General features: G+C 44.9%; 1 protein-coding gene across 1 annotated transcript; it reads right to left on the bottom strand.

Moving 5' to 3' along the window:
- Positions 1 to 12,874: 12,874 nt before the first annotated feature.
- On the bottom strand, positions 12,875 to 71,107 carry LOC121287544 (transcriptional repressor CTCF-like). Its single transcript, XM_041205476.1, has 15 exons — positions 71,084 to 71,107; positions 67,919 to 68,096; positions 61,425 to 61,476; positions 59,641 to 59,812; positions 58,293 to 58,532; positions 54,682 to 54,961; positions 50,868 to 51,038; positions 39,679 to 39,812; positions 35,138 to 35,258; positions 30,906 to 31,055; positions 18,944 to 19,104; positions 16,624 to 16,806; positions 14,817 to 14,855; positions 14,195 to 14,278; positions 12,875 to 13,126 (listed from the first exon to the last, which is right to left on the bottom strand). Exons 1-15 carry the CDS (start codon positions 71,105 to 71,107, stop codon positions 12,875 to 12,877), a joined length of 2,241 nt encoding a protein of 746 aa, XP_041061410.1.
- Between the last annotated feature and the right edge of the window lie 982 nt (positions 71,108 to 72,089).

Genomic DNA, 72,089 nt, shown 5'->3' with positions numbered 1-72,089 from the left:
CTCTAAGTTAGAGTCAAAGGTTTGCAAACCCTGCACAAGGAGCAACAGTTAGGGACGTGTTTGTTGTTAGGGGAATTCTCACTACATTACAAAGATAAGGTTTTCAGGTATAAGGAGCCATCACACCCGGGCTTAGTCATTATCTCATCCCTGGACATAATGACTCCCTTGGCTTGTTTTTGTGACATGAATCACAATGCAGGATCTGCTATGTACTTTTGGCTTTCTTGATGCTGCGGACCTACAGATCTGGAGCAGCCAAAGCCAATGCACATTTGCCAAAGGCATGGCTGGAGGGAAGCCTTCGGCAGCACACAAGAAAAGCCCTTTCTTTCCATAAATTCTGAAACCCAAGGAACCTGCATTTTAGAGGGGCTAACAAAAGAAGAAAATAAATTTTTTTCAGCCAAGTAACTTTGGGCAAAAAGTAAAAATGAGAAGATTTATGCACAACAGCTTGCATTTGTATAGCACCTCTAATGTAGTATAATGTCCCAAGGCACTTACAAGGTGCATAATTTGGGTTAAGGATATCTCATCTGGGCTGCAGAGGAACTTGGAGCGGGAGGGGAAAGCGCCAGTTGTCGTGGTCCATGTAGGTACCAACAATATAGGTAGAATGAGGAAAGAGGTTCTGCTGAGGGAATACGAGCAGCTAGGGGCTAAATTGAAAAGCAGAACTAAAAAGGTAACAATCTCCAGATTACTACCTGAGCCACAAACTAATTGGTACAGGGTCAATAAGATTAGAGAGGTAAATGCGTGGCTCAAAGATTGTTGTGGGAGAAATGGGTTCGAATTCATGGGACATTGGCATCAGTACTGGGGAAAGAGGGAGCTATTTCGTTTGGATGGACTCCACTTGAATCATGCTGAGACCAGTGTCCTGGCGAATCGCATAACTAAGGTTGTAGATAGTGCTTTAAATGAACTAGTGGTGGGAGGGAGGTTTCAGTTGCATGGAAAAATAAAAAATCAAGGAGGGTAAGAGTGCAGGTTAGTGACGAGGCTGATTGTTACCAACAAGTGAAAGGAAGGGACAGAGTATTTGAACGCCATATTGCACCAAAGAATCATATAAGAGTAGGGAAAATTGACACTGGGCAAACTTAAAGGCTTTGTATCTGAATGTGCATAGCATTTGGAATAAAACTAATGAGTTAAGAGCGCAAATAGAGATAAATAGGTATGATTCGGTGGTGATTACTGAGACATGGTTACAGGGAGAACAGGTTTGGGAGTTGAATATCCAAGGGTACACAGTGTTTCAGAAGGATAGGCAGGAAAGAAAAGGAGGTGGTGTAGCTTTATTAGTAAAGGAAGAGACAAGGAATGATATAGGCACTGGAGAGCAAGACGTAGAGTCAGTCTGGGTAGAAATAAGAAGTAGCAAGGGAAGGAAGTCCCTGGTGGGAGTAATCTATAGGTCCCCAAACAGTAGTTCAGCACAGTATAAATTAGGAATTACTGGGGGCATGTAAGAAAGGCACAGCAATATCATGGGTGATTTTGATATGCATATAGACTGGACTAATCAAATTGGCAAGGGTTACCTTGAGGGAGAGTTCATAGAGTGTATTGGAGATTGTTTCTTGGAGCAATATGTTGTGGAACCAACCAGGGAGCAGGCTATTCTGGATTTGGTTTTGTGTAATGAGATGCAATTAATTAATGATCTCATAGTAAAGGATCCTCTAGGGAAGAGTGATCATAGCATGCTAGAATTTCAAGTTCAGTTTGAGAGCGAGAAACTTGAATACCAGACTAGTGTTCTGGAGTTAAACAAAGGTAACTACATGGGCATGAGGGCAGATTTGGCCCTAGTGATCTGGGCAGGAAGACTACAAGGTAGGAAAGTTGATGAACAGTGGCAGATATTTAAGGAGATATTCAATTCCTCCCAAGTAAAATATATTTTAAAGAGGAAGAAAGATTGAAAGAGGAGGGAAAAAGCATCCATGGCTAAGCAAGGAAGTTAAGGGTAATATAAAGGCAAACGCTAAGGCATACCAAATTGCAAAGGTCAGCGGCAGGCTGGAAAACTTTTAAAGATCAACAAAGGGTTACTAAAAAAATAATAAAAAGAGCAAAGGTAAATTATGAAGGAAAACTAGTGCAAAATGTAAAAAAATGATAGCAAAAGCTTCTACAAGTATATAAAAGGAAAGAGTGTAGCTAAAGTGAATGTTGGTCCTTTGGAGGATGAGACTGGGGAGTTAATAGTGGGGAAATGGCAGAGACGCTTAATCAATATTTTGCCTATGTTTTCACGGTGGAGGACACTAGTACCACCCCAAAAGTAACAGGTAGTGCAGAGGGTATAGAGAAGGAGGAACTTAGAACAATCACCATCACTAGACAAAAAGTACTGAGCAAACTATTGGGATTAAAGGGTGACAAGTCCCCAGGACCTGATGGCCTACATCCCAGAGTCTTAAAGGAAGTGGCAGCAGAGATAGTGGATGCATTGGATATAATATTCCAAAATGCCATGGATTCTGGAAAGGTTCCAGTGGATTGGAAAAATGCAAATATAATGCCCTTATTCAAAAAAGGGGGAGGCAGAAGGTAAGAAACTATAGACCAATTAGAATAATGTCTGTTGTCGGGAAATTGTTGGAATCCATTATTAAGGGCATTTGGAAAGTCAAAATGCAATCCATCAGAGTCAGCATAGTTTAATGAAGAGTAAATCAGAATCACAGAATTACACAGTGCAGAAGAGGCCATTTGGCCCATCGAGTCTGCACCAACACGTGAGAAACACCTGACCTATCTACCTAATCCCATTTACCAGCACTTGGCCCATAGCCTTGAATGTTATGACGTGCCAAGTGCTCATCCAGGTACTTTTTAAAGGATGTGAGGCAACCCGCCTCCACCACCCTCTCAGGCAGCGCACTCCAGACCCTCAACACCCTCTGGGTAAAAGAGTTTTTCCTCACATCCCCCCTAAACCTCATGCCCCTCACCTTGAACTTATGCCTCCTCGTGACTGACCCTTCAACTAAGGGCAACAGCTGTTCCCTATCCACCCTGTCCATGCCCCTCATAATCTTGTACACCTTGATCAGGTCGCCCCTCAGTCTTCTCTGCTCCAACGAAAACAACCCAAGTCAATCCAACCTCTCTTCATAACTTAAATGTTTCATCCCAAATCGTGTTTGACTAATTTGCTAGAGTTCTTTGAAGATGTGACAAGCAAAGTGGATAACGGGGATCCTGTAGATGTAGTATATCTGGACTTCCAGAAGGTCTTTGATAAGATGCCGCACAAAATATTAATACACAAGATAAAATCACATGAAGAGAGGGGTAATAGATTAGCTTGGATAGAGGATTGGGTAACCAACAGAAAGCAGAGTCGGGATAAATGGATCTTTTTCTGGATGGCAAGCTGTAACTAGTGGGGTGCCACAGGGTTCGGTCCTTCGGCCCCAGATATTTACAATCTATTTGAATGACTTGGATTCAGGGATAGAAGGTACTATAGTTAAATTTGCAGATCACACCAAAATAGGTGGGAAAGTAAGTTGCAATGAAGAAATAAGAAACTTACAAATGGATATGGACAGGTTAGGTGAATGGGCCAAAATTTGGTAAATGGAGCTTAACGTGGATAAGTGTGAAGTTATCCATTTTGGTCGGAAGAATAAAAAGGCGACTTATTATTGAAATGGAGAGAAACTTCAGAATGCTTCAGTGCAGAGAGATCTGGGTGTCCTCGTGCATGAATTGCTGAAAACTAGTATGCAGGTATGCCAGGTAATAAGGAAGACAAATGGAATTTTGGCATAATTGCTAAAGGAATAGAGTACAAAAATAGGGAAGTGTTGTTGCAACTGTACAAGGCATTAGTGAGACCGCATCTGGAATACTGTACACAGTACTTGGTCCCCTTACTTGAGGAAGGATGTAGTTGTATTGGAGGCAGTTCGTTTAGATAATATCATCACCTTCAACACCTCCCCACCACCTTAAATTTCACCCCTCTCCTAATATTCACTCAGTTCTATTGAAGGGTCATGAGGACTCGAAACATCAACTCTTTTCTTCTCCGCCAATGCTGCCAGACCTGCTGAGTTTTTCCAGGTAATTCTGTTTTTGTTGCAGTTCAGAGAAGGTTCACTGGATTGATTCCAAAGATGTGGGGCTTGACTTATGAGGAGAGATTGAGCAGTTTAGACCTATACTCACAAGTTTAGAAAGATGACAGGAGGTCTAATTGAGGTAGACGTGGAGCGGATGTTTCTCCTTGTGGGGCATTCTGGAACGAGAGGCCATAGTTTTAGGCAAAAGGGTGGTAGATTTAAATCAGAGAAGAGGAGGAATTACTTTTCTCAAAAGGTCATGAATCTGTGGAATTCACTACCTCAGAGTGCAGTGGATGCCTGGACGCTGAATAAGTTTAAGGAGGAGATAGACAGATTTTTAATTAGTATTGGGTTGAAAGGTTATGGGGAGAGGGCGGGAAATTGGAGTTGAGGCCAAAATGAGATCAGCTATGATCATATTGAATGACAGGGCAGGCTCGAGGGGCTGAATTGCCTACTCCTGCTCCTAGTTCTTATAATTTGACACTGATCCACATAAAGAGATTTAAGGACATTTAAACCTTTTTCAAAACTGCCGTTTCCATGGTGGGCGGGCTCTCATTCACCTGCCACACCAACCCCTCAACTTCATCATGCTGGGTGCCATATTTAAAGTCCAACTCTGAAGAAGGGTCATACAGACACTCTCCACAGATGCTGCTAGACCTGCTGAGTTTTACCAGCATTTTCTGTTTTTGTTTCAGATTTCCGCATCTGCAGTATTTTGCAGTATATTTGAAGTTCAGCCACACACACACCTCTTAGTGCTACCAGCCCACAACTGCTGCAGAGAAGACAGGATGGTCCTGAAAGGCAAAAAGACTGCACGTTTCAGTTTAGTGATGGGTCCCTCAAGTGCCTTTTGGACACCATGGAGGCCCGCCATGATGTCCTCTACCCCTGCTCTGGCCGCAATCCAGCATGGGTGGTAGTGGCAGCAGTGATCAGTGCCAATGCCCTGCAAAAGAGGACAGTCACCAAGTGCTGCTACAAGATGAATGGTCTTATCCATTCCACCAAAGTTACTCATTCTTCCCATCACTCTCAACTCACGCTCACAAACTCATCACAAACCCACAGGGATCTCACACTTCAAGGGACAACTCTCACATGTACCCTCACATCTCCACTCGGCTCATATCCTCTCGGGCTCGCGTCCTCATCCCACCCATGACTTCACTCACTCATTCCATGCAGTGGCATGTGTCCTACTCACACTCTCTCCATCTGTTTCCATGCAGCAGAAGCCTGCTCACATCAGCAGGGAGAGGTCTCAGACCATGGGTGGAGTGGCCCACATAGAGCCCCTCACTCACTTTGAGGAGCGTGCCATCGCAATGACTGGTGAGTGCGTGCACTGCCTGCAGTGACGATGAGTTGAGTTCAGCAGTGAACACCCACGTGAGGATCCTGCACCACATCATCCCTCTGAACACAACTGAGTGCTCTCTTCTGCTTTTGACTCTGTTGCCATGCACTAATTACCTCTACTTTGGTTCAACAGGGAACTCTGCCAAGTGACCAACACTGTTAGCCAGCCAGTCCCTCAATTCCATCCACATCCTCATCTCCAGCCAAGAGGAGGCCTCCTCCTTGAAGAGCTGGAAATAAACAGCCTAGAAGACCCGTTACAGCACTTACCACACCCTCCGCCAGCACAGAGACACACACCTCAGTGGGATCTAGATCTAGAGCATCTCAGGTTCACAATCTGGTGGTCACCACACGGACACATGCCCATAGCAGGAGACAGGTTCAGCCGAACTCCCTGGCACTCGGAGGACTACTGAGGTAGAGACATCTGTGAGGTCCGAGTCAGATGATAGGCCTCTGGATTTGGATTTTCAACTCATTCTGGAGAGCCAGCAGATGGTGTGGGAACATCACGTAGGGCTGTTGGGAACGCTCAGCGGAGTGACACGTGAGTCAGAGGAGTGCGGCTATCTCCTCTCTGATGAAGTGGTGCCCAGGTCTGTGTGTATGGAGGTCTCCATGGGGAGGATGGCGAACGCCTTGGAGATCCTGGTCCAGCAGAATGTGGAGATGTGTACAGACCTGCACTCCATCATGGGAGCCATGGGTGAGTTCCTGCAGTGGCAATGCGAGGGGGAAATAGGGCATCTCGACATCCCTCCAGGTGCTACTTTCTCTCAAAGTCAGGCCGGGGCTCTTGGGGCACCCGAAGGGAGGAGCTGGACACCCCTGGGTCCTCCACTCAGGAATCTCAGAGGCTGTCCTCTCCCTCAGAGTCCCTTTTGCCCGTGAGCCCCTCACCGTTGTCCACTGTCACCGCACAGGGAGCAGCCAGCTAACAAGTGACTGTGGAGGGAGAAGTGTGTGTGGGGCAGGGCCTTTCGGAGCCTTGTGCAAACACTCTCCCACGCACACGGATCCTTCACATATCACACCCACTTCAATCTCCTGAGCATTTTGAATGCTGCCTGCCGGGGTTTACTTTCTGTTGTCCATCTGAGCTGACCTGCATCTCCGCCCACCAAATGATCACACACCCATGCAGCACCTGATCTTGCCCACCACGACTGTTGTTTCACTTTCAATTTAGACAGCATGGTCTGGATTCGCTTTTTCACCAGCTCTTCCATATTTTTCCCTCCCTCAGTCACACATTTCCTTTCCTCCATCACAGCTGACCACCCTGGCATCACCTTCCACCTCACCTCTGTGACCTACCAGCTACAACCCTTTTCCTTCAGGAATGTCCAGGTGAACGTGCACGTTCCCTTTCTTCCCGAAAATCCCACCCCAATTCACATTCGCTTCCCAATCTCCTCCTTCCCACCCCTAGGATCCGTGTCTGTCTCCGCATTGCTACCAGCTACCCTCGCTGTCCCTTCTACTGCTACCGTCGAACCCTCATCCTCCCACTCTACTAGTTCACTCTGCTCTCAGTCACTCTCACCATTTCCTCATTCCACACCCACCTCAGTTCGCTCCCAGGAGGCAGTCAAGGACCCATCAGACCCCTCCCTTGCATGTCCACCTGGACAACCCCCCCTCCGACCCCTTCCCTCCCCGGAACCCCATTCCCCCCCTTAGTCCTCCCATCCCCCAGGACTCCTTCCCCCACTTAGTCCATCCCTTTTCCTGACTCACTCAGGCACCCTTACTTTTTCCTCCACCTTTAATTCCTTCCCCCCCTCGATTCCTTCCTCCAGCCTCAATTCTTCCTCCAGCTTTACTCCTTCCCCCATCTCGACTCCTTCCTCCATTCTTACTTCTTCCTGCACCCTTCCTCCCTTCTCCAGACTTCTTCCCCCAGCCCCGTACTTCCTCCCCCTTTGCACTCCATCCTTCACTTTCACTCCCTCCCCTCTCCCCACCCCTGCCTCTCCCCGCACTCCTTCCCCCCTCCAAACTCCTTCCATTACACCTACCTGCAAAGTTGCCATCTTCTCCTCATTACCCCCTCCTCTCCCCATACACCCTTCCTCCTCCCAACCTCACCACCCTACACCTTCATTCCGCTCTCCTAACTCAACCCCCGACAGTTCATCCCCCTCCCAACCTCACCCCCCCCAACACCTCTTCCTCTCCCAGTCAATCCCAGACGTTCCTTTCCCACCCCCTCAACCATCATCCGTTCTGAGCATCAACAGTGACTTTCCAACTTCTGTGAGCTGCTTTGCAGCAGAGCCATGTCCATGAGAATCCACCCAGCGTGCCATGGACGTTCCTCTAGTGTACCATTGTTGTCAAGCTCCAGCATCTTCAGCTCCTCGGATTTCCACAATATGAGCAAGGCCCTGGCGGTAAGTCCTGACTTCTACACGTCACATGCATTGGTGCATTTTCCTGCTGATGTGGGCGGACAATCCAGCAGGTTGGTGGGGGGGGGAATGAATCCAGCAGGCTAGCCTTATAATAATATGATGTATTACAATGAGGTTCCCAACGTCCAATGGCGGGAAACGTGGCCTACCATCAATGGACTGAGTGGGACGATCGCAAACTGGTTTTGCAACGTTGTGAAACTGATTTTTGGCTTTCTTGCCACTGAACACACCTGGCACCAGTGGGCAAGGACGATTATGCCGAAGGGTGAAAATTCTTAAGTTTTCTACACTGCTGGACCAGGAGCCATTGTAGCTCAGTAAGCACATGGTTAAGAGGGGATAGATGAAATTTAGGATTCAGGGAGACCAATTTTGGATAAGCTCATGGTTTACAAAGGATGGAAAATGGAAGGCCAGCTGGAGCTGTGTTTTGAAATAGCCACTTCTGGGGTTAATAAAGGAACGGATAAGGGTTTCAGCAGCAGATGGACTGAGGTAGGGGCAGACACAAAGACAAGAGCCACAGTAAAAGACTCTCTCAATGAAACACCGAAATATGTAGAAGCCACAGCTGAGTTAACAAAGGGGTGATTCCTGGGCACTGCAGCCCAGAGTTGGGTATGCATAATGCAGCAGGTTTGAGAGCGACATGAGCAATATTACAACGGGAAGAACATCCTAAAAATATTAATTATTAGAACATAAGAAGTAGGCCGTTTTGCCACTAAGACCTGCTCAGCCATTTAATAAGATCATGGCTGATCCGCACAACCTTAACTCCACTTTCCCGCCCAATCCCTATATTCCTGGATTCCCTTAGAATCCAAAAATCTATTTATCTCTGGACTGAATATATAAAATAACCTATCAACCACAGCCCACTCAGAGATTTGGAGCTCTTTGAGTCCAAGAATTTCTCCTCATCTCATTCCAAAACGTCAACCCCTTAGTTTAAGGGCCCCTCGTCCTTCACTCCCCATTCAGGGAAGCTTTGCAGCTTCTACTCTTTCAAACCCTCTCAGAATCTTCCATTTCAATCACCTCTTATTCTGCTAAACTCGAGGAAATCATATGACTTTTACCCTCAATGGATCCACTGAGAGTTTGCCACTCTCAGCAATGCAAAGTTTTCCTTTCATGACTAATTATTTGTAATAGCAACTTCAAATAATGATTTTGGCACCAAATTAAGAAAATGTACCTCCTTTTGTTTCAGCATTCTTTTTGGACTCCAGCTTCATTTTCTTGCTCTTCCTTTTCTTTTTTACCACCATCTTTGCATTTACATCTTGAAATGCCACATCCCCACACCTCTCAGCATGCTTTTTCATGACATTCTGATAAAGGAACATAGATTTGTTCAAGTCACATAGGTCACTCATTCTTTACTTGCACTGTCATCCCCAATCAGGACATTAAATAAGAAACAAAATATACAATGGGACAGTGACAAAGCGGGAAGGGCAGGGGTTGCATATATAAAACTGGATGATTCAAGCAGAATTGCAACGAAAATTGATGCATAAATTGCTTACCAATTGTCTGAACTAAGGTCAATGGGTTAGAAATTCAACAACAGCAATTAATCAACAAGCTCCGAACATGAAACATCCAAGGATTAGATCCCTACTCACATCAGTGAACATAAGAGACAGGGATAATTTTAACCTAACTCGAAGGTTCCATTGCTCTTATCTGCAGTGTGCTGTTTTCCCGATTGTCCATTGTTTATTTGTAGCCAAGGATCAGTAAACAAAGATTTAGGTACCCAGGATCATCTGCTCCTCTCCGTCAGGACTTTTTAACGGGGTCAGCATCCACTGGTGCAGAGATTAGCCCTGTTTCCCCAAGGCTGGAAGAGGCTGTAATATTTTAGACTGACTTAATCATACTTACAATAGAAACTTGTGGTTGAGATTTGTGAAGCTATTCGACTCAGGGGGAACATCGATAGTTTAAAAGGAATATAGAATGCTGTATGCAGGATATAGCAACTGCAGAATGGTATCTTCTGTTAAGTTTTCAGAGGCATTGATCCATTACACCTAAAGCTATGGATGTTTAGCAAGAAGCATGAAAAAAGTTCTAAATGAATCAAAACCAACAAAGAAAAATGTTTTAAAAGATATGCTTTGCTTCGATGTCAAGTCAGAACTCTAAAGAAGTTTTACATACACTAAAATCTGGAGACATCATGGTCTGGGAATATGAAGATAAGGGATTGATATGTTTTAAAAATGCTAAATCAGTGGTCTTAAGTGTTTTGAAAGCTGCAAGGAAGAGACAGAAACTGATGAGGTCAGAGTTTGATTCTGCTGAATTGCAGAGAAATTAGGAATTCTAACAAACAATAGTTTATAAGTTAGAAAATTAAGTGTTTTGAATTGTCTTATTGTCCTATGATCATAAAATGTGAGAGAGACCACAAAAGAGGACGAAGAGCAGAGTCATCCCAGATTTGCACTGTGCGGTAGTGGGTGTGAGAAAAGTTGTTTTACCCGCCAGCTGCAATGGCGGGTATTTGTGCTATTCCCAACGTGTCCCACTTCATGCATTCTTGGAAAATATGCCGGATCGCTGGCAGGGCAGCCTCTGATTTGCCTGCCCCCACTGTCATCCCGGGTCTTCAATAATCCGGGTGCCATAATCAAAGGGTGCTCCTGCACAGAGCTAGCACTGTCTCAGGGATCGAAAGCTGCTGGAAAGTCATGGCTGCCAAAGAGAAGAAACATGCTATCCCCAATTTAGTGACACCTCCCTTGGGTGCCTACTGGACACAGTGATGGCCCGCCATTAAGTTCTCTACCCTGCTCAGGGTGAAGACCAACAAGCAAGGTCACCAGTCCAGCATGCTGGCAGCGGTGGTAAGCGCCAACGTGATGCAAGAGGACAGGCACCCAGTGCCAAAACAGGATGAATGATATCCTCTGTTCTGCCAGGGTAAGTCACTCTTCTCATCACTCCACAAACTCAAACCCATCACACATCCACAGGCATCTCACTCACTGCCAGTTCAAGGGACATCACCATTCACTCTCTCACACACACCTTCATTTGACCCGCAGATTCTGTCCTCATCCCATCCATGGCACCACTCACCACCCACACATGCCTGGCATCCTTCTCATCTGGCCCAGCAAGCATCCTGCTTACACTCTCTCCATTTGTATTCATGCAGGACAAGCTGGCACACAACAAAAGGAAGAGGTCACAGACTGGTGGAGGAATGTTCAACATAGAAGATCCTCACAGACTTTGAAAATAGAGTCATCCAGCTACCCAGCGATGACTGGAATGTTCCTGTGCTGACAGTGAGGTTGGCGGTGCTCAACCAAGGATATAGCAGTGCAACATCCATCAGACAACAATGCTGTGAGTCAGTTGCCCTGTTCCACAGTCCCCTGCCATGCACTAATTATTTCTCCTTGCTTTTGCCAGCACATCACTCCACAAACTCAAACCCATCACACAACAACAGGGATCTCACTCACTGCCAGTTCAAGGGACTGGGAAGCAGCCAAGGAGAACACCGTGCCAGGTCCTCGACTCGAGCCCATAAGGCACCTTGGAAGAAAAATCTGATGACACCATAATTGAAGACCCGTCATAGCGCACACCCACACCCTCCATCAATGCAGAGATACACATTTTGGTGGGACCTAGTTCTCGATTAGCCTTGGAGTCACAATCTCATGAACATGTCGCACTGTCTGAACCACAGCAAGCAGTCCCCTGCCATGCACTAATTATCTCTCCTTGCTTTTGCAGGCACATCTGGGAAGCAGCCAAGGAGGACACCGTGCCAGGTCCTCGACTCAAGCCCATAAGGCACCTTGGAAGAAAGGCTATTCGATAACTAGGTCCCACCGAGGTTTGTATCTCTGTGAACTCCTGTATGGTTGATGGCAGTGCACATACTCTCAGAGCTCAGGCTCATGTCATGGAGACGCAGCAACCAGTGGCAGGGAGTTCTCAGGTTTCTGGCACTCGGAGGACTGCTGGAGGCCAGAAATCTGCTGAGTCCGAGTCGCATGAGGAGCCCCTGGACTCAGTCATACCTCAGTAGCTGGAGCTGCAAAGTGAGGGATGTCACTGCACTCCTCAGATTGCAAGGCACAATGGAGAAGTCCATCGCCTTCAGGCTGAGGTGATAGTGCCAGCATGACAACACACCAAGGTCAACACTGGTAGGATGGTGGCCGCCATGAAGACCTTGGTCCAGGACATCGGTCTACATTGATGCGTGGGCTGAGCTCCATTGCTGACACCATAGTTGGCCTCCAACAGTGCCAACGCGAAAGGGATGCAGGACAACTCAATCTCACTTCAGCTTCCCTTTCTCCTTAAGGAGTCAGCCAGGGTCCGTCGGGCACCCACTGGGAGGAGGACCAGCAGCTTGACACCCTGGGGTCATTCACCCAGTTGACTCCGGGAATGTCTGACTAATCCAAATCCCCGCTTCCTGTGACCCCAGTAGCTCCAGCTCCACAGGCCGAGGAGGGTGCAGTTAGCCCACAGCAGGACACCCAAAGCAGGCCAGGGTCCTCCAGGTCACGGCCCTCCAGAGGACACTTGCCAATGTCATCATAAACAGGGAACAGCAGTCAGCAGGCTGCCTCCACCTCCACTGTAGATGTCGGGGGAGCACCAAGATGTAGCGGCAGGGTTAGGAAGGTTAAGATGTAACTCTTTCAAGTAATAGCTTCATGGTCATCATTAGACTTTTAATTCCAGATTCTACTGAATTCAAATTTCACCATCTGCCATGGTGGGATTCGAACCCTGCTCCCAGAGCATTTCCCCGGGGTCTCTGGAAAACTACTCCAGTGACAATACCACTATGCCACCGCCTCCCCAAGGTTAAGATGTAGTTGCATAGCCTGGGCACAAGTGTTAATCACTTGTATGTAATGTTCGCTATTGTAAATAAACTCCTAAGAATGTCTCCCTGCCTATGGCTCCTTGTTATAATGAGCAGCGTGTGTATCACTCAGATGTGAAAACTTGGTTCCCGCACAAGATAAAGGGCCTCTTCCCTGGAAGTGTGTAACCTTCAAAGTGATGGTTCGACTTCACAGTCACTGGACACATTACTGATGCCTGCACCTCAATAGTGCTCATCATTGCTGCGACAATGATGTGCGACACCCTCGGTGGACTGTATTGCAGTGCTCCACCGGACTGTCGAGGCACCGTAATCTCATTTTCAAAATGCCAATTGTTTGCTCCATCAGAGTCCTGGTCACGTCATGAGCATTGTTATGCTGTCGTGGGCAGGCGTCACAAAGTTCTGTCATTCTCTGTGTGCTCTCAGCACCTTTGAGGTGGGGTTGGCCCCCCCATCTCTTCAGCATCTGTGACCGGTGACAGTATGCTCCTGAAGGCTGACGAAAGGTCAGATGCATTTGAAGTTTCACAGCTGCGTCTCCATATGACCCTGATCACAGAGCCCAAGCGAGCTGTCCTCAGCCAGACAGGAGTCAGACATTCTCACAGGCTATGTTAAGATCTATGGAGTGTCCTCAGCTAGACAGGAGTCAGACATTAATAAAAATAAAATTAAAATAAATATAAATAAAAATAGAAACAAAAATAAAGTCAGACATTCTCAGAGGCTATGTGAAGATCTATGGAGTGTCCTCAGTACATGTCGTCATCATCCTCCTGCAATCTAGCTTCCCAGAAACCTGAGAACTCACTGCCAGTGCCTGCTGCGTCTCCATGACATGAGCCTGAACACTGAGAGTATGTGCACTGCCATCAACCACACAGGAGTTCACAGATGTAAGGTAAGGATGTCTGGACTGTCCTCACTGCATCTCGTCATCATCCTCCACGAACCTTGCGGCTATGAGGGCCTGCTGAGCGTGCCTGCTTCATCTGGCCAGTGCGATGGCCTCACCGACAGCATCCTCGCCTTCAAGGACCTCATCACCGTCCTCATCGGAGGAAACGTGCAGCTCTTCCATTTCCTCCTCAGCCAATTCTCCCCCCTCATTGCAGCGTCAGGTTGAGGAAGACGCAGCAAGTGACAATGACGGTGGACTGTATTGCAGTGCTTCACCAGACCTGTCGAAGCACCAGAACCTCATTTTCAAAATGCCGATCGTTTGCTCCACCAAATTCCTGGTCGCGTCATGAGCCTTGTTATACTGTCGCTCTGCTCCAGTCTGAGACCGTTGCACGGACGTCATCAGCCACATCCTCTGTGGGTAGCCCTTGTCCCCGAGGAGCCATCCCTGCAGGGATCTGAGGCCTGCTAAGGGTGTAGGAGTCATGGAAGCTCCCTGGGAATTGTGCACAGGCCTGCAGGATGCGCTTGTGGTGACCGCAAACCAGCTGAACGTTCAGCAAGTCGAAGCCCTTGCGGCTGACGTGATTGACTGCTTGCTGCCACAGAAATCTGAGCACCATGTGAGTGCAGTCGATGGCACCCTGCACCTATGGAAAACCAGAGATCTGCGCAAATCCCAGCGCTCTTGTTTCCTGATCCCAGGTGAAATGCACAAAGTTCTGTGCCTTTGTGAAGATGACATCCATGGCCTCCTGGATACACTTGTGTGTGGAGGCTTGCGAGATCCCGCACAGGTCACCTGTGGAGCCCCAGAAGGAGCTACTGGGTTAAAAAGAAAGTGCCGCAGTCACTTTCACGACCACTGGCAATGGATGTCCTCCATGTTCCTATGGCGCCAAATTCTGCAGCAGGTGGCATACGTGACCGACTAGCTCCCTAGACATGCGCAGTCTTTGGCGACACTGGTCCTTAGTCATCTGCAGGAATGCCAAGCGCTGCTTATGGACCCCGGGTCTAGCGATGCGCCTACAAGTGACGGTTCTCTGTGGATCTTCAGCTGCAGGGGTGCTCCTCCCTGTGCCTCTTCCACACACTGCTTCTTCTTCTCTGCTCCCTATAAGCCATGAGGCATACCGCTAAATTACCGGGCTCCATGATCTTGGTGTTCTCCTCCTGCAGGATCAAAGAGAGAGACATGTGGGTTAGCATAGGTGTCCTAAAAACTTCTCCTGGTCAAGTTTGAAGGCCCCTTCACGCATGCCGGAGGGTGTTGGCCACCACTTGGATGGCCAGTGTGTAGTGCGTTCGCGGCTGTCCGAAACTCCACCCACCTTCGTCCCACTCCACTTGACTAATTGGTAGCAGTTTCAATCATTGGACTGCATACTGTGCTCTCAGCTCAGGCATTCTCCTAAACCGCACTGCAAGGCTGCGCTGTTAGCTTGAACCATGAGGGATATTGGTCCAAACCTTAATAAAGACATTGCAAGGGGCTGTGAGCGCCTCCACCAGTGACTGTGCCATTGCCACCTTTCACAAAGGGATTGTACAACTTGCCCAGTCGTCCAATTGCTCTGCTAGCTCCTAAAACACAGATTAATTGGCACTCCGTGCCTGAGGGGTGAAAAGCTCTAGAGCATTTGGTGGTACTTTCATGCTTTTGCATTGTTTGTGTGGACAGATAAGCATCAGATGCGCGACTCCAGGCATGTCAATGGAGCTGCAGCTGAACGGTCACTGCTGTGGAAGAATGTTCACTTTTGACAAGCTTTTCCAAGTGTTTGGTTGCTTCCCTCATTCCCCCATTCTGGGTGTGCTTGTGTACTTCTTCAGTCTGTGCTGCCTTGCCCCCACCCCCCCACCCCCCAAGGTAGCCACATGCATGCCTTTTAAAGGCAGTCAAGAAGCACGCCGTTCTGAAGTCACACTGATGTGACATAGGGGAACGATTCCAGTGAACAGGGCTTATAACGAGATGTTGAAATATTGAAATTAGGTTCCCGAGGTGTAGCAGCAGGAAACATGGCCCATCATTGAAGAGTGGAGCGGACGACCACAAACTGGTTTCACAACGGTGTAAGTTGATTTCTGGCCTTCTCGTCATATTATTGCCCCCCTGCCCGCCATGACACCCGACGCCAATGGGACTAAATGATTATGCACTAATAAAGATCTTGAAGGCATGGGCAACAGCCACATGGGCTGGAAAAATATTGAAAGGGACTCAAACATATGCTCATTGTCAAAGAAGTGTCTCATATTGTGGTTTGAACAAAGAATTGGATGCTTCATTGGATAATTGTCCTTTGATTGGACGGTATGGTCTTGCCAATGAAACATCTCGCCTGCCTTAGAAAGAAGGGCATAAAGGTCATTGCAAAAGGTAATTTGATGCTTAGCCAAAGTAGCCCGGTCAGCTGCTAGAAGATTTAATCGACAAGATTGGCCACTCACTGGGTGATCATTTGTATGATTTCTTTTAATGTATTTGTGACTAGCAGATGTATTGTTAACAGATGTATTGCAATGGACGTGTTGTTCAAACCTAGTAAAAACATTAGTGTTTAATCTGAGCTTTCAGTGCTGTCTCATTATTTCTCATGTCCAAGCAGTAGAGTAACCTGTCAGGGGTATAAAGGCATATCTTACAAGATCTATGGATCCAGTGTTGTTTCTTCTTCAACTATTGTGGAGCATCAGAGAATGCTGCACAATGGAATTGATAATGAAGAGTCTGATGTCCAAATGTGGGCCTCTGCACTCAAGTGAATTCTGCCTGCCAGTGATTGCTGTATTCTTTGTTCAGCTGATGCTCCCATTTGAGGAGTTAGAGTAACACAGATTATTCTTTGGCTGTCACTCCCTGGATCTGCATGCACTGCAAGTTCCCTGATTTGACAGACGCTGCACTCTATAACAAAGGCAAAACACAAGCAGGTACCTTGCGAGTGAAGCTCTTACAACACCGGGAGCAAACGTATGCCTCTGGGATGAAACTGGGATTGTGATGCTTCTTGAAATGCAAATCCAGTAGCTGCTTCTGTCTGAACCGCTTATCGCATTGGGAGCAGCTGAATGGCTTTTCCCCTGTGTGGATACGCTTGTGCATTATCATGTGACGTTTCTGTGCACAAAACAGGAACAGTGATTGCTAGCAATAGACTGGTACTAAATCAAATTGGTTGATAGGAAATAAAGTATACTGAATGCTGGAAATGTGGAATAAAAACAGAAATTGTTGGAAATACTTAGTAGTTCAGGTAACATTGTTAAGAGATGAAGACCTTCATTTGCCCACTTAGCAATCCACTTCAAGGTAATTCATTGTATGCAATGCATTGTAAGGGTTTCTGAGACAGTAATGAGGAGGCATTTTAGATACTACAACTATTTCCATTGGAGTAAAAAGACTAGGAAATAGCTTTTTTCCAAACTGATGATTGGTTTTGACAGGGTGAACATGAAAAGGATATTGCCTCTGACTGACGAGTCAGAGACAAGTTATCAATCATTGAGAGGAGATAAGAGTTTTCTTTATAGAGTTGTTGGAGTTCCACAGGGAATAGTTGAGGCTGACATCACTGCACCATTTAAGATGACAATTAATGTTTCCTTGGCAGTGTGGACGGGGAGCGCTGATGGCAGAGGCTGGTGGAGGCCTGGAGCTGGAGAATGAGGAGACGAAGTGGCTGGTGGAGAAACTGCAGAAACACGACAGGGGAGCGGCAGATCTGGAGACGGCAATGTCCATCACTGGAGACAGAAGATCCCGGGAACAGAAAGCTAAACAGGAAAGGAAGAAAGGGCTAGCAGAAGTGACCATCAGGAAGGAAGATGTTGAATTGATTATGAATGAGATAGAGATCTCTAGCAATGCAGCAGTGTGGTCCACGAGAACATTTAGGAAATGTCATCAAAGCTTTGGCTGCTCTCAATGACTGAGCTCACAGCATGTTGCCTGTGGCTGTTTCGGACATGCTTAGCAGGGGGGATGCAAAGAGATTGGGGCAAGAGGTGAATGGAATTGAAGGTCCATCCATCTGTGCAAACACTGCCCACTGTTTGGTGACGGGATTGGGACGGTATCAGTGAAGCGAATGCTTTACTGGTGCAAGTGCTACTCAAGATCCGACACTGAATCCTGAAGATGGGCAGAACCCTCCAAATGAGAAGGAACAAAAGGACTCAAAACTTGAATCAATAAAATACAAGTTCACTTACTCAAAAAAAAATTAATCTCTGGTCTAGCAAAGAGCCGGCATACACATGATAAAGTGATACCTCCTTCTGCTTTGTAAACTTTTGAGGCTTTTCAACTGGGAAGACTTGACATGGCCTGCAGGTGGGGCCCAATGGTCATTTTTGGTAATTTTTCAAAATCAAATTCAGGCATAGCCTTAAACTGAGAAGGGGAAACGTGAAAAGACCGTCTAAAGCCACCAGACTGAACAGGAACAATAATACAATCAACAAGGGTGTACACATTACAAATCTTGATCAAGGCTGCTGCAGCATAAAAACCAGTCTGCGACTCTTGCATATTTCTGCATTCAACAGTCAAAAGAAAAGTAATTTACAAACTTCACCATTAGCCCCTTTTAAAATTTAACAGGCAAAATGAAAGATAAAAACAGAAAATGCTAGAAAAACTCAGCAGGTCTGGTAGCATCTGTGGAGAGAAAAACAGAGTTAACGTTTCGAGTCTGTATGACTCTTCTTCAGGGCTGTGAAGATGTCATACAGACTTGCAATGTTAACTCTGTTTCTCTCTCCACAGATGCTGCCAGACCTGTTGAGATTTTCCAACATTTTCTGTTTTTATTTCAGATTTCCAGCATCCAAAGTGTTTTGCTTTTATCTTAGGCAAAAATGAGAGGCTTCCTCCAGTGGCTCAATGCCCTTGAGAAGAGAAGAAAACTATCAATTAACTGTGCTCCTGCTCATTTTCACCATCCAATGGCCATCTACAAGAGGTGTAAGAAGTGGTTCTGAGGTGAAAATAGAATCAGATTTAGCTGTGAAACCCCTGCAGTTGAATAGTCTGATGACACACTATGGATAGTAGCCTCCATCAACAAGGCTTCAGATTTCTTTTCTGGCTAAGCTTGCAGCAATCCGAATTGATAACACCGATCGACACTCCATGGTATCAGCAGCCAGGAATTCATAAATCGTTTTGGGAACTTTAAATTATTTTAACTACTTAAACACTACATATGAATCTGGAGTAGACTGTACCTTCAAACACTTCAGCAGTATACCTGTTTACATGCATAATCACACTGGTCACACTTGAAGCGTTTCTCATTCCTGTGGGTCTTTTGGTGCTGGATAAGTGCAAAGCGCTCATGGAACGTAGCCTCACAATGACGACATTTCATGCTGGAGCTTGTGTAGGAATGCTGCTTTCGTAGATGGACACCTAAAGGTTGCAGATACAAGTGTCATTTTGTAAGAAGCTTATAAACAATAGGGTTTCAACTGAATATTTATCAGTCTTGACAATTTTAAAAGGATATTGGGGTAGATTGTGAACATAGAAACATAAGAACAGGAGTAGGCCATTTGGCACCTCAAACCTGCTCCACCAGTCATACGATCATAGCTGATCTGATTGTGGCCTTAGCTCCACTCACCTGCCTGCCTCCCGTAGCCCTTGACTCATCTGTAGTTCAAAAATCTATTTAACTCAACCTTCAACATATTCAATGGCCCAGACTCCACTGCTCTCTGGGGTAGAGAATTCCAAAGATTAACAGCCATCTGAGAGAAGATATTCCTCCTCATCTCCATCTTAAATGGGAGACCTCATTTTTAACCTGTGCTTCCTAGTTCTAGATTCCCCCACGAGGGGAAACATCCTTTCAGCATCAATCCTGTCAAGCCCCCTCAGAAATCTTATACGCTTCAATAAGATCACATTTCATTCTTCTGAACTCCAATGAGAGGGAGTCTTTTTGAAACATATACCTATGTTGTGCTGTTATAAAATAGGTGATAGCAAGTCAGGAGCCCATTCTACACCTCTCCCCATTTTTACTTCCATTGGCTTCAGGAGCAGTGTAAAACAGATTACCAATTCATTATCACATCAAGTCAGAATTAGACTCATTGTCTTTGTCTTTTCCAGATCTGAAATATCGGCAAGAAGAAAATCATTTAATTGCATAATCATGATGACACTTTATATAAGCGAGCCCAGAGGTCCTATGATAATAGAGAATCTTCAAAACTTCTACTCTATACTAGCAACAATGCATGATAATCTTAAATGCCCTAAAGATTTAAAAACATAAAGCTTAGAAATACGCAGCAGTTTTTAGCACATCTCTCAGAAGCCTCTTACAGTGCTATGCATACAATGATTTATTTTGAAGTGGATTGCTATCTGAGCAAATGAAGAGTCTTCATTTCTTAACATGTGCATGCTAAGCATGTGTTTAACCCCAAATAAACTAAACCCACCTTAATTCCTTAACATAAACAGAAATATCTGGAAAAACTCAGCAGGTCTGGCAGCATCTTCGGAGAAGAACAAAGTTGACATTTTGAGTCCTCATGATCCTGCAACAGAACTAAGTAGAAATAGCAAAGGGGTGAAATATAAGCTGGTTTAAAGGGGGGGGGAAGAACGGGGGGGGGGGGGGTTGTTGGGACAAGCAAACAGTGATAGGAGGAGATAACCAAAAGATGTCACAGTCAAAAGAACAAAGAGGTGTTGAAGGTGGTGATATTATCTAAAAGAGGACGAGCAAGGTAGGTCTAGTGGGGGTGGGGTGAAATACATTTAAAAATAATGGAAATAGGTGGGAAAAGAAAAATCTATATAAATTATTGGAAAAAAAAGGGAGAGGGAAAAATGGAAAGGGGTGGGGATACAGGAGGGAGTTCAAGATCTAAAGTTGTTGAACTCAATATTCAGTCCGGAAGGCTGTAAAGTGCCTAGCCGGAATATGAGGTGCTGTTCCTCCAGTTTGCGTTGAGTTTCACTGGAATGATGCAGCAGGCCAAGGAAGGACATGTGGGAAGAGAGCAGGGTGGAATGTTAAAATGGCAAGGGACAGGGAGGTCTGGGTCATTCTTGCGGACAGACCGAAGGTGTTCTGCAAAGCAGTCGCCCTGTCTGCTTAATTCCAACTGTGTGTGGTTGAAACTTAAGTGAAGAATTTCTGTTATCAGCTTCACAGAGCAATTGTAATGATGCTCCTTAAATGTCATCAGCCATGTGGCAGCTCAAACTATGGGATCAGTTACAAGTCTCTCACCTACCGAAGTTATTCAATTCAAGAACTGGAATTAATTTCCTACACTATTGCTATTTTGAATATTGGCACCATTTATCCAGTGGCAGCAACAAGTTTAGTGAGTTGTACAGTGCTTTAGGTGCAAAGGGAGAGGGTACCACAAAGTTTCATGCAATGTACAAGTGAGCAAATTCTGAGAAGGCCATTAACTAGTCTGCTGTACTACTATATTTTTCTGATTGAGAAGACATTTAGTACCCATTTTTATTGTGAAGAAACCTGATTTTTTGTCCATCACTAATTGCCCTTGAATGGCAAACGACAGGTCATCTAAGATTCAGAAAAGATATGTAAAAGCTGATATTTCAAGTAATTGACATGATGCATGATTACCTCTCAAATATGCCTATGTTGGGTTTATCACCGCATTATCAGTGTTAATGCTGTATTTTTGGCAATACTGAAAAAAGAGACATGCAATCAAAGCTTTTCGTCTTGCACTCAACAGGATAGCTCACAAGAATTTTCCGACCGTAACAGGGGAAAAACAATTTATCCCACCTGATAAGAGTGTTGATTGGTTTGCAAATGGACTCTGATTGGTGGAGGCGCTGCCATGGAGAACGCAGCACTGAACAATTAACTACCCAGCTTTGTTCAAATTCAAACCGGGCAAGTCAACTCTGTTTGGTCAAAGCATTGCATTGGGAAATGAAGGAGGGAATGACTGCTCCCCAAGCTTCTGTTTATTTGAAAATGGTGCAATGTGTGAGCAAGTTCCTTTTGTCTGCAAAGGACAGGGCCCTGTGTGTGAATATATGTGGCTTCGAGCTAGCAGTGTAAATGAGTCACACTGCAGGCCGGACTGACAATCTTAAATTGGTTTTCAGTATAATTCTTAGCACAATCAGGATTGTTTAGCAGGTGTAAAAAAAATTTTAAAAATAAAACACGAGAAAGCAATTAGTCTTGACAACATAGCAACGGAGCAGATAAAGCTTTTTGGACAGCAAGCAAAGAAATGGCTCCTACAATTGTTCAACCACTGTCTGGCAACACACAAGATACCTAATATTTGGCAGAAGGCACATGTAATAGCACTATTAAAGCCCGGAAAAGATCCTTCAAATCCTAAGTTTTCGGTCAATTTCACTGCTTTGCCACGCCAATAAGCTGTTTGAACGCCTGATACTCAATAGGATAGCACCAACTGTAGATGAGAAGATCATTCCAGAGCAAGCAAGTTTCCACCCCGGCAAATCAACAACAAGCCAACTGCTCAACCTCACACAACATATCGAAGATGGTTTTAAGCAAGGGATGATAACAGGTGCTGTTTTTGTAGGCCTGTCAGCAGCATATGATACAGTGAACCATAGACGTCTCCTCTGCAAGATCCTAGAGGAGACAGAAGATACTCAGATACTCACTTAACAGAGCTGTTAGAAAGCATGCTTCAGAATCGCCGGTTCTATGTTGAACTAGGTGGGAAACGCAGCAGGTGAAGTATTCAGAAGAATAATCTTCTCAGGGAAGCGTGCTTGCACCGCTGCTGTACAACATCTACACGAATGACCAACCTTTAGTCAGTGTCACATGCCGTTTTATACATGCTGATGACTTATGTGTCACTGCCCAAAGCACTGATTTTAACACGGTGGGGAAAACGCTTTCTGAGGCCTTGGAGGGACTAACATGCCACTATGAAGAAAACCACCTTCGTGCAAACCCATCAGACACAAGTTTGTGCATTTCACCTCAGAAACTGTGAAGCCAAACGCCAACTTAAAGTAACCTGGTGTGGAGCAACACAGACGCATTGCGAGCACCCTATCCACTTAGGAGTCACCCTTGACAAATGCTTCACCTTCAAGAACCACACTGAAAAGACAAAGACAAAAGTAAGCGCACGAAACAACATCCTGAATAAGCTCACTAACACAAAATGGGGAGCAAGCTCGAAAACACTGCGAACCAGTGCACTTGCTCATTGCTATTCCACTGTCGAAATGGCTGCCCTGCATGGGAAAGATCTACTCATGCTAAGAAGATGAATGCCATTCTGAATGCAAGCTGCCGACTTATCACAAGTTGTTTAAAACCAACAAACACCAACAGCCTATATTTACTGGCAGGTATCGCTCCCCCTGATATAAGAAGAACGGTAGCCAGCAAGAAAGAGCGACTCCGTCAAATATCAGATGAGGCACCCTCTACGTGGCAATACACCCAGCCGCCTAAAGTCAAAGGAGAGCTTCGTGAACAGTGTTGTTCCATTACGATCAACCCCATCTGAGGTCCGCATCGCCTTGTGGAAAGACCAGCTCGCCAGTCTCGAACAACCCCCAGCAATGCAAATTCTACCAGATGAAAGCCTTCCCCAGGAGCTAATTGCAACTGGGCAACCTGGAAGTGCCTTAACAGACTCAGGACTGGTGTAGGTCGTTCGAAGGTGTCATTAAGCAAATGGGGATATACAACCTGCCCGACAACTTGTGGAACTGAGCCACAGACTATGCAACATCTCCTGCAATGTCTATCGCTAGAGGAATCCTGCATTGTTGCAGATCTTGCCGAATTCAACAACAAGGCGCAAAAATGTGTCCAGTTCTGGCTGGGCCATGTATAGACTGTCCGTGGACACGATAAGAAGAAGTAGGTGTTGTTCATTCGCGGAATCACATCAAACGTTGGACGCATGTTTGAGTTTTGCAAGCACGGGCTAGTTTGGCATGGTCAATACTGTGCCTGCTGCGAACAGCCGATGGGATATGATATTTCACAGTGCAGAAGAAGCCGTTCAGCCCACCGAGTCTGCACCAACACGTGAGAAACACCTGACCTACCTACCCAATCCCATTTACCAGCACTTGGTCCATAGCCTTGAATGTTATGACAGGCCAAGTGCTCATCCAGGTACTTTTTAAAGGATGTGAGGTAACCCAACTCCAGCACCCTCCCAGGCAGTGCATTCCAGAGTGTCACCACCTTCTGAGTAAAAACGTTTTTCCTCACATCCCCTTTAAACCTCCGGCCTCTCACCTTGAACTTGTGTCCCCTCATGTCTGACCCTTCAACTAAGGGGAACAGCTGTTCCCTATCCACCCTGTCCATGCCCCTCATAATCTTGTGCATCTTGATCAGGTCGCCCCTCAGTCTTCTCAGCTCCAATGAAAACAACCCAAGTCTATCCAACCCTTCTTCATAACTTAAATGTTTCGTCCCAGGCAACATCCTGGTGAACCTCCTCAGCAACCGCTCCAGTGCAATCACATCCTTCCTATAATGTGGTGACCAGAACTGCACACAGTATTCCAGCTGTGGCCTCACCAAGGTTCTATATGACTCCAACATGATCTCCCTACTTTTGTAATCTATGCCTCGATTGATAAGGGCAAGTGTCCCATCTGTCTTTTTCACCACCCCACTAACACGCACCTCTGCCATGATCTACCATTGTTGGGGTGTACAGCCTATAAAACTGGCATCACAGATGCCCGTTTCAGTAGCTTTCACCATTACATGCAGTCCAACATGGATGAAGCAAGCCAGGCTGCCAGAGCTGTGGGATTTGCTGTGATCTCAGGCCTCCCCCAAGTATAGGGTCCCATCTACTGCACACATATGGCATTGAGAGCTCCCGGGCAGCAGCCTTTGAGATTCATTAATAGAAAAGGATTTTACTCTCTGAATGTCCAGCTGATGTGTGATCACAGAAAATAGATCCAGCATGTTTGTGCTAGGTACCCAGGGAGCTCACACGACTTGTACATTCTGATTCACTACGCATTCCAGGTCAATTTGCAAACTGTGCCATTACAGGATTCTGTAAAGCTAGGCAGCTATTCAGGAGCAAAGTAAGAGCCTCACATCAGAACGAGCACACACCTGACATTACGCACTCATTCCATTCTAGCAGACATTTCCAATGTCACTGAGTGGAAACAACTTCCATCGTTCAGCGTTATGCATGCGGAGAGTGGGAACTAAGAAAAGAATAACATTTAGCCTTAAATGCAGCGACAAAAACACGCTGCAAGGAAGCATGAAAGGCTCGACGATGAATACTACTTTTCCCAAAAAAATCAGTTATAAAATATTGTAAAGCACACCTGGGAGAAAAGGTTCTAATGCTGGTCGCTACAAATACTTGTTACATCCATAAACTATAGATTTCAGTGCAACAGCACCAGGATAATCACTAACTTTGATGAGCAATTCTCCTGAGGCCAAATGATGTCTGCCTGAGATCCAAGGGTCACGTATATTGTCCAGTCATCATTTTCGCATATGAAGTGCCTTTGTTCATGTCACAGATGTGGAAATAAAGGTGAAATACTGTGATGAGACTGAGTGAGAGTTAATGGAACTGAGGTTTCAGGTAATTGGTTACAGTGTGGGGGGGATAAATGCAAAATATATTTACAACAGTGAAGATTATATACAGTGAATGATCACGCGTGCCACCTTTGTGCACTCAAACCTTCTTAATTTTTCTTACCCTACCGCGACATCTAGGTGCAGCCTGATATCAGCAGCAGAGATGGAGGCAGTCTGCTGACAACTATGCCGTTTTCTGAGACGACTTTGGCGGGTGTCCTCTGAAGGCCTGAGACCTGGATAGCCTTGGCCTGCAAAGGGTCTCCTGCTCTGGGTCAGGTGCGCCCTCCTCAGCCTGACCTGCTGGAGCTCATGTGGTCACAAGCAGAGGAGATTTGGAACAGCTGGATACCATTGGAGTGTCCGGGGTGGATGCCCCCAGGGTGCCTGGCTGGTACCCCTCCTCGCTTTGGGTGCCCGGGGGGCCCCCCCCCCCCCCCCCCCCGACTCCTTGAGAAGGGGCTCCTGGAGGGAGGTTGAGATGCCCCAACCCCCTCACCTAGCCACTGCTGGAATGCACCCATTCTAAAGCAATGGTATGCAGGTCTGAGTGCAAATCCAGCAGAAATTGCTGGACCTGAGTCTCCAAGGTGGCCGCCATCCTTCCCATGGAGACGTCGATATGCTGATATGCCAGAACCATGACATCAGCAAGAAGTGGACGCATACCTCCATCCTTCATTCCAACCTGGTAACAGCCTCTGACAACTCTGCCTGATCTTCCCCTGCCCGTCTCTGCATCTCGCAGGGCCAAATCTGGAGGCTTGTCATTGGACTCGACTCAGCAGGGGCCTGGTCTCCAGCAGTCCTCCAAGTGTCAGAGACTTTGGCTGCCACTGCCTCTGCCTGCTGTGGACACGTCGGTGAGGTGATCACCAGATTCTGAACCCAAGCCTACTCTAGAACTAGGTCCCACCAAGGTGCGTGTATCTGCACTGGTGGAGCATGCAGATGAACGCAGTGACAGGTCTTCATCAGATGGTTCTTCACATAATCATCTGAGTTGGTCTGGGGACTGGGGCTGAAGCATTTGCCTGAGCTCTTCTTCCGCCTTTTCTTGCCATAGCTGGAATAAAGAAGAGATAATTAGTAACTGATTAGACAAGCTCCAACATTACACTGTCCGATGTATTCTGGATGGACCCTCGCTGACTTGTTGAAGGAGGCTGATCTTGCCATCCGCGCAGGAACAATATCTATCCTTTCCTGAGAGGTCTGCTGCCTGCTCCTTGTGAGAGGAGGGTATCATCAACACAACACCCCCCCCTCCCCCCCCTCCAGTCTTGGCTCTCTCCCTTCTGTTGTGGAGGATCTTGTCCTGCATAAAGACAGATGGAGTAAATGTGAGCACTATGGAATAAAGAGCAGTTCAGACGCATGAATACCTGTTGTGTGCTGAGCGCCCCCCTCAGTAAGGGATTAGGGGTGCCATTTGTGGAAGAACTTACATGATAGTGAGCTTAAAGTGGCCAACAGACATTCAGTACTGATGTCCCACCTGCTGGCAGTATGTGACATCCCTGTGCACTCTAAACCTTACACTGCCTGATGCCCTTATGAGAGTGTGAGTAGAGTGAGTTTCACTTATCCTGGCAGAATGCATCTGATCATTCATCCTTTCCTGCTCTGCAGTGGCCATGGGCACTGACCTCCCTAGTGACCTTTTTCCAGGCTGGCACTGTCAGGTGGAAGGACCTCCTGCTCCCATCCCGAGGAAAGAGGACCTCCTGCCTTTACTGGGCAGTTTGGAGGAGAATGCCCAAGGAAGCCTCGCTGAACTATGGAGTGGAGGGTTTGTTTCTTTTGGGTGCCATTGAGAACCAGAATAAAACAACACACCCGGCCTGCAGTGTGTGAATGTCTGTGCGGGTACTGTTTATATATGGTACCAGAACCTTCAATCCCATGAGGTAACAGCAGGGTGGTCAAATCCCTGCTCACCCCACCATGAGAGTTGACAAAGCTCCTCGTTGATGCATAATAATGAGCTGAAAAGCAGAAGATCGCACGAATTAATATGACCCACCGCCTAACTGGACACATGCCGACTTTCCCGTCTGCCACCAAACTTAGTCTCCAGAATGGAAAATTTTGCCCAGTGGCTTTGGTCTTCTCAATATTTATTTGGAGGAAATTTTTGCTCATCCAGTACAGGACTTTGGACAACCAGTGTGACAATTCAGTCAGTGGAGGGGTTGAGAGAGGTGGTGGTTGAGTCAGCTGGGTGTCTTCAATATGCATGTGGAAACTGACACTTGGGACTGGATTTTATGGGTGTTCAGGATAAGCCCCCCTCAGTTGGGCTGGCTCACCCCACAGCCATTTTCCAGCCATTGGGCCTTTAATTGGCTTGACAGCAGCCTTTTTCTGTTTGGGGAGGAAGTCCCACCGCTGAGATTGGCTGGCCAATCAAATGGCCGGCAGCTCTCTGGTCCCAACAATGCCACCAGGAGTGGTGGCCACTGCTGGGACTGAAGCAAATCTGAAGAAGGTGAGCTACGATAGAGCCTGGACTTTAAGGTATGTCCGTGGTCAGAACTCATCAAGGGGAGTGAGTAGTGAGCAGAACAGGAGGCGGGGAAATACGGGAGGTGGGAAGACTAGGGATGGGGGTGGGGGAAAGAAGGCCACTGATGGGCACAGGGGGCCTGCGAAGGAGACGCTCCACCTCCCACTGACCCACCACCTGCCTAACTAGTGAAACCTGCTGAATTGAAAACCCTGTGTGGGCCTCTCCCACTGTGGGTAAAATCCCGGAGGATGCCCTTGAGTGACCATTAATTGGTCACTTAAGGGTCTCAATTGACCCATGGACAGCTGGGCTCCTGACTCTAACCCTGATAAAAGTGTGCCAAGGGTGAGGGTGGGGGAGGACAAGTAGCCGCTAGCCTGGCACCAAATTTTATGAGTCTCCCCACCTGACAACCCACCCCCGCAGGGCCAGCCCTATGTTTTCGGATGATTAGTCATTGGTCAGCTTGTAGATGATGAGGGGCGGGTGAAGGATACATCCTTGGAGGACACCAGAGGAAAAGGTGTGGGGAAGGGAACAGAAGCCATCACAGGTATCTCTCTGGCTAAGACTGGATTGATAATAATGAAACTGCAGTCCCACCCAACTGGACAACAGCGGAGAGATGTGTGGATGATGATGTGGTCAAAAGTTGCAAGTAAGTAGAAAAGGACAAGGAAGGAAAGTTTCCGACCGTTGTAGACACGTGGATATCATTTATCATTTTGGTAAGGGCTGCTTTAAGTGCTTTGTCAGGAGAAGGAACCCAAATGGAATGATGCAAACATGGATTTCCAGTAAAAATGGGCACAGATTTGGACTGCAACAATAGGTTCAAGAACTTTGGAGGTTGGAGATGGGGAGGTAGCTTGCAGGAACAGAGGGGTCAAGGTTGGGTTTCTGGAAAGGGGATAGCTGATGACAGTGAATTTGATGGGGACAGAAGCAGAACCTGAGGAAATAAAACTGTTACAATATCAGCTAACATAGGGGACAAGAAGGGAAGTTGGATGATCAGCAGCTTAGTGGGAATAGGGTGGAGGGAACAAAAAATGGGTCTCGTGGATACCCTGAGTTTGGAGAGTGCAGAAAGTAGTTGAGCCAAAACATTGTATGTTTTCAAGAAGGAGTTAGATATAGCTCTTGGGGTGAAAGGGATCAAAGGGTATGGGGAGAAAGCGGGAGCAGGCTACTGGATGATCAGCCATGTTCATAATGAATGGAAAAGCAGGCTCGAAGGGCCGAATGGCCTATTCCTGCTCCTAGTTTCTATGCGAGATCAGGGCTGGGGTAAGGGGCAACTTTAGGGGGATGTTTGGCTGAATGGACTAGGAGAAAGGAAGTGCTAGAGGCAACTGATCAGATAGCATCCATTTTAGTGATAAGTCCACGAGCTCCTTGTACTTGTTGGAGGTCAGGGTGGAGGGGATAAGGAAAGGGGTTTAAGAAGACAGTCATCTGAAGTCGGTGGTATGGTTGCATCCCAGGATGGCCCTGAAATAATGAGTAGTTTTGGCAGAGGACAGCAGGATTTGATAATACTTTACGTGACCCAGCCGGATCCAAAAATGAATGGCTAAGCCAGTTGTCCACCTTGAACATTCAAGTTTGTATTCCTTGGACTTGAGAATGGGGATGAGGGCTTTACCTGGGGAAGCGATGAAGGTGAGATAGAGTAATGGTTTTAGTGAGGTCAAGTGGATCAAAGGTGAGGGCATGAGTGAACAGATCAGTAGCTTCTGAAATGCCAAAGTGAATGGCAGACCACAGGCTAGACAGTTGGGAATTCAAAAATGCAGTTTTAAGTGGCTTAGGCGAATGTTTTGCCAGGAAGTACACATAAGAAAGTGGGGTTGGGAACTGGAAGTGGCTTGTGGGTGGAAAATGATGCAGTGATACAAGTGATCATAAATGGCCTCTATCTGGAATTGACACGATGGGAGTAATGAGGCCAAGTGATGATAAGATTAAGTGGGGGGGGGATGGGAGAGTTGCACGTGAATATAGGTTGGATAGTCCTTATGGAGGGGGAGATAATGGGAAGTGAACTCAGAAGAGAGACAGAGAGAGAGAGAGAGAGAGCGAGCAGATGCTGTTCAGAAGGAGATTAAAATCACCAAGGATGTGAAGTCATTTGGTGCAGAGACTGAGGAAGGAAAGAAGTGAAGGTATCTCAATTAGAAATTTAGCATGGTACTTTGGTGGACAGCAAAGGGAAAGGGTTTTAAATGAGGGGCCGGAAGAATGAAACAAGATGAGAAGCTCACAGGAGGACAAGCTGCCAGATGAGTGGCGGGGCCAAGCTTGTGATTTGGTTATAAGAGTTACACCGCCACCCCGACAGTCTACATAAGACAAGCAGTGCAAAGTATAGGCAGGGAGGCTTCATTTAGAGGTAAAGAGGAACAAGGCAGGAAGCTGGTAAAACCAGGGAAAGCTATGGTCGATTGGCTCCCTGAGCATGTCTGCCATCGGAAATTTTACAGAGGTGGTAAGAGATGGACAGTCTTCCCGTTTCAATTTGAATATGTAACGGCCCTATTAAGGGTCATTTTGCCAGGCTAATGCAATATTGCCGAGGGTGCAGAAGCTGCCGGCTGAATATCCTTTTAAGTAAAGAGGGGGGCTGGGAAGTCAGCACCCCACAGCGGCTGGAGATAATTTTTAAAATTATCTCCAGCCTACCTTCTGTAGGTTTCAGGATCCCTCTCTACCTTGGTCACTGTTCCTGGTGGTGTCGCTAAGGCTCCTGAGCTGCTGGCCCTGTTTGAACAGGCCAGCAACCCCAGCAGTGGCTCATTCATGAGCTGATGCCTGTAAAATTAAGGGGGAAGTCTGCCAGTAAGCAGTACATGTTGTCGACAAGCATTTCAGGCCATGGTTGGGACCTTTCTGATTTTGGCAAAATCCAGCCGATTATGTGGGAAGTTATCCGCATACTGCAAATTCACTGAAAATTGGTTATTTTACAATGGTTTACAAAAAAGACCCTGCCAAATGGTTATAAGGATTATAAACAGATTGTTAGATCTTTTATTTCTATTTTTTCTGAGCTTCCAAAGTTACCTTTTGTCTAGTTCACCTTACCCAAGTCACTCTTTCTTGCAATGATAGCATCACAGTGAGGACAGTGATACTTGGGCACATTGTCTGTGTGCTTCTGCCGGATATGCATTTTCATCGTTCCACTCTGTGTGAAATTGGCCTGGCATACATGGCACTTGTAAGGCTTCTCACCTACAGAAGATCAGAAATTACAGGCCTTGCTGGAAAACCCTTTACTTATAAACTATAATAAGAATTGAATTGCATTTTATTCCACAATGCACAAGGAATAAACATAACAGTAGTCGCATTGCACTGACACCTTGGAACATGGCCTAATTGCCCCTTCAAATAAAAATCTATGTTTAAGCTTTTCATCAATTTATACTGTATGTGAAGAGAGTGCTCAATGGTTGGTAAGTGGCATGCCATGGAGAATGCATCACTGATGGTGACTGACAGTTATGTTATGGCACAGCCGATGGTAAATGCTGAGCTGCTCAAATCCAAAAGCAACACTTGAAACAACTGACACAACTGTTTTGCAATTTGTATAAATTTCGAGATGTGTGCCTTGAATTCAGTACTATTAAGACCACTAAGTCTTATAGGTTTCTTACAAAACTAAACTAAACCTTTATTAATAGAAGAAATGATTTTAAGTGCGCACATAGATGTATAAATTACTACCACAATAACTTCTAAATCTGCTAGTTAATCTAACTCCCAGTTACACTTTTATTAAGGCAACAGTAAGACACAGATTTTAAAAGACCCAGGCAAAGAAACACGATACCCTGAACAATCCAATTCAAAGTGAGTTTTCTTAACTTCAGTTCTTTGTAGTCCGCAGTTTGAGGCTTAGATGCTGAAGGCTTTTCACATTTGTTTTAGATCTTAGAATGCCTATCCTTACATACAGCCTTTGTTCCTTTAAACATATTTTCCCCTTTGAATGCAAATTCCCATTGTTTCACTATTACCTTTGGACCTCACCTCTCTAATAATAAAAATCTCTCATGGTACCAATTTTACCAGTAACCTTTAGGAAAAATAAACACACTGTTTCTTAACTTCTCCTGGTTATGTGAAACATTTTACCCCTCCTTTGAATTCAAGCTGGTCTGGTTTATTTAAAATGCAAATTTTCCCTTTACTTCAGACATTCTAAAACTTCCCCCATATTTACCTACTTAACATTTCAAACCTAGCTTATCTTCTGACACATCAAAGCCTTCAGATGAGCTGCCTTTAATTCAATTAAGTCACACACACAGACACAGACTCCACTATTACTCTACTTAGCAATAAATTCCAATAACATTATGAAAATTATTACATCTGCCCAACAGTTAACTACCAAACATTGTTTGAAATTTAAACCAGGCAGCTTGACCCTGATTGGTCAAGGCATCACCCTGAGGAATGAGTCAGAAAATGGCTGTCACTTATTTTGTTTAGCTGAAACAGGCGCAATGTATGTACATGTTTTTTCTTTCTGCAAAGAACAGCGCCCTGCTTATTAATATATGTAGCTTCCAGTACACATAAACGTGCCACATTGTGAGCCCAACTGACAGTCTTAAATTGGTTGTCAGAATAATTCTTAGCACATTGAGGATTATTTAGCAAATGATGTTCAATCGTGGAATTACATCTAATGTTGGACACTGCGTTTTGAGTTTTGCAAGCATGGGCTGGTTGGGTATATGTACCCTGCCCATTACAAACAGCGGCTAGGACATGCTGTTTTATACGGTCTGCCAGTCTTTGGGACGTACGGCCTGCATACCCAGCATCAAACTGGCACTGGAATTCATATACCAAATCACTCATTTGTGTGATAGGCAGAGCGCCTTTTTGGCTTGACAGTAGCATCTGTTACTGGCAAATATCACTTGTGTTGCTACCACATAGTAGCAGTGCAAAACAGTTAGCTTCACCTGGAAATGAGTGAGGGGTAGGAGGTTAGATGTGATTCCATCGAAGGCACATTTCCCATAGAACCCAACAAAGATGTTTGTGAGAGCTGGGCCTAGAGGGGATCCGGTGGCAACATCATCTATTTGGCATACATGTTGTCATTAAAATTGAAATCAACTGTATGAGTTGCTGAGTTCATAAAGTTCAATGAATACTGATTCACGCAATTGTGGCGGGTCTAGATCACCATGATATAGTGCTGTAGCACAAATATCTATGGCGTCCTTAAGGGGAACGTTGGTAAATAGGCTAGCAATGTCAAATGAGCCCATGGACACAGCACTGCTTCCTATATGCAAGTCCTGTATGGCCTTCGCAAATGTGAAGGAGTTCACCCTGTATGTGGAAAACTTGGTCAAAACTGGTTGTAACGTTTCTCCCAACCATTTGGCCAATTCATGTTGTGCAGAACCAATCACAGATAAGATGGAGTGTATAGGGACATCACTTTTGTGCGTTTTGGGAAGCCCATGCATAGGCAGACGGAGCAAGCTATGAGGACGAACCCTGTCATATATATCACTGTAGCTCATCACTCTTACACAAGTTCAACAAGTGTTTTTTTTTAGCTTATTTTCGAGCAAGGCTGTCTGCTTATGTTGAGCGGACTGGCCCTGAAAAGTGCCCAGTCGACCTCAGATTACCCTGGAAAGGCAAGGTATCTCAAAAATTTGAGCAACAAGTGAAGTTAGCTGTTTCATGCTGCAACTATGCTGTAGCAACAGCAGTGATATTCGTCACTAACAGGATGCTGCAATCAAACCAAAAAGACATTCTGCCTATCACACGAATGAGTAATGTGGTATATGAATTTCAGTGCCAGTGTGATGCTAGATATGTAGGCCATACGTCCCAAAGACTGGCGGATCATATCAAACAGCATGTCCTAGCACTGTTCACAATGGGCAATTTAAATATGAATCTCTAGCAACTAGTCAGGTTTAATTTCCATCTCTGATGTAAACAATCTGTGTATCTCCAAATGCAATGATTCAGCAGCAACCGATAATGTGATCACTAAAGATGGCTGCAGAATGAACCACCTTACTTAACTGACCAAGAATTCAAAAACAAAGGAAACCACTGCAAAACACTTTTAAAGATTAAAAGCAAATCCATGTAGAATTTCAATGAAATTACTAAGTAAAGCTCTTACACCAGGAACTGTGTTGCTTAGGTAATAATGGAACACATGCTGGCAGTCTGAAGTCACAAAAGATCGGGATGAAGATTCCTTCGGATCATTTAATCTTTCTTCCAGAATACCCACCCTGCATCTTCCAGCAGTTTAATGCGTGAGTTGAGAGTCATTCTGTGACAACATCCTTACCAATGTAGAGACATCACTTTTATACATGCACTCCACCATCATCACTTTTCCCTTTTTATGAATTATTTTACTGTGTTTCTACTTTTCCCTCTGCCTCCAGATTTCTTGCCATGTTTCAGTTCCACAGATGCTGGAAGTTCTCCAAAACTTGTGTAAGTGTTCAGTCTTCTTGTGTGAGCCTTATAGTGAGATCAAATGATCCCAGAAAGTGATTTAACGATATCCATATATTTACATTTCAGCTGAGGTCACTCAATGGCAATCAAGAGCAATAACTGACAGCTTTTACTCTCCCTGGCACAGCCCAGAGGCACTCAGGTCCTGCCACCCCCTGAGCCACCCTCCAATGGTTGCAAAGGTTGGGGTCAACTAACCACAGGAATCATCTTGGGACCTTCTGGTCTGTTTCATTTAATGACGGTGATGTCTTTATCATTAGGCCTTTTGGTGGAAGCTCTTTATTAAGACAAGGGTTTTCTTTATAGAATTATATTGTATGTCTACCAGCTGAATGGCAAGAACCTTTGGCTTGGTGGTAGCACTGCTGCCTGAGTCAGGAGGTGCAAGGCTCAAACTGGCTTGCAGAGATCAGAGTTCTGGCTCTAAGTTCTGGGACATTAAAGCTTGTGCCTCCGATGGGTGGTGTGCCCCTCCTCAATACATAGGCTGTGGGAACCCAGAAAATCCTCAACTGTATAGGACCAACCACGCCATTTGTCATATGGTCATGGCCATGGAAGGAGTGTTCATGTCGAAGACTGTCAGTTAAGGAACCTGTGAATCCTTCCATTACTTCAAACTATTCTTCAAGAAAAGAGTTTAAAGATGCAAAAACAGCAATCTTCTGACCGTAACAGTAAATTACAACTATTACAACTTTTGACTCCCCAGTTGAGATATTAACAGATAGGAACTCAATGTTCAATGCACTGTGTAAATCACCAAAATGTCTTTAACATACCTAAGTGAGTTCTCATGTGTCGCTTCAGCTTGTATGTATCTCTGCTAGCATAGCTGCAAAACGTACATGGGTATGGACGCTCCCCTGTGTGGGAACGGATGTGTCGTTTCAGTTTACTCACCTAATAAGAATAAAACATGAAAAGTACAGTGAGGTGTGATATCTGTAGTTTACAAAGGAAACTAATAATTAAGATATAGAATAGAAACTGTAATATGTAACTAGCTTGATTCACTGACTATTTGATGGCCTTAATTGCCTTTTTCTCAACTGCAACAGAAATGCATGACCAATGTTTTAAACCCAAAGGGGTCATGAAGAAGCTCAGTCCACACCACTTATTTTACAGGTATGGTGCTACTATTTTCAGACCTTATTAGACCACCAGTACAATTACCGAGGGCTGGAAACACATCTGGTCAGTCTGTAGAGAAATATGAATACATGGCCAAGTCTGGCAATTGACTGGAATGATATATACTGTAGATGCTGTACCTTGATCTTTAACACTTCAATCAGTTTATCATTCAATACAAATCAAAACTTTAGACAAGATCTGACACTGTGCGCCATGGAACAAGTTACCATTATATGGTCTTCTACCAAAGCAATGTTTCATGGCTATCTCGTTCCTCCCAAATCACTATCTTTCAGCTGAGATATTAAACTGAAGCCTCACCTGCCCCCTCAGGTGGATGTAAAAGATCCCATGGTTCTATGCAAAGAGGAGAATTCTCCTGGTGTCCTGTGTAATATTTATCCCTCGATCAAAACAACTACCTGGCCATTTATATCACTGCTGTTGATGGGAGCTTCCAGAATGCAAACTATCTGTTCTATTCCCTACCAAACAACAATGACTACACTTCAAAAGTATTTCACAGGCTGTAAAGCATTTGGAATATTCCGAGGTCATGAAACATACTGTGTAATGTAGATCATGGATTATAAGTTGACCTTTGAAGCTTCAAAAAATCCTCCCAAAAATGGGGGGCGAATTACATGTTGAGTATAAAATGTGAACTGCTAGTGTTGATGTAGTTGGTCGCCATTTTGAAATGTGAAAAAAAAACAACACTGATAATTCAAATTAAATCACTGTCACATTTTATTTATTTAAATAATTCTGTGAGGATAGCTTTACCACAATCATGTTTTAAAAATCGTCAAATTCATCATTTTCAGCAACTGACGCAAAGAGTTCAACGAATTCATCCTGAGTTACTTTGACTATACCTTCATCATAAGGATCCATCTCTGGATCTGATTTGGTGCCTTCGATTTCAGAACCGTCCCTCCATTACAAATCATCTACTTCTCCATCCACTAAATTGGATATTCTGCATTCTTTGAATGAGCTGATGACACTTTGTGCATTAATAGCATTCCACGATTAAATGACAAAACCACACAAAACGTCAAGCAGGACATGCTTTGTGGAGATATTTCCCCCGTCAACCATCCCCCCATATTCCATTTGGTGCGAACATGATCCTTGAATGGCTTGTTGAGCCACACATCCAAAGGTTGAACTACGGGCGTTAGACCCTCTGGACAACTGCAATGTGGGTGTTATTTCTTCACAGTGCCTCTTGGTCTCATCAGTTATATCGGATCTGAATATGTCCCACGCTAACAAGCTGTGTTCTTTGCGTAGGCTACTGAGATGCCTATTCCACAATCAATTCACAACTTCACCCCATCCTCATCCATTTAACCGTTTGTCATGGACATGCACAAATACTCCTGTAGGGAACTTGATTTTCAACGTGGTTTTACATTTGAAAATTACCGCAGGCTTTAATTTTGCTCCGTTAGCCATGAAGACTAGGAGCACCGTGAATCTTGTTTGCCTTGACATGTCCTGTAGTTTTCACTAGAACAAGTTTTCGAGCTTTTCTACTCCACAGTTCGGGTTACTGGGCCACTTTGAAACTCATGGGCATTTCATCCATGCTGCCGATGTGGCATAATGGGCACTCTTGTTTTTGCCACTCTCTGACGATGAATCACTGGAAACTAGTAATTTTGGCAGAGGTCTTTTGGCAGTCTCTGAGCAATCATGGTCTTCTGCCACAATACTAGACATTGAACGCAAGAGTAGGCCATTCAGCCTCTCAAGCCTGCTCTGCCATTCAGCACAGTCATATTTGATCATATTTGTTTCATAAAGTAGCTATACCAACTAGCTGTTGCTCTGGAATCTTTGTTGGGCTCAGGGTTTGATTTGGCCTACTTAAGTGCATATATACACTTTTCATTTTTGGTGACCATGTAACCATTCTGATGATTTTCACGGACCCATTCCAATATATGCTCTCAAGATCAGACCAATGTCTGGTCCCTGTTCTGATGGGTGCATTTGGTCTTGAGCATCTTCTCCAAGATGAATTCCTTCTTCTTTTATTCTCACACCACTTTTCCACAAACACCAAATTCCCTCGCTGCAGCATAGTTATCCGATAAGTTAACTCTTAACTTAAAAGCAGCTTCATACTTCGTTCCGTTTGCTGGAAGACCCATTTCTGTTCATCACTCATTATGCCATGCATGGTTTGCTCTGTGAGAGTGTCTTGAACTCTCATATATCTTCTTGGCAACACTGCCCCTATTGCCTGCTTGAATCCATGTCCTAACTTATAAGGCAGGCATAAATCTAACCATGTATTTCTGAGCTAAAAAATTGAGGCTGCCTTCAAATGCAAGTATATCTCTAAGCATGCATATAAATATTGCAGGGGTTAACTTACAAGCTGAGGCCTAGACATGAGTTTTGGTGCTGAGAAAATGGGACGTCTTAAATGCCAAGTCAACCTATACATAATGATCTATGGTAAATGCAAGCTTGTTCTTTCTTTATTAGTTATAGGTAACGTTTTGCATTCTGACTTTTTATTCCAGGTATAGGACTCAGGTCTCCCAATCCTTAGTGCAACAGCTGAATCACTGATTCTTGATCTTCTTGGTACTCTTCAGTTGAGCAATGGCCATCCTAATTTCTATATGTATCTTACATGTCTAACACATAGCTAACACCTCGGATAGATCTAATCTTAGTCTTTCTTCGCCTATTGATATTCCTGCCTTCTTCTGAATCTTCTCTGACTTCAAATGTGACTCCGACATCTCTTCCACACCTGAAGGTGTCTGCAAGCAGCTCAGTTCTTTATTTTCTTTCAATAATTTTCTACTTCATATAAAACTCAAAAATTTGAGCATTTTCGTTTGCACTCTTGGGCAGTATGCAATCGCTGGTCATCTGACATGCAACCGCTCTTTTGTTTCTAGCTGCCAATCCCGCTTCACACACAACCTTCCTTGCTTTTTTTTTATACCTATTGCTGCTCTGAACTTTCCTCCTCGCCCAGTCTAATCTTCAAATGCATGATTTCCTGGGATCTTTAAAATGAATTTCCATTGTGTTCTTGGTACTGTTTCAGCTGGTGGATCAACTGAATACTGCTTTCTTCCCGAATTTACAAAGGTGATGGAGTAATTGAAATTTCCAGCACCTCCTTACAAAAATCAGAGCTGGAAATGCAATGCTGATGTCATAAAGATGCAATGCATATGATTTCTGACTCCAATACTAAGCAGGGAAAGGTAGTGCAACTTAGAGAATTTAGATGATTTGAGGTGCGATTTAGATCATTTTTAAGGAGACCTGGATCTTCTTCAGGCACTACCATGAGGTCTCTAGTTAGTTTTGAAGGCACACCAAGACATTTTTTATAAAAAGCATGATCACAAATTTCACTTTGGACTTATCTGAAAATGTTTTTACTTTCCCACCATCTAAGGCAAAGTAAAAGGTTGAAGCCACAATAATTAATATAGAAGCCTAGGTGTTTCGTGCCGTCTTTCGGAAATAACTTTTTGGTTGCAAAATGAAATGGGTATGCTCATGGCTTTCCAGCCGCAAAGTCAATTCTCCCAAATTCTACCACACTTTACGACCTCCCACAGAAAACCCAATCAATGCAAAGGATCCTACACACCAATAGGAGATAGACTGGAAGTTATCGTGATACATTCAAACTTTAAAATTTGTGCCTCTTTCACCTTTTGGGGGAAAAATACAGCGCTATGAAAAATAACCCACTATCCTGCTTTTAAATTATGTGTGCAACAGAGATTGCAGTTTTTGATTAAGCATCAAGCTACACCACTCATTCTGCATACAAGTGACGCTTAATAATGTGAAAGGGAAAGTACCACCTGATGGATAGAAGTGACAAAACTGACAAATTGATTTAGTAAAGGATCAGGACCTTTGCAACTCAGAGAAAGGAGCAGTGAATGCAGGAAGCATGGAAAGAAGACTGTGACTTTATCAGCCTTTGCTGGATTTGAACTCACATCTGGTGCTCCTAATTTTTCTTACTGTCTTCAGCCTGAGTTCAGGCAGATGGATGCACCTGAATTGTGCTACACATGAACTTCTGTGTCCAGGTCATTAGCACTGCCCCAGTGTAGCCCCACAGCAACAATGATCCCTGATACCTGTTAATTGCACTCCACAGACACAGTGCTGCACTCACCTCCACACTAGCATAATCACAGATTGAGCACTTGAATGGCTTCTCATGGGTATGTTTGTAACGTCTGTGCCGCACGACCTCACCACTTGTAACAAAGGCCATAGCACAGTCAGGGCACTTATGTGGTCTGGTGCCTAAAAGAAAAGTTGCAGTAAGATTAATCAATTGATTTTAGACAGGTTAAAAAGAGGCTAAACTGCAGATTTGCTGCCATCCTTTGCACAGCATATTACCAACTTTAAAATCGAAGTGCATGTGTTACAAATATGAAGTTTATGAGATTAGTTTGTTTCAGGTCTGTGTCTTTAATTTAGGGCAAGATGTAGGAATGAATGGGGTCATATGACCTGCTCTGAATTCTGCTGACAAGCCGGGTGACTTGGTTGTTAAAGGTTAAAGGGAAGCAGTGGTCCCGAACTTCCAATTTTCGGTCCGGGGATGGCTATAATAGGAGTCAAGGCGGGAAGTAGTGGGGTCAGAGGCGGGCCCAGTGTGGGTTAGGCAATTCGTGCAGATGTAAAAAGCAACTCTTCAGAAAGGCCCATTTGTGAGGTAGGAAAGTCATGGTATAGTCCCTGAGCTTCAGAGGAGACGTCATCATCTTGGCACTACTACCTGGTAATGCTATTCTGCAGTAATGTTGCTATGCCTCAGTATGATGAACAGGGCCACAGTCTTTAGCCCATTCACTTGCCCTCTTGCCACCCATCCATCAGGATGTACTCACATTGACATGGTACAACAGTGTGACTAAGAAGGAGTAAGCCAGCAGGGCTGTTAGTGATCGGGAACACACCGTATCTAGGAGTGACAGCCGCAACATTCATGGCACCATGCATTTGTGCAGAGCCATTTCCTCAACCACACCTCAAAAGTACACACTGATGAAATGGTGAAGCTGGTTAGTGCCCGTAAGCACTAAAGTGTGAATGAGAATATTGTAAGATGCATGGCTCACAACCCTTTTGTTTTACATTTGTATTGAAGAGTGTCACACAGAGGAGACACTGGAGAAGGAGCGAGTCCAGCTCCCCAGGGATCAGCTATCAGGATCTGCAAATATTAGTGGACAAGGTACAGAAGATGAAACAAGTTCTGTGCCCTGTTGGCCGGTGCAATGCTCCAGCCACCACTAGCTGGAAATTCATGCTACAGTGAGCACCACAGGTCCTGGATCCAGTGCCAGAAAAGGTTCCACAACATGCTACGTTCCAGCAAGGTGAGTAGCTTGGCTCATTCACACAGAGATCCGAATGAAGGGTAACATCATCATGCTGCAGTTATGGTGCGAGACCTGTCATATACCTCTGCTATAGCATTGAGACATGTATGTGTAAGCTGCTCATGGGGGTGCGCAAAGAACCGATGTGAATGAACATTGTGAAGCATGGACACATTACAGAGAATTCTCCCTGCATCCACGAAAAGTCAGGCTAACATAAATTCATGCTGTCTTTGCAGTCGAAGAGGACGCAGAACGCCAAGGAGACTGCCTGAACTAGGGGCGACTCAGCCTGGCTGGAACCAATTAGAACCGTTGAACAGATAGTCATGGAGACAGCTAGGGTGTCTTTGCAGTTTTCTGTCAGTGATGGCAAGGCGTCTGTAGCAGCTGATAAAGGCACTGTTAAATGCACTCTGGAGCATGGTGGTAATGGTGGAAGTTACACAGTCAGTTCACTAAGCAAAGCGGGACATTGGCATGAGAAGGAGCAGAAGGATGCGGTTGTATCATAAGTGCAGCCTGGGCATGGCTAAAGGCCAATGTGAAGGGCCAGACCTAAATAACTCCTTTTGTGCCTCACACAGGTCCCAGCTCTGCTCCCTCACCCCTTTCCCAACCCCCAACACCTTGGGCCAGATCATCTGGGCATTAGGAAGAGGAAGAGAATTCTGAGGAGGCAGTGTCAGATCAGACTAGCCCAACTATCCCCAACTCGGATACCAACACATCGAAGGGTTCTATTGCATGTGTGAGTTGGTGGTACAGGATGATGGGCACAGCACCAGAGCGTAGGGGGAGGTGTCAGAGTCAGAGATATTTGTGCACAGTCCTCCTTGGAGGAGGAAGGAAAGTCCACTATAATGCTCCAGTGAGCTGAAACATGCAGCCTTGGGAGTCATCTTTTGGGGTGTAGTATTTGGACAATGAGATGCAGATGTGTGGGCATTCGGTGGAGTTCCCTGAGGCAGTGGGAGCTCTTGGACTGCCAATGGAGGAGTCCATCACCGTCATGAGCTCCACATTGTCCCAGGGGCTCAAACACATGAGCTCCGACCATCAGAGATTGGCCTCTCTGCAGCAGCACTTGGAGTGGATGCAAGAGCAGTATATTGGCCAGGAAAGGGTGCAAGCTTAATTCAGTAGCCTGAATCAGCCTATGCCTCCATCCAAGGAATACATGAGGAACTGTGTATCCTGAACAGGACGGTCCCACTGTTGGTCCAACAGATGCTGAAATGGACGACTGCTGCACACCAGCAGCCACCACATCAACCCCACCTGAAGGCCAACCCGGGGCAATGCAGGTCACTGAGAATGCTGAGGGAACCAAGGGCTCCTCAAAATACCCAGAGCACCTTCATCTTCTTCCACCTCCCCAGTCCCTCCGCCAGAGCCCTCGCCTGCTCCACAGGTGCCACCGGATATGGCTGCCCATGCAGGGATGCAGAGATTGCAGTGCGAAGTAAGTCCCCAATGAATGCCTGCACGATGAGGCTAGCCACCACATTCCTCATTGCCATATAGACTGAGAAATGAATAGCCTGCCTCCACCTCCTCTGCATAGGAGTGTGCGCGAATGCAGGCGCCGTATCACCTAGACCACTAATGGGTTCACCGTGGCTACCTCTTTCACTTCGTAAGTATCACAACTGAGCACTTTTTGAATACGTGTACGTACACTCTTAGTTGTCTTGATGTGTGTTTGTATACTACCAAACTCAATGAGAATGTTAACAAAATGAGGAAATTCTTACCATTGGCACTGAAAGTAGAATGCTGAGGTCTGTCTCGCATTGATGTCATCAGAAACAAGGGTATGCCCAGATTTATGAGGCATTGGAAGGCTTCGTGCTTCTCTGCTCTACCACATAAGGTTGCAGTGACCAAAGGATCAAGGACTGAGATACTCCTTGCATCATTCATTGTCCATCCATGCTTGACTTTAAAGGAAACTCAATGATCAGACTCTACAACAGATGGAGGTCAGAAGGTGCATCTTAAACATGAGTGTGGGTGCAAGGTAGTCATCTGGGTATCAATGTTATGCATTGGCCTAGGTGTAGGCAATGCAGGTCAAGATGCCATGTATGCTCCAGGGAGGATTGCTTATCTGCTGTCCCCATTATTTTGAATGCCTTTGCATTACAGGTGGCAGAGGCTGTGCTTTGTGAGGGTAAGTTTATGGAAGCAATGAATGTTGCTTATGTCACCCAGTTCTGACACTGGACCATGAGGCTGAATGAATGAGCATGCGCAGCATCCAAAAGAGCTGTTGCATGCCAGTTATGACCTCAACCTGCCCAATATGCCTTATCTGCATGTATGTTGGCACACACAATCATATCAGCATGTATTGGGTGTGAAGTCATGATTCCTATTATTTTTTTCTTTTTATTAATTCAGTCACAGGATGTTGGAATCGCTGGCTAGGCCAGCATTTATTGTCCATCCCTAATTGCCCTTGAGAAGGTGATGGCAACCCATGTTCTGAAACCGCTTCCTACATCATTTTCACGTGGTCCATCTCTGACACTTCCCTTCCCTTCCTTGACCTCTCTGTCTCAATCTCTGGTGATAGACTGTCCACCAATATCCATTACAAACCCACCGACTCCCACAGCTATCTCGACTACAGCTCCTCACACCCGCTTCCTGTAAGGACTCCATCCCATTCTCTCAGTTCCTTCGCCTCCGTCGCATCTGTTCCGATGATGCTACCTTCAAAAACAGTTCCTCTGACATGTCCTCCTTCTTCCTTAACCGAGGTTTTCCACCCACGGTCGTTGACAGGGCCCTCAACTGTGTCCGGCCCATCTCCCGCGCATCCGCCCTCACGCCTTCTCCTCCCTCCCAGAAACATGATAGGGTCCCCCTTGTCCTCACTTATCACCCCACCAGCCTCCGCATTCAAAGGATCATCCTCCGCCATTTCCGCCAACTCCAGCATGATGCCACCACCAAACACATCTTCCCTTCACTCCCCTTATCGGCATTCCGTAGGGATCGCTCCCTCTGGGACACCCTGGTCCACTCCTCCATCACGCCCTACTCCTCAACCCCCTCCTATGGCACAACCCCATGCCCACACAAAAGATGCAACACCTGCCCCTTCACTTCCTCTCTCCTCACCGTCCAAGGACCCAAACACTCCTTTCAAGTGAAGCAGCATTTCATTTGCATTTCCCCCAACTTAGTCTACTGCATTCGTTGCTCCCAATGTGGTCTCCTCTACATTGGAGAGACCAAACGTAAACTGGGCGACAGCTTTGCAGAACACCTGCGGTCTGTCCGCAAGAATGACCCAAACCTCCCTGTCGCTTGCCATTTTAACACTCCACCCTGCTCTCTTGCCCACATGTCTGTCCTTGGCTTGCTGCATTGTTCCAGTGAAGCCCAACGCAAACTGGAGGAACAACACCTCATCTTCCGACTAGGCACTTTACAGCCTTCCGGACTGAATATTGAATTCAACAACTTTAGGTCGTGAGCTCCCTCCCCCATCTCCACCCCCTTTCTGTTTCCCCCTTCCTTTTTTTTTTCAATAAATTATAAAGATTTTCCTTTTCCCACCTATTTCCATTATTTAAAAGAAAAACACCCCCACTAGAGCTATACCTTGAGTGCCCTACCATCCATTCTTAATTAGCACATTCATTTAGATAATATCACCAACTTTAACTTTAACACCAATGTGTTCTTTTGTACTACTGTTGTTGACATCTTTTGATGATCTGCTTCTATCACTGCTTGTTTGTCCCTACAACCACACCACCCCCCCTCCACCTCTCTCTCTCTCTCTCTCTCTCTCCGCCCCCCACACACACACCTTAAACCAGCTTATATTTCAACTCTTTCTTGGACTCGAACTCAAGTTCTGTCGAAGCGTCATGAGGACTCGATACGTCAATTCTTTTCTTCGACAATGCTGCCAGACCTGCTGAGTTTTTCCAGGTAATTCTGTTCTTGTTTTTTTTTGTGGTGTAGGAAGTGCTGTTAGGAAGAGAGTTCCAGGATTTTGACCCAGTGACAGTGAAGGAATGGTGATATAGTTCCAGGTCAGGATGATGTGCGACTTGGAGAGAAACTTGGAAGTGGTGATGTTCCCAAGCACCTGCTGCCCTTGTCCTTCTAGGTGGGAGAGGTCACGGATTTGGAAGGTCACAGGAACCTTGGTGAGTTTCTGGGGTGCTTCTTGTAGATGGTACATACTATTGCCACTGTGCATCAGTGATGGAGGGAGTGAATATTTAAGGTAGTGGATAGAGTGCCAATTAAGAGGCTGCTGTGTCCTGGATGGTAGCGAGCTTCTTGAGTATAGTTGGAGCTGCACTCATCCAGTCAAGTGGAGAGTATTCCATCACACTCTTGAGTTATGCCTTGTAGGTGGTGGACAGGCTCTGGGAGTCAGGAGGTGAGTTACTCGCTGCAGAATTCCCAGCCTCTCTGTGTTCTTGTAGCCACGGTATTTATATGGCCAGTCCAGTTCAGTTTCTGGTCAATGATAACCCCCAAGATGTTGATAATGGGCGATTCAGCAAAGGTGAACACCACTCAATGTCAAAGAGAAATGGTTGGATTGTCCCACATTGGTGATGGTCACTGCCTGGCACTCAAACAGCCCAAACCTGAATGCTGTCCAGGTCTTGCTGCATAGGGAGACAAACTGCTTCAATGTCTGAGAAATCATGAATGGTGCTGAGCACTGTGCAATCATCTGTGAACACCCCCACTTCTGACCTTATGATGGAGGGAAGGTTATTGAAGAAGCAGCTGAAGATGATTGGGCCTAGGACATAATACATGATGTCCTGGAACTGAGATGATTACTGGTACTCTCAGCATTGTGGGCATGGTTTGAGTAGGCACAAGGTGATTGCTTTGGCATCCCACTGGCAGTTACGTGAGGGGGCCAGGTTGCAAATGACTTCACATGTTGTGTGTTTGCAATATGCTGAGGACAATGGTTATGATGGTGATGGTTGATCAGCCATATACGATTTGAGTCAAAATCGTTTATGTAGCTTCTCTCTCTTGCCAAGGATGTGCAATGCCCTGAATAAGTGTACCTTCCATATGAAATGTTCTTTGGTTGGAGTTTGCTCACCAGTGACTGGTTGATGGCAAGTGTTATATCTGCAGATCCTACGTGAAATTGTTTGGAACAAGGCACGCCTGCTGATGAGCCTTTCCTGCACAAAATCAGCCCTGGCAACATGGCCATGTCTCCCATTCTGCCATTGCCACCCTCCTCATCCTCCTCCATATCAGATTTGAGAATGGACAGGGGCTTCTTCATCGTCCTCCTACTTATCATCCTCCTCAGAGACTGGAGCTCAGACCTTGGCAACGTGTCTTCGAGTTGTAGGCCTCTCTGCTGTTCGATGTTATACGGCATGCTACACACAACTATTCTGGATACCCTTACTCAGGCATACTGGTTTGAATAGAGCAATTGAGGTACCTGAATCTGATCTTTAAAATGCCAATGGCCTGCTCTGCTGTACTGCTTGTGACAACATGGCTGCTTTGTAGTTGCACGGCCTCAGTTTGTGGACTCCTAAAGGGGATCATTAGCCAAGTCCTTAAGGGATGCCTCCTGTGCCCTAGAAGGAAAATTGCTCTGCCAAGTCCCACAGGTCTACGTTGGTGGCTGAAACAACTGAGGGAGTTGGGTACTCCTCGGTATGAAGGAGTTATGGCAGCTACCTGGGAACCTTGCACACACTTGAAGGAGAACCTTATTCTGGTCACAAATTATCTGGACATCAAGGGAATGGAAGAGCTTTCGGTTGACGAAGATGTCTGAATTATGATTTGAAGCCTTTATGGCAACATGGGTGCAATCAACAACATGCTGAACTCTGAGGGAAGCTTGCTAATTGGCCAAAGACTATGGTTCTCTGCATCTGAGGCACCAAATTAACAGGGAAATTAAGGTGACCTCCCACACGGTTTAAATACCTGTAGGAACTCACCATCTGTTTTTACATTTCTAGGGGCAAAAAAAAATTGCCCTGCCAAATCCAGCAATCCCTCACTGCTACTCCCATGGGTTAAATCTAGACACCAGCAAATGATTTTTTTCCAGTCCAGTGGCAGATAGTGCATCTTTTTGAGCAGGTACCTATCCAAAGTATTCCACAAAATTCACAGAACCATAGAAAACTTCCAGCACAGAAAGAGCCCATTCAGCCCATCATGCCCGTGCCGGCTGAAAAAGAAAATAAACTAGCTACCCATTTTAATCCCACTTTCCAGCACCCAGTCCGTAGCCTTGCAGGTTACAGCACTTCAGATACTGATCCAGGTACCTTTTAAATGAGTTCAGGGTTTCTGCCTCCACCACCAAACCAGGCAGTGAATTCCATACACCCAGCACCCTCTGGGTGAAGATGTTTTTCATCATGGCCCCTCTAATCCTGCTACCAATCACCTTTTATATATTTTTCTTTTCCCACCTATTTCTATTATTTTTAAATTTATTTCCATCCATTGTTTTCTCTCCACCTTTTTGCCTATTTCGATCCCTTCCCCCCCACCCCACGCCCACTAGGGTTTTCTCTACCTTGCCCATCCTGCTTTCTACCCTTAGTGTCATCATTAGCACATTCCTTAGCTAATATCACCACCGTCAACACCCCCTTGTCCTTTTGTCTATGACATCTTTAGCAATCTCTTCTTTGCCTCCACCTATCACTGGCCCTCTATCCAGCTCTACCTGTCCCACCCCCCTCAACCAGCTTAGATTTCACCTCTTTTCTATTTTTCCTTAGTTCTGATGAAGAGTCATATGGACTCGAAACGTTAACTGTATTCCTCTCCATAGATGCTGTCAGACCTGCTGTGTTTTTCCAGCTATTTTTGTTCTTGTTTCAGATTTCCAGCATCTGCAGTATTTTGCTTTTACCTTAAATCTGTGTCCCCTGGTAATTGTCCTTTCTGCTAGGGGAAACAAGTCTTTCCTATCTACTCTATCTAGGCTCTTTATAATTTTGTACACTTCAATTAAGTCACCCCTCAGCCTCCTCTGTTCTAAAGAAAACAACCCTAGCCTATCCTATCTTTCCCCATAGCTGCAATTTTTAAGTTCTGGCAACATCCTTATAAACCTCCTCTGTACTCTTTCCAAAGCAATTATGTCCTTCCTGTAATGTGGCAACCAGCACTGTACACAAAATTCTAGCTGCAGCCTAACCAGCGTTTTATACAGTTCTAGCATTACATCCCTGCTCTTGTATTCAATACCTCATCCAATGAAGGAAAGCATTCCATATGCTTTCTTCACCACCTTATCTACCTGTCCTGCCACCTTCAGGGACCTATGGAGATGCACTCCAAGGTCTCTCACTTCCTCTACCCTTCAATATCCTCCCGTTTATTGTGTCTTCCCTTGCTTTATTTGACCTCTCCAAATGCATTATCTCACACTTTTCCAGATTGAATTCCATCTGCCACCTTTCTGCCACTCAACCAAACCATTGATATCATTCTAGAGACAAGTTATCCTTTTTAACTATCAACTACACAGCCATTTTTCGTGTCATCTGCAAACTTCCTAATCATGCCTCCCACATTTAAGTCCAAATCATTAATATATACAATAAACAGCAAGGGACTCAACATTGAGCCCTGTGGAATGCCACTGGAAACTGCTTTGCATTCACAAAAACCTGCTCCTATCAGGTGCAATCTGTATACTTCGGGTTTCACACTCCTAGGTTACGAAAATCACACAAGACTGGGGGCAGCTGCTGATTTATATGGGCAGCTGCCTCCATTAAATTCACATGAGGAAAACCCACCTTGTCCCCATTCCCCTCCCTGTGAAAATTATGGGATCATGTTCCAGGGTGGGACTTCCAGATTTCAGCCTCTTCTGCCATTTTCACAAGAGACGCCTTCTGCTGTTGCAAAAATTCAGACCATAGTGTCTAAGTCCCAGGGAGATGCTAGGAATGTCAGGTTTTGTAAATAGTTATACTTTAAACTGTCTATTTAATTCCAGGATAGAATGAAGTTGTTGTCTAGAGAATAACTGGTTAGTATTTCTACCCGGATACAAGGCCCATGTAATTCACATCGCCTTGGCAGTGTGCTTTGAGCGGGGGCGAGTCCATAGGAAGTGAAAGAGATTTACTAGATTGATACTTGGAATGAGCAGGTTGTCTTATGAGGAATGGACAGACTGGCTTGTTTCCTCTAGAGTTTAGAGGGGTGACTTGAATGAAGTATAAAAGATCCTGAACAGCCTTGACAAGGTGGACGTGAAAAGGATGTTTCCTCTTGTGGGTAAGTCCAGAACCAGGGGACATTGTTTTAAAATTAGGGAATGACCTTTTAAATCAGAGATGAGGAGAATTTTTTCCCTCAGAGGGTTGTGCGACTTTGGAGCTCTGCCTCAGAAAGCAGGGTCATTGAAATTTTTAAAACGGTGGTGGATAGGTTTTTGTTAGGCATGGGAATTAAAAGTTTTCGGGGTAGATGGGAATGTGGATTTTGAAACAAAAACAGATCAGCCATGATCTTGTTTAATGGCGGAACAGGCTCGAGGGGCATACTTCTGCTCCTATTTCATATGTTCATATGCTATTGTAGGATCAAGCTTCAGGTTTTCCTAAAAACATCACTGAAACTCACAGGCAGGATGTGAGAGAATCAAAGAGAGAGACAGAGAGAGTGGGAGAGGGATGCAAAAGTTCCTGGTTTTTCACCTTGCAGAACGTGGGTGCAAGCTCGTACTCGAACTGAAGAGACCAAGGTTGTGAGGGTTTAACGCAAATGGAAGACTCACCAAGCTTTGGCTGGAAGGAGGGATCTCCAAGGTAACCCACACTGTGAAAGTCAGTTCAGAGTGGGGGGGGGTAAAAGTTATCTGGCTAGAAAAAGAAAAATGAGCTGAGAACAGCTTTGGACTGGTTCCTGGAGAATCAAGTGTCCACTTAATGGGAAAAGTAAAATATAACTGGGGGAGGGGGCTTCTTGATCATTCTAAATGTTAAATAGAGGATCTTCTCTCTAGTTTAGAGTACAAGTATAAGTGGCCTACTGAAATAGTGTTTAATCAATGTTACTTTTAGTTTGTTTGTTACAGTAAAAATCTTAAAACTTGATCTTCTTGTGTGATCATTTCAGTCCTTCACTGGAAGTTTATATTTTGAGGTTCCAAATTCAGGGATTATAACACATGCTCACCATTTAAATAACAAAATTGTCAATGCATCACTTGTACAATTGCAAAAATGACAAAATGACCTAAGCTTCTTTTTCTCAAGAGACTTTAAGAGACAAAATCTTATATTTATATGGCTTACATTTGTACAATCTCAGGACATTCAACAGTGAGGTACTTTTGAAGTGAAACACTATTGTAATGTCGGAAATGTGTCAAGTAATTTGCAAGCAGCAAGTTCCCATAAAGAGCAATAAGGTAACCTATTTTAGTGATATTGTTTGAGGAATAAATATTGGCCAGGATCCCAGGAAGAAATGCCTGCCCTTTTTTGAAATGGTGCCATGGGATCTTTTACATCCAGCTGAGAGGACATACAGGGGCTCAGTTTAATATTTCATCAAAAGATGACACATCCAACAGGATAGCATTCCTTCAGTACTACACAAGAGCGACAGTCTTCATTTTGTGCTCAAGTTTCTGGAGTGGGACATGAAACCCAGAAACTTCTGACTCAGGGACAGAAAGTGTTACCTACTGAATTACAAAAACTTATGTGAAACAGATCAACATAGGAGGGTAAATGCTATGTTCCCACATTCACAGTGGGGGCCAAGCTCACAGGAACCACAGGGCAGAGATAGGGTTGTAGCACTGATTCTTCAACCCAAACACTCTTCAAGCAAGTAATTTTCTGTCATAAAGAGAGGCTGCATTACCGTGACCAGTTGTTGAATCAGTCAGTAAAGTACAGCTGTAGCATATGCAGACACACAAAGTAACCAGCACATTTACCTGTATGAGTGTTGATATGGTTTTGTAAGAGGGTGATGGTTCGGAAAGCCTTTTCACAAAGATGACATTTGTGTGGCCTCTCATCTGTATGGCTTCTCATGTGATGGTCTAGGTTAGACTGTTGCGGAAAGGTGTACGAACACAGTTTACACTGAAATGTCTTCCTAACGTCTGTCATAAAAAAAAGCATTTCAAAGAATAAAAAACTTGTATTTATGTCACATCTTTCAAAACAACCTCAAAACTCCCCAAAGCATTTTACCTCCAATGAGTTTTACACTAGTTTAACAGTATTCATGGATGAACATTGAGCTGAGGGAATTAATTCTCAGGAATTAATCTAGGAATCTGTGCTGCACAAAAACACATCTCTTAATTATAAAATATTAAGTTAAAATGTATAATTGTCTCATTTAACTCAAAACACTCAGGAACAGGTTTTTCTCTTAGTACTTGGACATAAAATGTAGCATGGGTAGAGAATATGTAGGGCAGTCAAAAGGGAGGATGCATACCCATGGAGCAACTGCCTAACTTAAGTGTTATATTATCCAATGTCAAAATGGTGCTTATTAGTAGAGTAACCTTAAACACGTTAGAATCCGGATGGCCACAAGAATGGGTGTGGTTAGTCAGGCAGGATAGTTAGATTTCTATTGTGAATGTGTTTGGATTGGGCCACTATTCCAGTTGTACCTGTGCAAGTCACAGTGTGATTTCAACTTGCCACTCCTTCTATAATGGTGTGCTGTGTGTGTTTCCAAAAGTGATCCACACAGTTTGAACATTACCCAGTCTAGTCAGAGGCAGTACAGAAAGGACTCTGACTTACCTACAACCCCACAGATGTTTAATCCACATGTTTATGGTAGGAGGACTTTGCCATAGTTCAACGCAGCTTCTCACAGCAATGCTAATCTATTCATATCAGACACCCCTCAAATTCCTGGAAGGCAACGCATCAGGCAGCATTAGAAATCAAAAGGAATCTCACTGCTGCTAATGATCTTTATACTTTCAGATCACTGCCCAGAAGAGTAGGATTTGGAGAAAAGATGAGATGATGTGAAGGGATGTTCAAGTTTGGCTGCATCCCTTTCAGCAGGCAGAGGTAAGGTACTTCTGATGTCTGGGTTGGTCCTCCTCCATTTAATCATATGGCTTGTACAGAGTGAGACATCTTTCCTGATCAGAATGGAGATTACTGAGTAAATCCTGTCAATACCTGCCATAAGCGAATTGGGTTAATTATACACACATAATTTGTATAATGTGACTTTTGCTGGAGAAATAACTCTGCTTCTATTAGGAGGCTTTGCTCATGAGCTCTATTGTTATAGTTCAGAGACTCTTTTTTAATAGGCAGTTTGCTGAGTAAATAAACTTTGTTTACTGTAAAGTCCTGCCATAAATTTGGCCCCACCTTCAACTCTCTAACTGGCAGTCAATATTCACTTGGTAATTTTACATCCATGTTCTCCTATTCTAAAGCCCTGAACCAGTGTCCATCTACTCTGTCCTATCCTTTCAGAATTGTAAATACCTCAACAAATTACCTTTGTTCTAATGAAAATAACTCCAATTTTTCCAAGTCTTTCTTCATTTCACCCATTCTCTCATACCAAGTAGCAATCTAGCAAATGTGTTGTAATCTCTATGGTTTGAACATCATTCCTATAGTGTAGAGCCCAAATCTGCATACTTCACTCAAACTGTGGGCTTGTTAAAGCTTTATATAGATTCACCAATCACATTTCAGGGAAGGCAGGGGCATAGTGGTATTGTCACTGGACTGGTAATCCAGAGTAATGTTCTGGGACCAGGGCTTGAATCCATTCAGGGCAGGTGGTGAAATTTGAATTCAATATAAGTCTGATGATAACCATAAAACCATTGTCATAAATGCCCATCTGGTTCACTAATGTTCTTTAGGGGAGGAAATCTGCTGTCCTTACCTGGTCTGGCCTACATGTGACTTCAGACCCACAGCAATGTGGTTCGACTCTTAAATGCTTAACAAGGCCAATTAGGGGTGGGCAATAAATGTTGGCCTAACCAGCGACGCCCACATCCCATGAGCAAGTAAAACAAAAATTTCGACTTTCATTTTCCGTACCTCTTGCCACAAAACCCAGCATTCCATTAGCTTTCTTATGACTTTTTCTATTTGTAGTTCTGTGAAGCTGATCCCTCAAATCCGTCTGGTATTCCACATACACATTCAAAATATAATTCACTTTTACCAAAATATCTATTGCCTGGCTCTGGATTAAACACACTTGAGCGTTCTCTGTTGTGCCATACTCACAAAACTTAGTGCGATCTTCCTTAGATAGTTAACCTTAGCACAATTATGATATACTTCCTTTTATATCTTTTGCTGGAGCGTGAGAGGTAGGCTATACAGGGTATTTATCAGCAAGGTTCCATACCATAGCTGTATGTGCTACAGTAACATTGCTTTTCAGGGTACAATTCTCTTTAGATGAGCAAGTATAAGCAGCAGGTTTCAACAGACTAGGTCCTCACCTTGGGCTTGTAAAGTTATAAATATCTTAGCCTATTTGTGGTTGTTTGTATGACAAGAGGAACTTAACCATATTCCTTTCAAAGTCACAAAATGATTAGGCTGAAACCTTGATAATACAACAGAAAAAGAATCAGGACAGCAGTCATCTTCATTGTGCTTCCATAACCCAAGAGTGCTATCAGCAGATTGCGTTGCTGTTTAGGTCAGCATATGTGTTTACACTAAGTGATTATTAATCACACCTGTAAAAGGTCCTAAGTGTAGGGGTTAAACCCAAGGATTAAAACTCATCCCTGTTCATAATTAGGGGTAAGATTTCCATTTATGCAGAGGTGGTCTCTGTAAGACGTCTTTTATTTTGGAACTGTTCAGTTTATAACTCAAGCCAGTCATTCTTTGGTATTCTGTAAAATGGTCAGTGAGGTGATGGAGTCAATCTGGAAGTGATATATCATCACTGTAAGCTGTTATTTCATGTTTGGCCTCTCCAGCCTTCATTTCACCAATAGCTCGTTTTGTCCCAATCGCTGTTGCCAGTGGCTGTAGGGCCAGGGTGAAGATGGGCCAACTCTAACTGTTCACATAATGGACGGGGGACGTAAAGGGGCTGTGCTCATTGGTGCCTAAGGAATGCAAGTGGAGGATTCTGATTCACTTCCAGAAATTCTCTCTGAAGGCCATTCTCTCAAAAATTGGAAGAAGGAAGTCCCACTCTATCTGATTGAATTCTGCCTCTGCATTAACAGTTTTGGAACAGTGATGATATTATAGTAATGAACAATAGACCATTTAAATTGCTTAAGTTGTCTTTTGGTCAGATTTCTTAACCCAAAGGAGATGCTTAACCAGAGCACATGAACTCCTTCACCAATACCACAACTTGCCCCACACTCAAGTGTAAGCTCCTCTGAAACACAAGGTTCACAATTCAAAGAATAGATGCAGCGTATTCAGAATTCTGTTTAAAATATCAGCTGTTTTCCCCCACTGGGAAGGAAATTGGGCAAACTCACTTTAGGTTGTTTTCTTTCATGCCTCCTGGTAACTAATCATTTAGCGGTTCAAGAAGACAGTTTACCACCACCTTTTCAAGGGCAATTAGGGATGGGCAATAAATGCTGGCCTAGCCAGCGATGCCCACATCCCATAAATGAATAAAAAAAATAAGCAGGAACCTGGAAATTGATGATGTGCCCACACTCTTGACTGGGATGGTATGATAGGGACAAAAAAACACTTCAAATAATAAATGATATATGTATATGTGCTCAAACAAAAACTAACCTTTCTTTTTAATTTTGGTAAGTCTAGTTGTTATGGCAGGACCAATATTTTTTTCAACAGTCACATCCGCTCTTAGCCCTTCCGGCTGTCTGTCTCTACAGTCATAAATAGTCAAATCTGTATTATTCCCAGCTTGTATATTATACTGCAGAATACTTTTCTCCTTTTTGACAAGATGATCATGGTCTTGATCTACCATTGTGCCTATGTATTCTGACCCACGATTAGCTGCATCCAGTTCCACTGTCTCGATGCTCTGCATCTCTCCATTTGGCCCTACCTAATAATGAAGATGTTATCAATACAAATATTAAAGCAAGAACACAAATACAAACGAAACCACAGCTTTAATGTATGTCACCAGAGAAGAGTACTGATGTCTGAGTAAGATAAACTTCCTCCTTGTTCTAGCTGGCATTGCACCCAACTAATCAGACGCTGAGATTAATATTTACACTCAAATCTGCAATGCCCAATCAGTTGCCATAAAAATCTTACATGTGCCATAAACATAAATTGATATATGTTATGAAATGGAAATCTCCTGTATACTGCTATTCAATATTTAAATTCCAAGGAGAACTCAGAATTTTTCTGTTGTTATGCATGGTACATTTGTGATTCATGGGGTGATCTATTTGTTAATTAATAATGCTCAGAATCAGGTATCCCCCAAGTTTGAAGTCTTAGTAGCCAATTTAACACATAATCTTTAATACATTTTACCTTTTAATGATATATGAGATTGATTACAATGTAACCCTTTGGGTAGAAAATAATTTTTAAAAGGTTCATATTTCCCTTTCCCATTATGCATTTGTTTCTTTTTAATTCCTACTCACACGGTATATTCAACAATAATGAAATGATTTCCTATTCACAGCCTTTATACTGCTTCATGTTTGTGCTTTTATTAGTACAGGTTAAGCTACATTTAAAGATGAGTGTCTGTATCGCCTCCTGCACTCTTTGGTCCTCCAACTCTGGCTTTCAGTAAAGTTTGTCCACCACGGGTGGCAGAGCCTTCAGGTGGTCCAGCTGCCTCTCATTCTTCAATTGCCCTCCTTACACTTCTCTTTTTCAAGTTGGAAAGAGAATTGATGAAACTTACTCAAAAGCCAACTTCCAAATTGAACATCCAGTCACTTTTAATCTTTCCCTCCATGGCTTAGCATCCATTTGTATAACAATTTGTGTTTGTGAAGTGCTTTGGGACCTTTTTTTGTAAATGCTAAAGGCATTGTACAGATACAAGTTTCAGTTTGTGTACAGGGCTCACAGTATACTCGAATTTTCATTGGTGGGGGAAAAAGTGACCCTGCAGGGCAACTTTCGTAGCATATGTTCCAGTTTATCACAGGACACAATAAACAACTTAAACTTGGAGAAGACCATATGGTAGCCTATTAGTAAAAAGTCTAATCAAAATCTAGGACCCTGCACTCCAGGACACAAACATCTATGATGATGTCAGCCAAAAAAAGAAAGCTGCCTGGGACAACCACTGATCAAGTACTTTCAAAATAATTTGAGTCATGGCGCTTTGATTCATCAATGCCTTAGTGACAAGGATGTATCCTCACATGCACAAAATATAATAGTTTTTAAAAGCCACACAAATTTTAATGTAATATCGTCAGTAGTGTTGCTATAATTTCAGTAAAGCAAAATGATTTGCAATTTTTTTTGTACGGTGTCTCCTACAACTGTGATAAACTAGTGGTTAGGCATTTCTGAACAGTTCCTTCACATTGGGATTGGAGGGCAATGGGCAACAAGCAGCTTGATTGATTATGACTAATTTGGACTAATGAGGATCAAAGAGATTTGGCTACTGCCTGAAAAAGCAGCCAATAGTTCAAAGTTTTCTTTTGCCTTACACTGCTGCAGCACCAACCTTCCTGCAACTTATTTTAACCAAATGCTGAATTGGTGCAGCAAACATACATGGCACTCGCTCATGGAAATTAAAATACGGTTGGGTTTCGCAGTACGTGCAAAATGCACACACAACTCTCAGGCGATCAGAGGACAGGAAAATCAGCCTCATGCAGTCAAGCAAGTTTAATTTCTGGTGGAAATCTTTCATCTCCCCAGGACCAGTTTTTGTTTAGAGTAATGGGGAGGCCCAGAGGTCCTGAAATAAAAGAAGCCCTGGAGGATGACCGTATTTCCACAACAAACAGGAAACATTAAATCCTTCGGGTCGATTTATAAGACAACTTTAATGTTAACAAGGAAACTGCTTCCACTTCACACCAATGCTGATGTGGAATAAATCTGGAGTAAGGATTCAACCTGACCCTGGAGAAGTGTGATTTTTGTTGGTTTGGTTGTGTATCAGACACACATGGAGATCACCACAACATTTTAAAGTCTCCAAGCTAAGCTATTGAGAATGTTACACTTACAGCGTTTGCTTGTTCAATACAGCATTGGGCGGAACACTGGTTTTACATTCCATGCATTGACTTCAATGAAGTGTAAAATTGGGCAGGGTGTTCAATCAATGTTACACCTGATCCTGTCAGTTTTCTGAAGACAGGTGAAGACTAAAATTACTCACTCATTCTCTGTGGGGTCACACTGTGTGTACCTAACTCTGAAGAGGTTAGATACAAGTTGGCATGAAAGTCATAGAAGACCTCAAACGTGAGCAGGGATATTGGTGGAGATAAACAATCCAAAACTAGCAATAAAACACCGTCAAGGTTTCTGCTGCCTGTCAATGTAGGACTACCCAACTGAGTAGGGCAGTGGTTTGCAAATTATTGAGCATGGGAAGAATACCAGTTTCCAGTAACCTTGAAGCTCTGACAGAAGGCAAGGTTACTGATCAATCAACCAACCATTTCCTGGAATACCACAGACCTGCTTGGTTCAACTATCAATCTATCGCATTGGGCTGATTTTGTTTCTGAACTTTCCGGTGTTGGCATGTCAGCCTAGAGCCAAGTCAACCCCACACACATCTCCACCCAAGGAGAATCTTCTTCAATAAAAACAGAAAATGCTGGAATACACAGTTTGTCAGGCAGCATCTGTGGAGAGAGAAACAGAGTTTAATGTCTCAGCCACCTTTCAGCTTTAGTTGGCTATCAGACACACTAGGGTTGAATCCTTGTTCGGCCAACAGCAGATACCAAAGGCTTCTCGTTAACAGCAGTGTGAGCAGCATGATCTCACCCTCACTGCCTAAGGCCTGCCTCAGTCCACTTGGAATCATTTCAATCCCTTGTTGATGCATCGTCACCAAGTTGACCTGTGTGAGTACATTGCTGCTATCCTCCTGAGCGCAGCATAGACATTTACCATACCTTCTCCCTGCTTCCATCAGTCAGGTGGTGCCAAATTTCTGCTATCACCTGGAGTTCTCATGGTCCTCCTACGCTCAAACTTTGGTAGAGGCATAAAAGGCTGTTTTTAGTAGTTTACTCTGCTGAAATTATGAGGCAAGATGAGGAGAGCCTCTACAGAAACTGTAAGCATATGATTTAAAAATTTGCAGCATAAATGCACCTTATGAGATATTTGAAATGTAAAATAAAGATTTTAAGATGAATAATTATGTGGTTAAAAGCCCCTTTTGCAGTAAGTTTCTAACTTCATACCTTAAAAACTTGCACTCCTTCAGGGAGTGGAAGAGTATGCATGATCTCACCCTCACTGCCTATGGCCTGCCTCAGTCCACTTGGAATCATTTCAATCCCTTGTTGATGCATCGTCACCAAGTTGACCTCAGTCAGGCTAGGCTGGATGTGCTCATCCATATTCACTACTTGCAATGTGATGACGTGCATTTTGTCAGAAACTCCCTGCTCCACAGAATATTCCATGATGTCCTCTTCTGACTGTGTTAAAAATAAAGTTGTTTCATGGGGTAAAATTTCACTTTCCATCATGGTTTCCAAACTGTTGATTTCACCACTTTCCTCCTGTTTCTTTTATATCCTGCCAATCTCAACGACCTTTACTCTTGTAGTGCATGCTGACATTAGCAAATGTTTTCAATTCCAAGGCCTCAACTGACATGGTTGCCTGAAAAAAAAAGCTAATTATTCAAAATGTTAGTATGTTTGCTTTAACCCAATTGCACATTAGCATAATTACATCCCAAAAGTACTTTATTGGTTGTAAAGCGCTTTAGGATGTCCTGAGGTTCTGAAAGGCACAATATAAATGCAATTATTTTATAGTTCATACTTTCTTCACATATTGGGATTTATACTTCCACGGCGACACAAAAACGATTACAATTGACAAATTCAAAACAGCATTGAACATGTTGCTCTCACTGACATGATGCTCCTAGAGCAGGTAACATTTCATTCCTACAGAGCTCTGTACATCAAGATTATCCGAGACATTTTGCAGTTTTAACCAGGATATTTCCCAGTACTTTTTAAAAGCTATGGGGATGGGAGACAGAGGAGGCAATATTAATTCAGAGCTTCTCTCTAGCAGACAGGAGGGAGGGAGAGGGATAGAGCGAGAGGGAAGAGAGAGAGGGAGTGGGGCTGGATTAACTTCTTTGGAGAGCTAGCGCAGACAAGACATGCCACATAGCTTCCATCAATGCTGTAGCTATGCTGTGATTATGTGAGGGGGAAATATTTTGGGCCTCCGTTAAGTTGTCCATCACTCCATTCAAAATTCCACAACTGTCTGATTCTCCCCACACCCCAACTCTTAAAATTCAGTTGCATTCTGTAGATGTATGGATTTGGGATGGCCTCGTGCATCACTAACCTACTCCGAGGAAGAGCAGTACCTACCTGCTATAATAAGTCTATTTCACACATTGCACTCAGTGGTTATGATTTTAGACAGGGCTGATAATAATTCCAGGGCAATGTGATGAGTAAATCCTGGGCAAGATGGACTGGTCTCCTTCAGAGGGCACGAGGAGGGCGATCAGGTTTGTCGCTTCGGGGAGAGGACTTCTTTGCCCTGCTCCACCTTCTGTCGTCGTCGTCGTCGAATAGTAACCCCATGAGCCACACTGGCACCGCCTGCCGATACCTCCTGCGCCAGCTCCGGCCCGCGCATGCGCCCCTGCCGCCTCCAGCGGGCGGGAAAAGAGCCGCTCGCGCCAAAGCCGCAAAATGGCGGTGAGAGGGGCGTAGCAGAGCTAGAATTCACCAAGTGTGAGTCATAACAAACAATGGCATAATCATATATTTCATTCTTCTTTAAAATGCATAGGCAAAGGTCAAAACAATAAGGACATGAAGGAAACCAATAAAACTTGTCCGAACTGGTCTAGTGTACCTTAAAATGAAACTCCACTATTGATGGTGCCTGTAACACTGCTTTTTACAGGAATTTGAACATTTTGAAATGGCTTTGGTAGTTGATATGTTCATTTGTGGTCTGTAGTATTACAATTTGTGTTTGAATAAGATGAATCCCATTTAGGGTTGATGACTGTGCTTAAATATATTCCCGGAGGTTTTATCACATGATTTGCCCCCATACTCCAGTCATTAGTGGGCAACACATCCATCCTTGTCTTCCTACACCAATTGGAAAGCAAAAAGAAATATTACCCAGTTGGATGATGCTTGGCTGTTAGTCAAGCAGTCTTTTTAGCCCCTCCCCCCCCCATCTTTTCAATACTTTTATAACTGGTAAAGAAACATGTTCAAAGAAAATAATTTTTTTTAATGTCTCAATGAGTTTCCTCCAAAGTTGCATGCAGCAGTGTCACAGAGAGTCCCGGCCAATCCTGGAGGGTTGATGATGCTAATTTGAGAGCATGCTGTACAATATACAATATAGGGAAAGAAGCCAAATAAAAACATCATGGAGAAAAGAGTAGAAGAAGATACTAAGATGTAGGGTAAGATGCAGTCAGGTGTGTGGAAGCTGTTTTGGAGCATAAACAATATGGACCAATTGGGCTGAATGGCCTTTTTCTCTGCTGTAAATTTATGTAGTTCTATGGCCTTGTGACACATATTTTTGTTATGAACAGGAGGGGGTTTGATTTAAACAGCCCTGATTTCTTGTCTCAACACCTGTTCGTAAACAGAAAGGTGCTTTGATTGTGATTTCTGCCTTTATAAACGGTGGCATATTTTCCCAACCTCTCAATTTTGTGTGATCCAATTTTCTGTTAATAACCCTACAGCAAACTCGAGACGGGCTGAACTCTCAGGATTAGTTTATTTGCCCACACTCAAACATGGAAGGAGGGTTGCAACATAGCCTCCTTTTCACTCATACAATAACAAATTGGGATAGAGAAAGAAAGACTTACAGAACAAATACGACAGAGAAAATAATTATTGAATCAAAGTCCAATGGCTTATTCCTTCTCAGAGGCTGGCTGGTTGAAATCTGATGCTGGATAATTCACTTTCCAGTAGCGATGACTTCCATGATGAGATATTCATCTCTGCGTGCCTTAGTATTGTAGGCAATAGTTCAGAAGTTCCAGTAGATATAGTGTAGATGAGGCCAGGCATTCAAACCTGGACAGAGCCCCTTTTCTATGCTGATGATTGGTAGATGGAAAGATGGCAGACTGAGCTTTGCAGCTCCACAAGGCAATATTATAGGTTCCACCAGCTAGGCGGGGTCATGTTACGTGACTCCCACTTCTTCACTTTGGCTTGGACAACGGGTGTGTATCCTTTGTCTAAGCTCCTGAGGTTGTTAATGTTCCAACCATTAAGGATTTGAAAGGAAGGTTGCAGGGCTCTTTGTCCTAGCAGATTAGTAGACTGCAGAAGACCAGCCTGGGTTCTGAAATGCAGATGGCCTTTGCATAGGTCCCTTTGAATTTGATCTCTGCAACCCACAGGGATTGTTAGCATCTCTTCAGAGATAATGAGGTGCGAGTTTCTGTGATACTGCCATATAGCTCTTATTGTTCGAAAGTCACAGCCTGACATCACTTCAATCATTTTAAAAAGTCATTGTCCAGTTTTAAAATTTTAGAAATTAGCCATGATTTTTTTAATATAAAAAATAGTGAGGTCATAGCCCCGTTACACTTTTTGGTTTAAGTTTGCTAATATTTCCCTGATGTTGACAGTTATGTGTAAGGATGTCACCTCCCATTAATTCCTATATGAAAAGATATATTAGGAATTTTATACTTAGGAGCATATTATATAAACAAAAGGATGTGATGTCCCTGTAGACATATGGCATTGCTTAGGCCATGATTGGTTTTCTGCATACCATGCTAGGCACCCGATATGTGAAGGTTAAAACCATAGCCAGTTTAAAGGAAAGAATTATTTTGATGCTATAGTCAGAGCAAGGCAATTACAGATGTGAATAAAGGCTGAAATTGAGCATCTTGTTTATTGGAACAGAGAAGGCTAAGGGTGAATCAAATGAAGGATTTCAAATTATGAAATGTTTAGTGGGGATAAAAATGATTAATTGCTTCCATCAGTAACAGGGGAGTAAATTGCTTCCATCAGTAACAGGGGAGTATAGACTTAAGATTGTCACCGGAGGAATTCCATGAGATGATTTTTTAAAATTCATTCACGGGATTTGGGCATCGCTGGCCAGACCTGCATTTATTACCTAACCTTAATTGCCCTAGAGAAAGTGGCAGTAATGAGCTACCTTCTTAAACTGCTGCAGTCCATCTGATGTAGGTATTACGGAGGCAGTTCCAGGATTTTGACCTAGCAACAGTGGAGGAACTGCGATATTGTTCCAAGTCAGGATGGTGAGTAGCTTGGGGGGGAACTTGCAGGTGGTGGTGTTCCCATGAATCTGCTGCCTTTTTCTTCTAGGTTGTAGAGGTCACGGGTGTGGAAGGTGCTGTCAAAGGAGCCTTGGTGAGTTGCTGCAGTGCATCTTGCAGATGGCATACACGACTGCCACTGTGCATTGGTGGTGGAGGGAGTAAATGTTTAAGGTGGTGGATGGTATGCAAATCAAACAGGCTGCTTTGTCCTGACTGGTGTCGATTTTCTTGAGTGTTGTTGAAGCCACACTCATCCAGGCACATTCCATCACACTCCTGACTTGTGGACAGGCTGTTTTTGTAACCACAGTATTTATATGACTGGTCTAGTCAGTTTATGGTCAATGGTAACCCCCAGGATGTTGATATGTTAACTAATGTCACGGAGAGAGCTAATGAGTTTAATAACATGAGAAATTTTCCTTTTAACCGGTTGATAAATAAAAATCATCTCAGCAACAAAAAAGAATTAAAAACAAAAAGTGGGTAAGGGCTTTGTGCTTTCATTCTGAATTTGACAAGCCTTTGGGTTTTGCTCGCTGCATTTCTAACAGTAAACTTTCTACCAACTGCTCACCTCTCCAATTATTCCCACACAACTTAAGGCTTGTTTCCAACCTCTTATATTTCAGTCCCATTTCTCTGGCTAGAATTTTCCAGCTGACGTGCGGATGGCGTAGCCCACGCATCAGTGCGTAAAATGATGCGCGCTGACGTCACGCGAGCATGCCAACATCAGCGCACACCACCGCAATATTTCAGTGGGCCGGCGGGCTCAGTTCACCCGCCATTAATTGAAGGGCTCGTTAAGCCCCTTAACTTGCCACTTGTCCAGGATTTTGAGGGGCCCATGCGAACTTCGGGTTGGCGCTGGGCCCAATGGGAAGGCGGGTAAGAGATTATTTAAGAAAACTTTTGCAATGTCGGGATATGTGGATTCAGAAGGGTTGTTTATGTTTTTGATGAAGTTATAATTGCAGAAAGTGTTTAAAAGTTGCCTGTGTGATTATTGGTAGTTCTCATTAATTTCCAAGAGCTTCTTGTGTACTTTGAAACCAGTCTGCAGACAGTAATCTTTCTCGGGCCTGCAGCTTTCTGGAGGCCTCCATTTAGCCTGGGGATATGAGTTCTGACCTCTCCACTGGAGGCAGCTCCCCTGAGGAGGAAGGGAGGGATAGAATAAGACGGAGGCCAGGACTGGACAATCAGCCTCCAGGGAGCCACCTTTGACAGGCCAGGCACAGGCACGAGGAGCGCGGGGCGAAGACGTTATCCAAGGTGCAAGGGTCCGCAGAAGACGCCACTATCCTGCTGCCAAGGTATACAGGTGGCGAAGCAGCTACCTCAATATGACTGAAGTGCAGTGCTGAAGGAGGTTCCGACTCTCAAGGGAGACAGTCAACTATATCTGTCAGATGATTGGCACTGAGATCTCCCCTAACTGTGTGGGTGGATACCCCATACCAGCGACTCTGAAGCTCACAGTTGCCCTCCACTTCTATGCCTCTGGCTCCTTCCAGGGCTCAGTGGGTGATCTTTGCGGTGTCTCCCAATCAGCTGTCCGCACTTGTGTCAAGCAGGTTACAGATGCTCTGTTCAGACAGGTACCCACTTTCATCCACTTCCGCTGCAACCAGACGGCACATGTGGCCATCAAGGCGCCAGCAGGTGAACCCGGTGCCTTCGTCAACAGGAAGGGCTTCCACTTCATGAACGCGCAGCTGATCACAGGATGCTGATTTTACAAGTCTGTGCAAGGAACCCAGGCAGCTCCCACAACGCCTATGTCCTCAGACACTCCCAGGTGCCGGGGTTCTTCAGTGCTCCGGCTTGGCTGGATGGTTGGCTGCTGGGTGACAAGGGCTATCCCTTGTGAAGGTGGCTCATGACGCCATTACACCGTCCAAGAACAGAAGCTGAGCATCAGTATAATAGGAGCCAGGGCACCACAAGGGCTGTGGTGGAGAGAGCCATTGGTTCTCTCAAGATGCACTTCTGTTGCCTGGACTGCTCAGTGGGCGGACTCCAGTACCCCCCCAAATCGCGTCTCTCTGATAGTGGTAGTCTGCTGCGCCCTGAACAATCTTGCACTGGAAAGGGGGGATGCAGTTGACGATGAATCCAGCATGCCTCAGAGGATGAGGAAGCACAGGGCGATGATGAGGGGCAGAACAATGACCCGCATTTACACCAAGGAGGCAGGGACACCCGTGACAATTTAATCCAAAGAACCTTCAGCTAGCTCCACACACATGGATCAGCAGGAACAACATTGCCTGGCACTTCCACATGTGGCACTTAGGTGCCACATCTTCTACCTGATCAGCTGCAAATACAGAAACATCAATGTCCACTCAAACACTCATGATAAATCTGTGAAAAAGAAAACTACAGCACAAACAAAATACCCTCAGCCATGCTTACAAAGGTGGACTTTATTTTGTCCAAATCAAAAACACACACAACTTGTTAGCGATCACAAAAATATGGGTCCCTATTCTAAGGCCAACACAAAATTACCAGTGACATACCCGTGGAGTGCCTAAGGTGCCTTATGCTTACGTTTTCAGGTGCTACGTCTAGATGCTGCCCCATCACTCGGAGTGGCTTGAGAGACAGCCTGCTGACTCTGCTGTCCTATTGGGCTCGATGACCTTGGCGGGCATCCTTTGGCCCGTGGAGCCTGTGATGGCCCCGCCTGGGAGGGAGTGGCCAGTTCCAGTTGTTGCAGCCTCAATGGAAGCAACGTTGACTGGCAGAGGGGCGGAGGAGTTGCTGCCCTCATCTGGAGCGCCCTGAGAGGAGCTCACAGCGACGGCAGGAAGCTGCTGCACTGACATGAGGTTCATTTCGACTTCCCTGCTCACCGCAGATGCATGGTGTCCACAATATCTCCCACAATGGAAAACATCACCTGTGGCCAGAACCGCTGTGAGGGCTTGCAGGTCAGACCGTAACACAATCATATTTTGATCCATTTGGTGGAAACCCTTCTATAAGAGTCACCAATCTCTCATTGAAGGAACCTGACGCTCTGCCCTGAGGGCGGATTCTTTGCGTCCACTCTGCCTAGACTCTTCCATCGCAGAGAGCAACTGAACCATTCCCTCGTGGAACCCTGCCAGATGCAAACGCACTTCCTGCTGCCTTTCCTGCAGCTGCTGCAATGGGGACAACTCCAGAGGCACGTCATCAGTGCTGGACTCAGCATGTGCCTCGTCCCCTGCAGCCCTCCAGCTGCTGGTGCCATCAGCACTTTCTGCCCCTACCATCTCCTCCAGCGATCGTGATGTGCCCTCTCCTCTGTGACCTGGGACACTAGCCGACGGTAAAGTCCCCACCAAGGTGTGTATGTCTGCGCTGGTGCCTGACTGGCTGAAATGATGTGCCGCAAGTTGCACTTGTTGGCCCTCAGGTGTGGAGAGGGGGGGTGGGGTGGGGGGCGGGGGTGGGGGGCCGCGGGGTCAAGGTGTGGGTCGTTCTGGTGGTGATACTGAAATTAACAACAAGGACAGAGCATCAGTACGTTCAGTTCAAGCTTTCATCCCTTCCCCCCCACCCCTCCAGCCTCATAAGTCGCTCACCCTTCAAGACCCTAAGAAGAAGAACATTGGTGAGGTGGGAAAGAATCAAGATGGGCCCCAAACATTAAACGGACATGCAGACAGACTGGTCAGATGGCCTCAGGAATGGCACATGGCATGTTATGAACCATAGGAGTGGGGAGAGTGCAGACGTACCTGACCTGGATGCATTGTGGCCTGGATAGTTGCGAGGCTGAGGAAACATCGCAAACAGTAGCGACATTTGCCGTCAATCACAGGAGATTGAGAGGTCACATTACTGGCCTTCATTCTGTAAGGAGGGGCATAGACCAGGTGGGCAGAAGGCAACATTTCCCCCTGGCGCAGGGATGAGTAACATGGTGGCATTCATCTAAGTTGAGTGCAATGATGTTCACAGCTGAGGTGCTGAGGACCTTTTGGACAAAGTAATGTGGGGCTCACTGGCTGAAAGGGAGCTGGAGGTTCCAAACCCCCTAAGATGAAATAAGTTTTTAGGTGTGCAGCAGCGATCCAATGGCATGTTAGACCATGGTGATAGTGGTCACAAATGGGATAAGGTGACTTTGGACAGTGGTGGAGATGCAATTCCTCAAGGGGACGAGGGTCCCTCCTGTATGACCCACACATCAGAGTGTCTCAGTCTGTGAATGAGCATTGTTTCAGCGTTAACGATTGCAGCAACCATCAGTGGTTTGGATGGTGTGCAGACAGATTGGATGGGACTGTAGACCTCAAATACCTGTCCGCTGGACCCCAGCCTCACCGCCCCCGGCCGCCCTGGCCCCTGACTGCTGCCCAGCTCCGTGGCCTGCTCTTCAAAAGGCGTGAGGCACTACAGGAGGGCATGCCCACCTCCAGTCCTCTGACACTCCTGGGCATTGTGGTGAGTTTTTTGCCTGCAAAACAGAGAAGAGGATTTATTGGGGCTGCTCGCTCATGTAGTCTGCATGCGCACGCCACACCCCAACCACAGTGGCCCATCTGAGGCCTCCAGCAGCTCCTGTCCACACTACTGGTGATCAGTCCCCAGAAGATAGCACGGCTGTTCTCAACCCCCTCCCCCAACGGCCACCTTGGACACATTCGGCGTCCATCACTTTGAATATCACATGGTTCTTGGCGCCCATGGCAAGGAGGCACAACTAGGTGCGGCGCTGATGCCTAAAACACCTTGAGGAACCGCTTGCACCATCTCATTACCATCAATATGATATGTGTTGGAGTTCTGAGTATGTGTTGTGCGGCCTCCCCTGCAGGTTGCCCCCAGACTACTCAAGTGCCACAAAGACCATCATATGCTGCAGGGAGAACCCTTCTTCTCCTCAACCACTAAGGCTGGTATAAGCATGGTCAGTACCCATTTGCCCACCCAGCGTGCGACAGATGCCCTATGCAGTAACGGCAGCAAGACATTCGTCGGGGGAGTGGGGTCAAAGGCTAAGGCTGCCTTTTGGGTCAAATGGCCAAGACAGACATGGTACTTACCCTTCCAGAGTGCAGCAAATCATTGAATCATTTCCTGCACTGTGTGCTAGTGTGCCGCAGATCATCATGGGTGCTTAGAGCGTCATCCACCTCCTCCCACACCTGGCTGGTGACATGGGGGGGTGCCCTCCACCTCCCATCCTCTGGATACAGAAGTTGCTGACGGATGCTCACCTCTTGCAGGAGGACAACAAGGCATCATCGGAAAATCGGGGGGGGGCACAGAACCCCCCCCCCCCCCCTCCCCCGGCCTCTCCTGCAGCCTGTCCCCCTCCTCCTGCTCATGCTTATGCTCCTGCTGCTCTCCATTCGCACCTACCTCCCTCTCTCCACAAGTGGCCATGGTGCACTGCCTCTAGCAGGCTGCCTGGCCACTCTTTATGCAGGCTGCTGATTCCCCATTGGAACTGGCAGTCTGAGGCTGCTCGTCCCCGCAACTATTTTCCCGTTCTCCACGGGAGTCACTTACCCGCGGGGCGGGCCTTAATTGGCCGCCTGTGGAAAATGGTGGCGCGGCCCGTTTCTTCAGCGGCAATCGGCCACCTGCCCGCCTGGCAAACAGAAAATTCTGGCCCCTGTTTCTTCAAATCTGCTCTTTCAGTTGGGAAAATTATGAGGTTTAGAAGATTATTGATTTGGGATGGTGTCTTTAAAATTAAGGTAAAATGAAGGAGGTCATGTGACCTGTGCTGAAGTGTGCCTGAAAACAAGCCTGGGTGGTTTGATTGTTTGAGATTAAAGGGGGTCCCAGATTGTTTCACTGGTGAGAAGGTGCAAGGTGTTTATGTTTGGAGACAATGGCAGCAGCCTGTGTACTAACAGTGGATAATTTATGAGTCTCCAAAGTCCCAGAAAAGTTTTGAGAATGTTGGGTCGTAAATAGTTGTGCTTTAAACTGCCCATTTAGTTCCAAGATGAAAGAGAGTTGGTTTTCAAGGTAACCCTTAGCATTGCTACCTGGATACAAGGTTCATGTGATCCACATTGCCATGGTGATGGGCATTGAGATGGGAAGAGTATAGAGCATGCCATTATGATATCAGGTTACAGGCTTTCCTGAAATAGCACTGTTTCTCACAGACAGGTTAGTCTGCCAGGATCCAGGAGAGGGAGAGCAGCTATCAGCAGCAAGATATTATGACTCTTCATGCAGAAATGCAGCTAGGAGCTTGCACTCTGATTGGAAAGAGCAGATTTGTGGGGAATTAAAATGAGACTAGAAGATTTGCCTAGTTTTAGTTAGAGGGAGAAGTCTCCAGTTGTACTCTCACTGCAAAGAAAGATTCTGGGATTCGAAGTTACCAGGCTGAGAAAGGAAGAGAACAGAAGTAAACCCTCGAGAGCTAAGAATCATTTTGGACTGATTCTGGGAGAACTGAATGTCTACTTAAAGGCCAGTGTAATGTATATCTATGAAGTGTGTTTTCTTGGTTGTGTTAGAAGTTCTATTCTGTAGTTTAAAGTATATGTTGCTGAAAAAGTACTGTTTAATCAATAGTGCTTTTAGTCGTTTTAACAGTAAATGTCTTAAAGTGTATCTCTGTTCAGCTATTAACTGGAAGTTCGAGGTTTCTTTTAAAGTTATCAGTCTATGGGGATTGTGACAGAGTCTACTTATATTACTAGAATTCTTAAATGTCTTTTCCTTATCTAAGGTTTTCCTCATTAATGGTTAACACCTTTTTTTTCAATTTTCAGGCTTGATGGGACTGCTGTTCTTGGTTCCACTCTCACCTGACTGTAGCCAGAGAATTTCAAGCAATAGCTTCTCTTCCTGTCCCCGCACTGTTCCCTACAGCAGCACACCCCCTTTCCTCCAGCAAGGATCTATCATTGGCCTCTTCCTCATCCTCATACTGTTCCTTGCTGACACCTGCCCCTTGTCTCTTTAATCCCCTCTCTGTGTGCCCTCTGCTCTCACTCACAATAACAAGTGCGAGGAGCTCACAGATATTTTTGTCACTAAAATTCAGACCATCTGTTGAGCTGCATCTGCCTCTTCCCCTTTCACAGCAAAGAAAACCTCCCCCAGACATTCCCTGCCATAGCATTAAACTTGTTCTTCCCTCCAGTCCAGTGCCTCCCAAACTTTTTTCTATTGTGATACAATTTTGAGGCTTGAAAATTGTCATAACCCCAGAGTGTGAGCCATGCTGGGAGAGGTGGGGATTTAGGCAATGGGTAGTTAGAGCTGTGACAGCATGGGATGGGAAGGGGAGAATTATCCATGACTGGATGTCAAACATGCATTTTGACAAAACAGAGGCAGTGTAGGAGTTGAGAGAGGATAGATAAACTATATTTGTTCAGGCTACATGTGGTAGATTTCTATGGATAATGTCAGCAAGGAACAGTATGAGGACAAGGAAGAGGCCAATGAAAGATCCTTGCTGGAGGAAAGTGGGTGTGCTGCTGTAGGGAACAGTGTGGGGACAGGAAGAGAAGCTATTGCTGGAAATTCTCTGGCTACAATCAGGTGAGAGTGGAACCAAGAAGAGCAGTCCCATCAAGCATGAAAATGGAAAAAAAGTCATTGGAGGAGGATGCTGTGGTTGACGGTGTCCAAGGCTAGACAGGTTAAGGACAAGAAGAATGGATATATGGACCAAGGTCCCAATCGGAGATGATGATATTTGTGACTTTGGTTATGATTGTTTTGGTGATGTGGCAGGAATGGTAGTCTAATTAGAGATATTCAACATGGAGCTTTGAGAAAAGCAGGCACAGATTTGGGAAATGCCAGCACATTCAAGGGCTTTGAAGAGGAACAAGAGATGGAAGATGAGGCAGTAGTTAACAAGGAGAGAGAAGTTATGGGTGCTTTTATTCTTCCATATATACACTGACAATACTCAGTTTTATCTCATCCCCACCTCTCATATCCCTCTATTGTCTCAGAATTGTCAGCTGTTTGACTGAAATCCATTAATCAATTTCCTCCAACTGAGTATCAGGAATACAGAAGCCATTGTCTTCACTTCCTATCAAACTCCATTCCCATGTCACGAATTCCACTCCTTTCTCTGGCAATTGTCTGAGGTTAAACCAGACTGCTGTCCGCCTTGGTGTCATGTGACTTTGAGATAAACTTTGTACCACATATCCAATTTCACTAAGACCATTTACAACTTTGTAACTTCACCCAATTCCTTGCCTTAGCTTATTGCTGCTGAAACTCTCATCCACGCCTTTGTTACCACTAGACTTTACTATTCCTAGCTGGCATCCCTAATTCTACCCTTCACAAACTTGAGATCATCCAAAACACTGCTGCTTGTGTCTTAAGTTCCACAAAGTTCAGCTCACCTATTTCCCCTCTGCTTGCTAGCCTACATTGGCTTCCAGTTGAGTGATGCTTCGGGTTTAAAGTTCCTATGCATGTTTCTAAATTGCTTCATGGCTCGCCCCTCTCCACATCAGTTATCTCCTCCAGCCTTACAGCCTCTCTCCAACGACCACCCCCAACACCCGAGGTATCTATGTTCCACCAATTCTGGCCTCTTGAGCATTCCCGATTGTAAATGCTCCACCTCTGATAGCTGTACCTTCTGCTGCCAGGGCCCTAAGTTCTGGCATTCCCTTCCTAAATCTCCTCACTTTTCTTTCCTCCTTTAAGATGTGCCTTAAAACCTACCTTTTCGACCAAGTGTTTGGTCATCTTGCCTAATATTTCCCAATGTGACTTGGTGTAAAATTTTGTTTATAATGCTTGTGAAGCATCTTGGGTTGTTTTAGACCAGTTAGCCATTGGGAAAATGCTAGAATCCATTATTAAGAAAGTAGTAGCAGGACATTTAGAAAATTATAATACAGTCAGAAGAGTCAACGCGGTTTTGTGAAAGGGAAACTATGCTTGACAAATTTATGAGTTGTTTGAGGCTGCAACATGCAACATGGATAAAGGGGAATCAATAGGTGTAGTGCATTTGAATTTATAAAAGACATTCAATAAGGTGCCACATAAAAGGTTGTATAAAGGGCAGGCCATGATCTTGTTGAATGGCAGAGCATGCTCGAGGGGCCAATTCGCCTAATCCCACTCTTATTTCTTATGAAATACTCAATACAAATGAGAGTTATTGTCATTGCTGAGAGGGGTTGTTGAGGGTAGCTTTGAAATGGAGCAGCCAGTATCTGAGGAGAAGGACCTTATACTGTTAGCTAGCATGGCAGCCAGGAGGTGAGACTGGTCAGATAGCAGTTTTGTAGAAATGGTTTCATGGGAACAGGAGATGGGCATCATGATTGAGATGAACTCAGAGAGGGCATGAGGGGAATTAGGAGGGAGCCTAGTGCAGGACTTCCCAAACTGTGGGTCACGATCCCCAGTGGAGTTTGAGACAAAATGTTGGGGTCACGAGCTCTGAAACAGACTGCCGTGGAGCTCCTACTGCTTGTTAGCAGCTTCAAGGTCCTTCTAAATTCTCAATTTATTTTAATGTTCAGAGTGGCCTAACTTTTTTTTTATTCATTCACAGGATGTGGGCTTCACTGACCGGGCCAGCATTTATTGCCCATCCCTAGTTGCCCTTGAGAAGGTGGTGGTGAGCTGCCTTCTTGAACTGCTGCAGTCCATGTGGTGCAGGTACACCCACTGTGCTGTTAGGAAGGGAGCTCCAGGATTTTGACCCAGTGAATGA

This window comes from Carcharodon carcharias, chromosome 14 (genome assembly GCF_017639515.1).
Source record: "Carcharodon carcharias isolate sCarCar2 chromosome 14, sCarCar2.pri, whole genome shotgun sequence".
Taxonomy (NCBI): domain Eukaryota; kingdom Metazoa; phylum Chordata; class Chondrichthyes; order Lamniformes; family Lamnidae; genus Carcharodon; species Carcharodon carcharias.
This window is presented reverse-complemented; position numbering and strand designations above follow the sequence as displayed.

Coding starts and splice junctions, on each gene's coding strand:
- LOC121287544 (XM_041205476.1), bottom strand. CDS start 71,107: ATGACCAAACACTTGGTCGAAAAG. Junction 54,962..58,292: donor AAGGAGTGCAAGTTTTTAAG/GTATGAAGTTAG, acceptor CTTCATTATTAG/GTAGGGCCAAATGGAGAGAT. Junction 19,105..30,905: donor TGCAAGAAAGAGTGACTTGG/GTAAGGTGAACT, acceptor TGCAACCTTTAG/GTGTCCATCTACGAAAGCAG.